Consider the following 72089-nt stretch of genomic DNA (forward strand, 5'->3'; position numbering starts at 1 on the left):
TGACGATCCTGGTCACTCCATACTGTAATCGGAGGTTACCGACCTTACGTCACTCCGATGGATACATGATTTTCTTTGGGCTCTCATGCATGCTTATATGACATATGTTTATGAGAGATGTATATGTACATGGGGTGGGAGAAGGGATATATGGGGGAGGGGAAGGGACATATGTTTCATTGCCACCTGGTCAGCTGGCGTTATCATCCCGGACGCGGGATATATGGGCGAGCCGACGTATTTCGGTGCTATGTGGGCGAGCCGACATTGTTCGGCGCTATGACACGACATGACATGACATGACATGATATGATACGATATGATATGAGATGATATGATAAGACATGATATGACATGACCAGATAAGCATGCATGGTATTCTCCCTTAGCGGCACTCATATGTACAGGTTACTCTTTTATCCTATGATATGTTCTATGTTTCCATGCAGTTATTATTCATACGCACATTTCTTACTATGTTACTATTCCTGCCTTATATACTCTGTACATTGCTCGTACTGACCCCTCTTCTTCGGGGGCTGCGTTTCATGCCGCGCAGGTACACCCAGATGAGCTGAAGCTAGCATAGAAGATGTTCCAGCGGAGTTGGTAGGCTCCACTTGTCCTAGAGTGCTGCCGAGTCAGAGTATATGTGCCATGATGTTTTGTTCGAAGTTAGAGACTTTGCAGACAGAGTCGTGGGTATCGGGAGTCAGTGTGTCAGTTTGTATTATGATATAAGTTTTACATGGTTACATATTTTATTTGATTTTAAAGCAACAAAGAAAATATTTCAGAAAGCTTTGTTATGTATTTCATGTTTATTTGTTCTAGAGGTCCAAAGATTATGTATGTAATAAGAGTCAGCGGGTTCGCTCGGCTCCGAGTGTGGGGTCGGGTGCCCATCACACCCTAGTAAAGTCGGGGTGTGACAGGTCGTTAATGGTGAAAGAAAAGGATAGAACCCTAGAAGTTGCGAACCCTTGAATAATTGATGGGTTATTGATTTTATTGTTGTTTAATCATCTAGGAGTATAGATTATTGCTTCATATGATGAGAATTTAATTATTAATCGAGACAATGATGTATTGAGATATAGGGTATCGTAAAAATGGGAACTTTAGCCTAAAAACTACTTGTAAATGGGTTGAATTGATTAGAAAACCCATGAATTGGAATAGTATGATGGTTAGGGTTTATTGTATGATGATTCACACTTAGTGATAGTCCACCCATTTGAAAAGGGTAGAAGTAGTTGGGTTATTTTCCCCAATTGTTTTTTGTTTGAGTAGATGATCTATTACTCACTTAGTATTATGATTGCTAGACATTGAATGTTCTGAAGCTTTGCGAAAGGGGAAAGATATTTCTAAGTGATTGCATTGTTCCAGTTCAGCTTTGAGGTAGGTTACGGTCTACTTGAATTAGATTTTAATTAGTTGATTGTATATATTATGAAATTGATAGGAGAAGCATGATTAGGGCTTCAGACATAAAGTGTGGCTGGAAATTCCTAAGTTGATATTGATTGATTGATTATGTGATTAACTATTTGATATGATAAAAAATGAGTTGATGAATACTCTTCTTATTGACTTGGAGTACCCTTGTTCATGCTTTTGATGAATTGATTCTTGAGTCATGATATGACTTGTGGGATGGTGACTTGTTTTCTTTGATATTGGTGCGTTGATTGTTCATATTTCTCATTGACTGTGGAACGAAAATACATTGTGATGAGAAAGATGATATAAATATGAGAAGGCGCATTTGACAGGGGGTGAGGATGTGGACTAGTTATGGGCTAGTGATCTGAGGTCAATTCTGGAGCAAGTGGTACATGGACACCATGGGTCCCCTGTAGGTCATGGCTATTTGGGCAAACAAATACCAATTAGCATGTGTGTACGGATGTGTGGCAGAGTTGAGATAATTTGTGAGTTATTATTGTGTTGGAAATGACACGGGTTGAGTTACTTTTATTGATTACTGTTTGTGTGGCTTATCTTATTTCAGTGTTGGATGATTCTTGGTGATAGTTTCATATGGTTATGTGCTTTTGTGCCTGTCTGTCTATTTTATTGATTTTGTGATTTATGCATGATACTAATCTTAGTCGACCTATGATATCTACAGGTACATAGTGTTTGTACTGATACTACTTTGTTGCATTCTTTTGAGTGCAAAATTGTGATCCAGAGATATCTACCAAACCACATATTTAGCGTGAGGCCAGTTTTCGACAGATTTGAGGGTGAGATCCTATCCATGTCAGGCCGCCTGAAGATCTTCTCTTAATGATGTCTATTTTCATTCCAGACATTACTTATGTTAGTTCAGACAATTTTTATTTCCTTAGACAGTTTATGTTTTAGGGTCCTTATATGATGACTTTCAAATTTTAGGGTTATAATAGTTTGACTTCCGCATTCGTTATTTATTTATGGCATGACTAGACGTTTTGGGTAATTATGATTTTGTTATATCCTTGATTTGTCTAAAAGTGGCTAAATAATTGGTAATCGATATGATGGTTGGTTCAGTAGATGGTTCGCACACTAAGGGATTTGTGTGGGTGCCACTCACAGCTGCTTGAGTCGTGACATATACATACATACATACAAACATACAAACATACATACATACATATATACATACATAATCCGTCATTTTTAGATTTTAGATTGTATTTTGAACCGACCCTTTTTCATCAGATGATTCCACTTGAATTAGGAATTGTCGTGGCAAGACTAGAGAGAAAGGTCTTGAAAGGTTGAAGAATTTTGTGGGAAGCAAGATGAAAATAGAGATTCCAGTTGGTAAAGGGAGGCAAACTAAGATAATTCAGTCGGCAAAATTATCCAATGTGCTAGGGATAATTGCCTGGAATTTTCTTTCGCTTCCAAACAAGTGGAAGGAACTGTCACGATCCTAATTACCGATCGTGCAGACACCTACCTTATTATCACTAGTAGGTGAACCCTTACCAATTAACCCATTAATCATTAGCCAATTGTAACTTCTTTAATCATTTATACATAAACAATCAATGATCATGTGAATGAATAAATAAATAAAACAATTCATAATTAATAGATAATACAAGTGCAGAAGTCTTAACTGTTACACCCCCAAGATCTGAAAGTCATCGTACAAGGACTCTGCCAACAATGTCTAAAGAATGAAGTATATCTCAACTATAATAACAAATAATGTCTGGAATAAAAATAGACATCTGAAAAGAGAGATCTTCACGTGGCATGGCATGGTTAGAAGCTCACCCTCGGATCTGATCGAGCAAACTAGCTTCAAGCTAGAGATGTAATCTGGATGAAATCTCCAGAACACAATCTGCACTCAAAAAGGGTGCAGCAAGGTAGTATCAGTATAAACACTATGTACCGATAAGAATCATAGGCCGACTAAGATTAGTTTACGTATATAAGCATAAAATCAATCAAGATAAACAGATAGGCACTTAATACTCAAATCCAAGTCACAGAATATTCCATAACGGAGTCACGGCCTAAGATGAAGCTTCTAAACCACAAGTCTGTCTAGTCTCAATAATCTCACCTCATAAGCACAAGTCCAAGTTCCGTCCCTAGGTAGAATCACTAATCCACAATTTAACTCAGTCAATGATTATATCAATACCACAACAGCTGTTTCAGCAAACACACCAAAAGCAGAACTAAACAAACCATATAATAATGCAGAATAAAATGCAATGATATGCAATGCAAAATATGATGATGTGCACTGCAATGTACTGGCCAAATACACACTGTACACACATGCTTCTGATGTCATTGCTCAGTAGTCATGATCTACAGGGGGACCCATGGTGTCCATGTACCCGTTGCGGCGTGGAACCCGCTCCACTCGTTCCGGAATCACTCCTCGGACCCGAGCCATAAATCCTCCGCTCCGGAAAGAACCTCGGACACCGGCCATATCAATATATCCCTCATTTCCGGAATGAACCTCGAACCACGAGCTCACAACTATGCCACATCCTTACCCTCGGTAAAATGTGTCTTTTCATATGTATAGTAACACTGTCACATCACTCTCAATGATCAATTCCTCAAGTACCATGTATCAAAAAGTATCACAAGTGCAACAAGAATATTATATTAACTTCTTCATTAATTTCACATCACAATGTATGTCTCAACGCATTCTAGTTCACTAGCATGTTTGGACTATGAACAATTAGCAATATAAATGTCAAACACGAGGCATTATGCCACAAGTCTTCCAAACCATTTCCATCATGCATAAGTGTATGAATGCATAAATGAGTGTAAACATGGTAAATCAATACAAACACAAACAGTGAAGGTACAAGTCATAAAACCACAAGTCATATCAAGACTTGGATCAACTCAACCATGAAATGAATCATACAAACCGTCTCAACCAACATAAGAGTCTATGTCCCTCTTTACTTTCACATGTAGCGAGTACGCCTCACAACTAAGTTTTGTATCACCAAGAAGTTCCACTATTCTATATATTATTATCAACAGTAAAGTATACATCAAGTTTTCATCTACGTACAGTCATAAGTTTATGTCACAATTCAAGCCTAAACTCATTATCCTTCCTTTCTCCGATAATATATGTCACAATAAGAGAGAACTGAGTACAACACGACAATTTAAGCAATAAGTCTAATCACACTAACAGAGCAACAAGCCACCATCAACAACAATCAACCTAATAGAAATCCATCCCGAATTGCCACAGTATGAATATAACTACACCCCATATTTCAATACATAACGTAACAACGACGGGCTCACAAAATCAGAAGTCATACCAACCTAGCTAATATCCAACCAAAACACCATGTCCGAAGACCTATTATGCTTTCCCTCATAAATTCTACACAATACATACGTTTCGCTAATCAAAGTCTGACTAAAGTAAGCCATAACCTACCTAGAATGCAGAACAGGAGCCACGAACTACTCCACACGAGTCTTCTATTTCCGAAGCTCCTTATGACGACCAAAGTCTAACAATATGATTCTAAGTAAGCAACAAACCATGTATTTAAAAAAGAACAACAATTTGGGGAAGAAGACCCACTTACTTCTACCCCTTTGTAGTGGATGAAACCATCCTTTAATGGTGAATTTATCATTACTTGTATCTCTACAATCATTAACTTCAATCCATGGGTTTCTAATCAATTTACCCTTCCAAACAAAGTTTAGGACAAAACTTCCATTTTTATTCAAACCCTAAGTCTCAACATGCAATTTCAACCATAAGAAATCAAATTCCCTGCCTAGAAAGTGATAATCTATACTCCTAGATGATTAATCAACAACAAATTCAACAACCAACCAATTATTTAAGGGTTTACTAATTCTAGGGTTTTAGGATTTTCACCAACCATTGATGGACCTTAAAATAATCATGGAACTTGAAGAAGAAAGGAAAAGGAACAAACAAAGATGGGGACTTACCCTCCAAGATGCTTTCACCAAAGAATGGAATGAATTTTTTCCTTTCTCTCCTGAAAACTGACTTTGGGGTCTTGGGAATAATGGGTAGGAGTTAAGGGATTAAAACAGGGCATTCTGCCCCCCATCGGCCTTTGTAACGGCTAGTTGGTCGCTGCAGCTGTCCCGCTATAGTGGCCTTGTGGTTTTACAGCGGACCCGCTGGAGCAGTCCGCACTAATAAGCATTATGACATGTGGACTGATCCACAGCATAAGGTAATTTATATTCATGTTATTCTCCTGGTTATTTAAGTTACATATATTTATATTTTCTTTGTACAAATGTTGCGACATAAACAAGGCCAATCAAACTAAGCTTAAATCTAGTCATTTCACGGGGTCAAAAGCGTTTGTAGTGGCTCGTGCTGAAATTGTAAGTTATACCATTTTTGTTCTTTTTACGAATAATATTTTAGTACCACATCGTATTATTTTTTTATATTATAGGCTGAAAACGGAGTAGAGCCTAACAGAATCGAGTTCTACAAGCGTACTCATTACACGAGTGAAAAAGGATGGTCATCTCTAGAGGCTAAGAATCACTATGCAAGAAAATTAATATTTTAGTACCATAGACGATGCATTTGTCCAGGTAAATATTCTTCAGAAGTTGTTTCTTCCTTCGTTTTGCAGTAGAAATCGAGATTAGCCTTGAATCCTTCATAATAAGCTTTTCTTTTGATTGGACATTAAAATAATGAAAATTCCACTTTACAATAGAAAACACTGCTTAAATCAATTCCCGAGCGACTTTGATGAGTTTCATTTTACTAGGGAATATTGATTCTGTTATAGTCTTTCCAGAAAACTGATTTCCAATCTAGATGTAGTTGTGTTTGCTAGTGGAATTTGTGTCTTGTGCTGCTATTTGGTAGCTTGATTTTCACTGCAATATAGTTGTATTTGGTGCTAGATTTATAATTAATTTAAATAATATTAATATTCTAATGCAGAACAACATGAAAAATTTGAAAGATCTATATACTTCGGAAGATCCTTCCATGACTATTGATGAAATTGAAGATTTTGTACTTCGTACAAAAATGGGGTACATAAAAAGTCTTGGTTATTGTCCGAAACCTAATACTACAATAGCCACACAAAAGATAACGGCAATGTTAGAAGACTCCCTTAGAAAGACGAAAGAGGAAGCTGCTAGTGCCCAACATGATTTACAGAAATGATTAAATGCAGCTAAAGTTGTGGTAGAAATCCAGCAGGCCCAGATACAAGCATTAAATTCTCAATTGGATACTGTAGTAGCTCGCCAAGAGGAAATGTTTAGAAAACTGTAACTTTTTGTTAGCTCATCGCCATCAAAGTTAGAAGTAAAGCAACTTTACATGGTAAGTTCAATTTTAATTATTCTTATTAAGTATATAAATTATGTAGGATTTAGTATCTAACTTGCATATATATTTTTTATGATGCAACAAAAGACTAAGCTCTATCAGAATGTCAACTTTAGGTATATTTCTGTTTTTATTTCACCAACTGAAACTCCTTGTTTAACAAGAAGTGGTAGTTTATACCAATTATATTTTGAATACCTTGCTCTTTACTTCCAGTGTATTTGGTCATTCAGTAATGGTTTGGTCTGATTTCATTTGCCAAACTCCAAAGTTAAGCATTTGCATTTGAATCATATCCTAAAGCAACCTCTTGACTCCCTAGGAAGGTCTTGAATTATCGGAGTTCTTAATGACAAAAAATTGCATGTTTAGACTTGATTGCTGCTTTTGAGGTCTCTCTCTCTCTCTCTTTTGTAATCAACTTTTTGCATTAACCACCAAAGAACTTGTCTGTACAAAACCACAACAACTAGTACCACATCAGGCTATCTAGGAATCCAAACATATACCTCCTGTACAACTCTACTCATCAAAATCAAATATGGAATAAACATAAAGGAAAGAGTAGTACTCCTCATAAACCTAGTTAGACACTTGAAACATAAAAAAAATTACAGCTATTAGGAGAAGATAGTAGAACTGTAGTTGTTGCAGTTAGGAATAGTATTGGTGGTCCTCTTTCATATACTAAACTAGACATGAAGTTAGGAATAGTTGATTGCTTTTATAATTGCAGTAATTAGTTTATGTGTTTCAATTAAGCTTCTGCAAACTATTAGTTTTGTTTTCACCATTATTAATTGGTCTCTTAATCATATTCATTTTTTTCATTTATTAGACAGCTTCTTTTTGTCCAATTATCCACAGTGGTTATTGTTAAAAATAACATATGGAAGACATAGAAAGTGTACGAAAAGAAGTTAATCACAAGTTGAATGGAACTATGATTGTGAAAGGTGATGAGTTGTGTCCAAAGTTTACTTAGGTAAATCCTAGAAAACCTCATGTGGAATAAGCATTTTGGCTGTAGTGCGGACAAAATTCAGAACGAATTAGTTTTTTCTTGGAGAAGAATAACATTATTGTGTAATCTTGTTGAGGGAAAAGAAACTAATAGACATTCAATAGGATCATGATAGGCTACTGAGTTATGTCTAAAGTGTTCTCAGGTAAATTATGATGAATCTTATGACCTAGAAAGGATCTATAATTGTTTCCAGTCTTAAGCTAGTTTTTGTGTACTGTGCCCAAAACTGTATATAGCTCAAAAGTTTACCTTTCTGCTTGACCATAGTTCTAAAATAACTAATTGAGAATACTTTGTTCCCATTCCTTGATTGGGACCTATGATATTCTTGCTTGGCTCCTTCTACTCCAATAATATTATTATTTATAATGAAAGTGTTACACCTCGCACTTTCAGAGCATGAGCACGCCACGTATTTCATCATATTAATGGAGTTTCGGAGACGTCCCGTGAATTTTTGAAAGGTACAAGCCATGGGAAGTATGTAACAATGAAGTAAAGGATGAATTATGATCTCATAAGTCATAACCGGGAAGGACAACCTTGGAACCAAAAGACATGACCCTTATCAAGTATAATTAATGATAAATATCATGTATGAAAAGTTTCGGAAGATTCCGGGATCAAGCAAGTCGAATAAAATAAGTTTGTCGAAAATTTGAAAAAATTTGACAGAATTTTGGACAGACATTTGGGTCACCTTCAGAGAGGTATATATCCTGGTATATCAGGAGTTTTGAGGTGTTTTAAGAGCCTAAAATGAAGTTTGTCGAGTATAATTTCCAACGCAACAAACCATTTATCAATACGACATCGGAGTAGGGAGTTATGGGTGTTTTAAAACGGACTGTCAGAAGCCAGTGAACCTATGCGGAAATTCTAGAAACTACTTAAAAGTCCCACCAATTTCGGCCCATCAGCCCAACCCGATTTGGACTACTATATATACCGCCTTAAGTCACCTAAATCACCTCATTTTTCACCATTTCTCATCTCCACACTTCTCTAGAAGCTCCCACAACATTCATCCAATATTCTTACACCAAGATATAGTAAATTTGGGAGTTCCTACATCAAATTAAGCTCGGGTTTTTAAGATTAACAATGAATATCTACGAATCAAAGAAGGGCCACGACTTTGGGGCTCATATTTTCACCCAAACCGAACCTTCTAGACCCTATGAGCTCTCTCCAACACTCCAAACCATTCCCATCAAATCAAGCGAAGACCAAGCCATAAAATCCTTAACTAGTTCATGGAAGGAGCTTGTTCGTACTTCTAATTGAAGTTGTGGTGGATAAGCTTTAGGGTGAATTGTGTAAGGTGAAGTTCTTCAAGTTACAACGTATGTTTTTCATCTCGAGTTTAATATTAAGTCGTTTCTGTGAGGATTTTAATGGTTTAAAGTAAGGGAAAATGTGGCATAAAGGTCGTAGATAGATATGTTGATGTTGTTGGCTTATGGACTGATTTTCAAAGGAAGTTTCGGACGGATTTGTATACGTTTGTCATGTAGTATCTTGTTTACGTTATGGTTGATGTTGTTAATGATTTTTGGGAGTTTTTTTGGAATTTGGAGGAAGTAGATAACATAGGGAAAATGCTGTCTAATTTTCGCTGGCTCATTTATTAGTCTAGTTTGATCTTATGAGAGTTTCAATGGCTTGACCTTGGTATGAATTATCTTGAATGTAGATTTGCAAGTTCGGAAGTATAATCATTATGTTGTTAAGGAAATGACAAGGTATGTTAAGGCTAGTCCCTTTCTTTCTAAAGGCATGATTCTTTTCTTATGAACCCATACATGTTTTCCATAATATCCTTATTCCCAAAAAGCTAAAAGTTCATGATTCTCAAAGTTCTTATGATGCTAAAGATATATGTTTTCTATGATGGTAATGATGATGATGATCCCATTCTAGAGATTCCAAAGCTTATGGATTTGATGCTATTATGAGATTATTGAGCTTATTTTATGATTTTCTTGATTTTATTCATTATTGTTGATCTCACCTTATGATAGTTGTCCCGTGAAGGTGAGGTATAGCTATGATGATTGTTCCATAACAAAAATCACAGGTTACTGACCTTACGTTACTCCGATAAAGTGGTAACTTTATTTGGGCTCTCATGCATGCTACTTATATTATATATGTATACATATAGTCATGTGTGACACCGAGCTTATGTGGTTGGGTACAAGATATGTTGCACACGCACCACTGCAGTTGGGTACGGATATTACCGAGTCCTATTATGGCCGGGTACCGATATTACCGAGTCCTATTATAGCCGGGTACCGATATTATCGAGTCCTATTATGGCCGGGTACCGATATTATCGAGCCTTACTATGGCCGGGGACCGATATTATCGAGCCTTACTATGGCCGGATATCGATATTTTATAGGTATGTATGTGGATATATGAAATGTTTTCTAGAAAAGGTTAAGTAAGCCTGACGAATCTCTTAAAAGGTATCATGAGGTATAAACGATTCTTTTATCTTACGTTATTCTTCATGCTTCTATCATGTTACTATTCATGTCTTACATACTTAGTACATTATTCATACTGACATCCTTTTGTTTGTGGATGTTACGCTCATGCCTGCAGGAAGGCAGGGAGACGGATCAGATCCATAGGTGCTTTATAAATGGATTCTCAGGAACACTCCACTTACTTCGGAGCTGCAGTCTATTGGTATTGGTCTTTATGATCACTTGTATTCTATGTAGAGGCTCGTAGACATATGTGTACAGTTAGATGTTTCATAACCCTACCGGTTCATATTGTTGTATAATGTTTTAGTAACCTTGTTGGCTGGTGATGATGGGCATAGTTTTTGAGGATTATATAGAGATGTGCCGTTATGTTGTGATATATGTCCTTACAGATTATGGTATCCATAAGCTATCTTTATGGTCCATCCAGAAATGATTATGAGATTTATGCTTAGAGGTGCTCGATATGTTAGCTCCGGGTGCCCGTCATGGCCCTCTGGTTGGGTCGTGACAGAAAGCAATAGAGTTGTTCAATGTTTTCATTTCCATAATGTTTGTCATATATTGATGATGTCGTTCCAAATTGATGAACTCAATTTAGCTTTGGATCGTTCACTCATGACCATTGAGCTTTGAATTTTTCAACTTCTACACTTTAAATCAAATCTTAATTTTCTTTTCTTTTCTACAAGTATTAAAGCTGAGAATTGAATCAAGACTGATTGCAAGCTAAGTATCACCACATTATTAGTATTTTGAAAGAAACCTGCACTATTTGGGTTAGTTTAGGAGTAATATTTCGTATATTTCAGTTGGATTGGTACTTTGAAAGAAACCTACACTATCTCTCTTAGTTTGGGAGTAATATGTAGTATATTTCAGTTGGATTTTCTTATTATTAGATATATGTTACTTTTATTTAAGGAGTTTGTATTGAGATATTATATCAGTACAATTTAGTTGTTCTTAATTTTATGGTCACAGATGAATTTTATTATTATCTAGCATGTTTTATTATTTTATATTCAATTTATGCAATTCTAATTTTAAAAATTAATACCTACAAAATTGTTACACCTTGTACTTTCATATGGTAAGTTACGTCGAAAGCTAATCGATGTAAGCTCGGAGAACAAGATTATCTTTAAGATTACAAGTACTTAAACCATGTTTAACAAGTGTTATGTAAGTGTCGTAAAGATTAGAAGTCAAACGAATTGAAAGGATTAAGATTCGTCGAAATCCTACGTTTGGTTAGAAGTTACAGCAAGATTTTTCCCAATTTTCTATGGGTCTATCTCCAAGTATATGAGGATTTATGGGATGGATTACCTATCTAAATTCAAGTTCATAGAGTCTAGTTTCCATCGCACCAAACAGTTCGTAAATCGGAGCTCTGTACAAAAAGTTATATATTTTTTAAGAAAGCGCTGCACAGCAGACCCGAGATATGGTGGGAAGTACGGTCCATATCCCAGACCGTATGTTAAGGCGGTGGGAGCTCAAATTTAGGTATATATTTCGGTGGCACTCCTTGAGAACTCATTTCTTCATCCCAACTGATCTAGAATCACCCCAAAGGCTCCTTAGAGCTTCATAACTTCATCTACGCAAAGATCAATAGGATCATGACATGATTTCATCTTTGGAAATCTTGGATAGGTGGTGTAGTTCCTATCTTCCATGCTGTTGTTGAATTGAAGATTGATGCAAGTTGATTCAAGCTTGTTAGAGTGTGGTTCAAGCTAGTCCAAGGTAAGATCCTCTCTTTCTAGTTGTAATTGAGGTTAATTCCATGACACGGTCAAGTATTTAGCTCGAAAGGTACAGGATTGATAGCAAGAAAAAAGTATATCTTTTTGTTGGTATTGTATAGGTTGTATGGGATTTAATTCAAGATGATTATAGTGAATTTAGTATGGTTGTTGTTGTTTTTTATATTGTGAACTTGGGGAAAATAGTAGAAACCAGGGAAATGTTGTCTGATTCGTTACCAGACCAGTTTAACACATTGATATACATGATATACCGAATGAATCCTTAGCCTAACAAAAGACGTTATCCTTATTATAGGTCAAACCGTTAAATGAGTTGCGAGGTTGGAGTAACAAGGAGGCTAACATGGTATGTAAGTGTTATATCCCGTATTTTTGAACCTCGGAGCATCTGCTGGGGTGGGGCCCACATACCGAGATTTTTTTTGGGAACATCTGAAAAGTCATATGAATCACATATGTAAAGTTAAACACAGCTCATGAAGTACCTTTGGACCAAATCAAAGTGGAAACCCTCCAAACGAATATTTTTAAGAAAACGTTTTCGGGTGACCTGACTTTGGGGGGCAAAAACTGTATTGTAAGTTTGGAATTTCGAAAATACCTTGAAATAGAAGTTGTAGATAATTGAATTAGCTTTCGATCCATAGGTCGTGGGTTCCCAGGTGACGTCGGTACAAGGAGATATGAACGTTTTAAGGTCGAAAGGTCAGTGGGCTAGGCCCAACTCGGGACCAACCGAGTTGGCCCAAAAAAATGAAAAAAAAATTCAGGCCCAAGTGAGGAGCCATTCGGCCATGGTCCATAAAAAGGATCCAAGCCCATGGAATTAAGTCATGTGGTCAATGAATAAAAGACCACTTAATCATCCAAATTCCATAGAACTTTCAAGAGAAAGAATAGGAGGAAAAACAAGAGAAAAACAAGAACAAAAAGAGGGCATTTCGGGTTTGGCCATAGAAAAATCACCCCTCAAAATCTTGCCTCTAAAATTATTTTCTTGTTGAATTCCTACTAAATTAAGTGTCCTCTACAACTTGGTGTAATTGTTTTGGAAGAAGGAGCACTTATTTCTTCAAGTTGACAACTTGTTCAAGTGAAGAAGTTTGTAGAAAAAGGTAAGAATCAATTCCTTTTTCTTATGTTATGAAGGTTTGTTTATGTTGTGGTATGTGGAAATGAGTAGAAATTATGGAAATAAGGAAGTTTGCAAAGTGGGTATGTATATATATATGTAGCCATGGGTGTATATATGTTTTATACATATATGAGTTGAATTTTATGTTGCATTCTAGTTGTGGTTATGATGGAAATTATATTGGGAATGAAAGTTGAATGAATTTTGGTTGAAGTTGGAATATAGATGATTATGTCACTTTAGAATAATTTTGTGATATTATGGAAATGAAGTTGTTAAGATGTGAATTATGATTATGGTTGATGAATTTGGAAGTTGGAAATTTGTTATGAAGTTGTATGCCAAAGATTTGATGTTTTGCATAAGTTATGATTTTGGCGGAAGATTGTATATCATGTATATCGAGTGTATATCTTAAGGAAAACGATATGAAATGTTTCTAGAACTATATGGTGATGATCATGATGGTTGTTGAATATGAAATTATTGATCTTAGTTGAAAGTTGGGTTGAATTGAAGATTATGTCAACTTGTGAGAAAAATGACTAGTTGAAGGATATTTGTGTTTTTAATGTTCATTGTTGATATTGTTGTTGTCGTTTGGGTTGTTGTTGATGATTTATAGCCGAGTTGAATTCTCGGGGTGTCATATGTATAGGGGAAGTGCTGCCGAAATTTCGGTAGCCAAATATGCTTAAAGTTGAAATAATGACATTAATAATTCACAATTGGTAAACTTGACCAATTGCAGTTTTTCGACGAAACGGGAAGTGAGTTTGGAAAGGCTTAAGGAGCGCGAAAGGTATGTAAAGCAAACCCAATTCTTCCCTTGGCATGCCCTAGTGTGTTAGGGTCGGATCCGGGCCTCGAAGGACCTCTTGGCCCTCAGAATCCGCAAGACAAAATTTCAGTTTTTCCTTCAGTAGAATTGAACCATTTTGATACGTTTTTTCTGAAATTATGCAATTTTGCTCTAAATTATTCAGAAAGTCATAGAATGTTTGTATAACCTTTTTAGGTGATACTATATGCTTAGAGGGCACAATTTGAGCCCGCCTCCTTGTTTGTCCCAAGGCGGGCCCGCTATTTACGGTTTTGCCCCTAATGTGTTAAAGCTTCCTTTTTAAGCGATTTTTGAAAGAAATGTTTTAATTACCCTACTAATCGCTTAACGAATATTATTTTAAATATTCTGTTAAATATTATAAATTATTTTGACACTCGGAGTGACTTCGGGAAAGTTATACTTCTGTAATTTATTATGATATCCGAAATACATTTATTATGATTCCGTCCGACCCCATTGGATTTGTTTGTCTTTGATACGCTTCATCGAGTCTTTGAAAACATTTATTATATTTTTAAATTGCATTAGTCTCTCACTACTCCATTCGTGGATGTCCCAATGTTTCCCACACTGAGCCCGGGCCAGGATATGTTGTCAAGCGTAATTCTCTGCATTGTTCGCCGCGCCCCGATGTGAGGGGGCAGGTATACGCGTACATGGGTCTGTGGAGTATGATGTGCCATGTCCGCCTATTCTGATCTGATCTGTTATGGCCATTCTGATATGACATTTTATGATACGGGGCCACGCCCCTTTTTCTGATTCCTCTGTATAGTGGCACCAGCGTCGGGAGGGTGGCCACATTCTGTCTGCCGAGTCCCGTGTCAGGGACCGGATATGATATGATATGACATATGTTTCTGTACGCATTCTGTCTGTTTTGGATATATGCATTTGACGCTCTGGATTCTGTACTCATTTTTTGTAACCATTATGATTTGACTTCTGTGATTCCGCTTTACATATTCAGTACATATTTCGTACTGACCCCCTTTCTTCGGGGGCTGCGTTTTCATGCTGCGCAGGTACAGACGACAGGTTTGCTGATCCGCACGTTTAGGATCCCGTTTCTGCTATTTTGGGGCGCTCTCTTCTTCAGAGCCCATCTTTTGGTACAGTCTGTCACTGTTATCTGGATATGTATATTGTTCTGGGTATGACGGGGCCCTGTCCCGTCTTATGATTATGATATGTTCTGTAGAGGTCTGTGGATACATCTGTGTGGGTTCTGTACATATGTTTGGGATGTTTTTTTTTATGATAGCCTTATCGGCTTCTGTGTGCCAAGTCTGCTCTTCGGCTAAATTCTGTAGCATTCACTAATGTTATTATTATATTATTATTCTGATAATATGCTAATTTGGGTATCGGGTACGTATAGGTGCCCAGCTAGGGCACTGGTCGCGGCCCACGGGGTTGGGTCGTGACAAAAGTGGTATCAGAGCAGTTCATCCTCGGAATGTCCACAGACCGTGTCAAGTAGAGTCTTGTTTATCGGTGTGTTGTGCACCACGCCTATAAACAGGAGGCTACAGGGCATTTAGGATACTACCCTTCTTTCTGTCTTAGATCGTGCGATAGAGCTGTGTTATCAGGATGACCCCTCCCTAACGAGTGGCTATATTTGCAGATATGCCTCCAAAAAAGGCAACCGCGGCCCAAAAGGCCAAGTCAGCAGCCTTGGGAGAGACTAGCCGGGTCCAGAGAATTACCAGGGCCCAGGCACATATTGCTCCGGGGACTTTGCCCCAGACAGAGGGTTCGTCTACACCGCCACTCGTGGAGGAGATTGGGGCGGCCGCAGCCGCAGATCGGGGGGCGGCTCCACCGCCAGCTCCCGCAGTTCCAATACCTGAGCCTCCAGCTCCACGGCCAGGCACTGAGGATCAGTCTATGAGGGAGGCAGTCCAGTTGCTGACGAGACTTGTGGCAGGGCAGGTTCAGGGGCATGGGCTGGGAGGTGACCGGGTAGTCAGGCGTGATAGTTCGAGAGCCCGTGAGTTTTTGACTTGTAACCCTCCAGAGTTCTTTGGGACAAAGCCCGAGGAGGATCCTGAGGAGTTTATCAGGAAGATGCGACACACTCTAGATTTGATTAATGCTTCCGAGACAGAGTCAGTCGTGTTAGCTTCGTACCGGTTATATGATGTGGCGGCAAACTGGTACGAGTCATGGGGGCTATCCAGGGGGGACGGCGCTCCTCCAGCAGCTTGGGGCGATTTTTCTCAGGCATTTCTTGGACATTTTCTGCCCCCAGAGTTGCGACGAGCCAGATCTGATAGATTCTTATTATTGAGGCAGAAGGGCCGCAGTATCCGGGACTACAGTTTGGAGTTTGATTCCTTGGCCCGATATGCACCTACTATGGTGGCTACTATGGCGGACCGGATGCACAGATATATTATGGGGCTGGATCGGTATTTTGTTGATAGCTGCTTAGTGTTGGCTGCTCAGCCCGGTATGGACATTGCCCGTATCCAGGCCCATGCCCAAGGTATGGAGGATCGGGGCAGAGGAGGACACCAGCCTGACAGGGGCCAGGATCGGAGACAGCCCAAGAGGGCCAGGTCATCTGGAGACTTTCGGGGCAGACAGCCCCAACAGCCGCAGCAGCCTAGCAGATTTTCATCTCAGCCAGCGCAGAGCGCGCCTCCCCAGCCTACAGGTCGCAGGTTCGATAGCCCAGGGTATTCAGGAGCAGGCCAGAGCTCCAGGGCTTCAGGTTCGCGGACAGATAGGGGTTCTGGTCAGATGAGGCCACCTAGGGTTCAGTGTTCTTTTTGCGGCAGATACCATACGGGAGAGTGCTACAGAGCCACCGGTGCATGCTTTTCTTGTGGCCGTCAGGGCCATTCTGTGAGAGATTGCCCGTATAAGGGTAGTTCGGGTGGTGCAGCGCAGCCTACCGGATCAGCCGCTGGGTCTTCATCGTCGTCAGTGGCTATGCGCCCTACGGGGCAGGGTTTTCCAGCACCAGCAGGTCGCGGCAGAGGCCGTGGTGGAGCTTCTGGTATTAGCGGTCCTTCGAACCGCATTTATGCTTTGGCCAGCCGCTAGGATCAGGAGGCATCTCCTAATGTCGTTACAGGTACTTTATTGGTCTTCTCTCGGTCTGTGTATGCAGTAATTGATCCAGGTTCGACTTTATCATATATTTCACCCCTTGTTGCCGGTAAAATTGGTATTATGTCTGAACCTATAGAGCCATTTGAGGTAGCCACGCCGATAGGGGATTTTGTTGTAGCGAAACAGGTTTATAAAGACTGTTCTGTGATCGTTTGTGACCGTGACACTAAGGCAGATCTGGTAGAGTTAGATATGACTGAATTTGATGTTATTATGGGTATGGATTGGCTAGCTTCCTATTACGCTAATGTTGACTGCCAAAATAAGGTAGTTCGCTTCCAGTTTCCCGGGGAGCCAGTTATAAATTGGGCTGGTAATACAGCATCGCCGAAAGGTAAGTTTATTTCATACCTTAAGGCAAAGAAAATGATCAGAAAGGGTTATATCTATCATCTGGTTCGGGTGCAAGACTTGGACGCCGAGACGCCGATACTTCAGTCAGTCCCCGTGATTGAGTACGAGAGGCCGATATCCCTAAGACAGCTTTCCGGACTCGATATGGGCATTACGAGTTCAGGGTTATGTCTTTTGGGCTGACAAATGCTCCCGCAGTATTCATGGATTTGATGAACCGGGTATTCAGGCCATTCTTGGATATGTTCGTAATTGTATTCATTGATGATATCCTGGTTTATTCTCGGTCTGAGGCGGAGCACGCAGATCATCTGAGATCGGTATTAGGGGTACTCCGGCATCAGAAATTATATGCCAAATTTTCTAAGTGTGAATTCTGGCTGTCTTCAGTGGCTTTCTTGGGGCATGTTATTGCAGCTGATGGTGTCCGTGTGGACACACAGAAGATCGAGGCCGTGAAGAATTGGCCCGGACCTACGACGCCCACAGAGGTACGCAGTTTCCTGGGATTGGCAGGTTATTACAGGAGATTTGTGGAGAAGTTTGCTTCGATTTCAGCGCCTTTGACAAGGCTGACTCAGAAGGGAGCTAAGTTCCAGTGGTCTGACGCTTGTGAACGGAGCTTCCAGTTGCTGAAGGAGAAGCTGACTACAGCCCCAGTTCTGACTCTTCCAGAGGGACCGGACGGGTATGTTATTTATTGTGACGCTTCTGGTATGGGGTTAGGCTGTGTATTGATGCAGCACGGCAGAGTTATAGCGTATGCTTCCCGGCAGCTCAAAAAGCATGAGAAGAATTATCCTACCCACGATCTGGAACTCGCAGCGGTGATTCATGCTCTGAAGATATGGAGACACTATTTATATGGCGTTCATGTGGATATCTATACTGATCATAAGAGTCTCCAATATATTTTCAGACAGAGAGAGCTTAATTTGCGGCAGCGGAGGTGGCTGGAGCTTCTGAAAGATTATGATGTAGATATTCTGTATCATCCGGGCAAGGCTAATGTTGTTGCAGACGCGCTCAGTCGGAAGTCTATGGGCAGTTTAGCCGATTTACAGCCAGACAGGAGAGAGATAGCCCGTGATGTTCAGCAGTTGGCTAGTCTCGGGGTTCGTCTGGCCGATTCTGGAGATACCCAGATTTCTGTTCGAGGGGTTTCTGAGTCATCCATCAGGGACGATATTAAGCGGCATCAGTTCGAGGATCCTGTCTTAGCTCGGTACAGGGACACAGCCTATGATAAGGAGAGGACTTCGTTCGAGTTTTCACCGGACGACACTATGTTATATAGAGGCAGGTTGTGTGTACCTGATATTGCAGGCCTTCGGCAACAGGTTATGAGCGAGGCACATTATGCTCGCTATTCGGTCCATCCTGGGTCTACGAAGATGTACCATGATCTCCGATGCTTATACTAGTGGGACGGCATGAAGCGGGATATTGCAGAGTTCGTCGCCCAGTGCCCTCATTGTCAGCAGGTCAAGATTGAGCATCAGAAGCCGGGTGGACTGTTGCAGGGGATGGAAATCCCGACTTGAAAGTGGGAGGTTATTAATATGGACTTCATTACAGGTTTGCCTCGCACTCCACGAAAGTATGATTCCATCTGGGTCGTTGTTGATAGGCTGACGAAATCAGCCCATTTTCTTCCCGTCAGGACTACTTATTCCGCCGAGGATTATGCCAGGCTCTATATTAGAGAGATTGTGAAGCTTCACGGAGTTCCTATATCTATTATTTCTGACAGAGGCGCCCAGTTTACGGCGCATTTCTGGAGATCTTTTCAGGAGGGACTAGGGACTCAGGTGAGTCTGAGCACCGCATTTCATCCTCAGAGCGACGGGCAGGCCGAGCGCACTATACAGACGCTGGGGGATATGTTGCGGGCCTGCGTTATTGATTTCAGAGGCAGCTGGGATGATCACTGTTACATCCGACATTTTTGTTCATTCGGAAAATTCAAGATAAAATGACTTGTGATGAATAAGGCCACTATTGGACCTTACTTGGTATGCATGTGTAGGTTATGAATACAATGATGTGGAATTACGAAAGGTGGCCAAGGGCAATAATTGGAATTTTGGAAACTTGTTCCATGAATTACCAAAATTAGCCACAACTTTTGGGCCAAAAAAATAATAATAATAACAACAAAACAAAGGCCCAACTTAAGGGGGCCCTACCGGCCACCATGGGTCCAAGCCCATGGAATAATTAAATTCCATGGGAAATTATATATTGGATAAGTGTGAGGAATATTCAAGAAGCAAGAACAAATCAAGAAAGAAAAAAAAAAGAGAGAGAGGGTTCGGGTTTGGAGAGAAAAAAGGAAAGAAAAGAAAGAAAATTTTTTGGAGCCAATCCCTTGGTTTAAAGAGTTCATCTCTTGAGAGATTATTGCTAAGCACAAGATTCTCTACAAGTTGATATAAAGATTGTGGCAAGAAAACAATTTCATCCTCCAAGTGAAGAACTTGAAGAAAGGTAAGGATTTCATGCTTTTGTTGTGTTAAAAATGATGTATGTATGTTGTGGTATGTGTGAATGAATGAAAAATATGGAAATTTGGTGTGTTGGAATTTTTGGGTGTGTGGCCGAATACATATATGTGTATTGCATGATTTTAATGGTTTGAATTCTTGTGTAACTTAGTTGTAGTATGGTGGAAATTGTATTAGAAAGGAAAGTGGGATGAATTAGTGAGAATTGGAAAAATATTGGAGTTGGCCGTGTGGTACTATGTTGACTATGGGACGTGAATTTGATTTTTGTTTGTATGCTAATCGTGTTATGGCTTTGTGAAGTAGATTGAAGGATAATGGTTAAGCTAAAACGAAGAATTGTTGGTTAAGTTGTTGTCGGAAAGTATGTCGCTTTAGCCTAAGGTCTTGAAATTGTGATTGATGATAATGAACTTGGAATATGAAAATGTGTTTATGAACTCGTATGTTGAAAGTTAGGAAAAGATTGGAAAAGTAGTGATTTGATAGAAAGTTGAACGTTTGCGTATCTTGTGAACATTATGTGAACATGGTATGGATGCCTCCGATGTGTGTCGTAATGATTTTGACAGATAATGGATATGAAAATAATAAGTTTTGGTTGGAAATGTAAGTTTGAAGCGAAAGATGATTCGTCGTGTCGAAAGGTGGCTAATAATGCCATAGCGTATGATTTAGTGTTTATTGATGTTTGTTGTTGTTTGGATGTCTCCTCTGGGTTGTTGTGTTGCTAAATTGAGCCGAGCTAAGTCTCGGGGATGTCGTATATACAGAGGAAATGCTGCCGAAATTTCGGTAGGCAATTATGTGTAAAGATAGAGTATTGAAAGAATGAAACTAACCAAATGGTAAACTTGACCATTTCCAGATTTTGGACGAAATTTGGAGTGACGCCAAGCAAGCACAAGGCGCCATCAAGGTATGTGAAGCACTTCTCTACGTTCCTAGGCATGTTCTGGATGTGGTAGGCTCGGCCGCGAGCCTTAAGTCCGACTCTGTTCCCCGGAATTCGAGACGGAAAACCGCTCTAATTCCTTCAGTTCAATTGAACCTATTTTCTTACAAATTGTCCTTAAAGTGAGATTTTGCACAAAACTTCCCCAAACGGAGTCGGAACACTTCCGAATGAGTATGGGTGACCTCATAAGGTCAATCATCAGTAATTTACGTATGTAGCCTTGGGTTGGTCCGAGGTGGGCCCACAAGGCCCGATACTTCCGGTACGATTTTTAAAATACTTCTGTTTTGGTCCGATCTTCTCCAAAAAACTTCTGAACTATTATTTTGTGAATATTATGGATATTTTTGTGTAATTTATACAATATGATTTCTGAACATCCGAGCGTCCCATTCTGATAATCTGTCGTGCCTTCCTAACTAGGATATGAGCGCGTGCTATGCATACTATCTGGATATTCTGATTTTGGCTCGCCGTTTGGCACCTTTCAGTTTGATCGAGTCTGTATGTTGAGTCTGTAGGTAGGTGGTTTCTCATTTATCGATTCGTGTCTGTCTCAATGCATTCTTTCACTGCGACCCGGGCCAGGTTCTGTTATCGTGCATATTTCTCTGCATTGTTCACCGCGTCCCTCGGCGTACGGGCCGGGATCTGTATGTCTGTATGATCTGTGTATGGGGATGGCGGCCAGGATGGCATATGATCTGATTTGATTCTGTCTGTCCACCGCGTCCCGTACTAAGAGGGCCGGGTTCTGTTACCGCGCCCCCAGACAGGGCCGGGATCTGTATGAATATATGCGTGTGCCATCTGTATTTATAAAGCACACGCCTCTGTATGATTTTGTATGATTCTGTGCTACTCTGCATGCATAATTCTGTCCGTCATACTACTGTCTGTCCGTCTGTGTTACGACTATTTCTGTATGTCCGTATGGCTTCTGCTTCTGTATGTCCGTATGGATCCAGATTCTGCTCGTATGTCCGTATTATGATTCCGTTTGTCTGTCCGAACTATAATTCTGTTCATTTGTGTGTAACACGATTCTGTATGTCTGTCTGGATCATAACTCTGTCCGTCAGTTTGATTTATGATTTTGCCCGTTATATTTCTGTGACTCTAGTTCGGACTATGTTTATATATGTTACGTTTCTGCTTTACATACTCGGTACATTTTCCGTACTGACCCCCGTTCTTTGGGGGCTGCGCTACATGCCCGCAAGTACAGACGCACCAGGTGATACGCCGCCCGCGTAGGTTTCCGACTCTGCCTTTTGAAGAGCTCCTTTGACTTGGAGCATATCTTTTGGTATATATCTTCTGTCTTCTGTGCACTCCGTATGTTTGTATATTCTGGGTACGGCGGGGCCCTGTCCCGTCATATGACTCTGTATGTCTGTAGAGGCCTGTAGATAGATGTGTGGGTTACGGGTTTCGTCTGTATGTTAGCCTTATCGGCTTACTTGTAAATATCTGTATGTTCAGGTATATATGTATATATACGTATGTTACGCGCGTGCCGTACTTGTATCGGCCTACTTCTGTACTTCTGTTTTGAAACACAAAAAAAAAAAAAAAAAACTGTATGGTTCGAATTCGATCAGGTAGGTACGTATGGGTACCCAGTTAGGGTACCAGTCGCGGCCCACGGGGTTTGGGTCGTGACAAAAGTGGTATCAGAGCGGTTAGTCCTCGGAATGTCTACAGGCCGTGTCTAGTAGAGTCTTGTTTATCGATGTGTTGTGCACCACATCTATAAACGGAAAGCTACAGGGCATTTAGGATGTTACCCTTCTTTGGATCTTTAGATCGTGCGATAGAACTGTATTAGTAGGATGAACCTCTCCTAACGATCTGCTATGTTTCAGTAATGCCTCCGAAGAAGGCAACAGCTGCCCAGAAGGGCAAGGCCAGGATTGAGGCAGGAGAGACCAGCCAGGCCCCGAGGGTTACCAGGGCCAGTGTGCACCCTGCACTTGAGGATGTGCCCCCGTCGTCTGGATCTGTTACACCCCCCTTGCCGGAGGATATCAGAGCAGCAGGAGCTGCTAATCGGGAGACGGCTCCACCGCAAGCCCCTGAGGTTCCAGTGCCCGAGCCTCCAGCTCCACAGGCAGGGGCGGAGGGTAGGGCCATGCGAGATGCGGTTCAATTATTGACCACATTGATGGCGGAGCAGGTTCGCAGGCATGGATTTGGGGGTGGTCGTGCGGATAGGTACGAGAGCTCCAGGGCTCGTGAGTTTCTGACATGTAATCCTCCAGAATTCTCCGGGGCAAAACCTGAGTAGGATCCCCAGGAGTTCATTAGAAAGATGGAGAGCACACTACGACTGATTAAGGCTTCGCCGACTGAGTCTGTGGAGTTGGCTTCGTATCGATTATATGAGGTGGCAGCAAATTGGTATGAGTCTTGGCAGCTCTCCAGGGGTGACGATGCTCCCCCAGCGGTATGGGCCGAATTTACTAAGGCCTTTCTTGACCATTTTCTACCACCAGAGCTACGAAGAGCTAGGGTCGATCGGTTCTTGAACTTGAGACAGAATGGTAGAAGTGTTCGCGAGTACAGCCTAGAGTTCGATTCATTGGCTAGGTATGCACCCACCATAGTAGCTGAGATGGCCGACAGGGTGCACAGGTATGTGATGGGACTGGACTCTTATCTGATTGATGGTTGTTTGGCTGTGGCTGCTCAGCCAGGGATGCATGTAGCCCGGGTACAGGCACACGCCCAGGGCATGGAGGACCGACGTAGGGAACGTCGGCCTGATAGGGGTTACGACAGGGGCCAGCCTAAGAGGGCCAGATCGGCTGGGTATTCAGAGGGATTTCAGAGCGAGCCTTCCCAGCGGCAGAGAAATAGGTATTCGTCCCAGCCAGCCTACAGTACGCCCGCACAGTTCGCAGGACAGAGCTCCAGAGGTCCTGGTCAGTCGAGGCCACCCATACCCCCGTGTTCTTATTGTGGGAGGCCCCACCCGGGGGAGTGTTACCGCGCTACGGGCGCTTGTTATTTTTGTGGGAGCCCAGACCATCGAGTCAGAGAGTGCCCACTTAAGGGCAGTTCGGGTTCAGCCCGGCCTGCTGGGTCCGTTGCAGGCTCATCTTCTCCTTCAGCGGCCATGCGCCCTGCGGGGCGAGGAGCACCAGCACCAGCACCAGCGCCAGCGGGTCGTGGCAGAGGACGTGGTGCAGCTTCTGGTTACAGCGGTCCTTCGAACCGCGTGTTTGCTTTAACCGGCCGGCAGGACCCAGGAGCGTCTTCGAGTGCACGCCCAGGTACGCCAGCCAATCCTTTTTGAGAAATGTATGTATGGATAATTTTGTATTTTGCTGAATTACGTGATCTTATACTTCTGGGTATTAGAAATAGTAATATAAATGTTAATTTGGTGGATACCGAGATTCAGAAAAGCAATATGGTGATGGTATGACTTAGCCGGGGGTGGGACCCGCTACCAAAATTTTTTCGAAAATTTGCGAAGACCCCGATTTGCTCTAAAATTACGTGACAAAGGTCGTACGGGGCGATCGACGAAACTATATCCGTCCTAACGCGTCGAAATGCATGAAAGTTTCGGAGTTAAGCGTGCTCAGGCCAGAGCAATTCTGGGATGGGTGACCCCCTGGGAAGGAATGCAGAGTTTTGCACAAGTGTAGGTATGACTGATATAAATGAAAATTTGGGGTAATCTAAAGGTGAAGGAGAATGTGTGGAGTAATCAGAGCCTTTACAAAAACCACACAGTCCGACACGGATTAAATGGGCAAAAAGAAAAGGTGCGATACCGCTCGGAAAATTGAGCGAATCTGGATAACAGTTAGCGACGACCCGAATGTTGTCAGGGGATAGGAAAAAGCCCAATTACATCATAAGTTAGTCTGGTATGACGATGGTTGAAAAAGGAAAGAGAGTATGGATAGTAGGGGAGAAGAGAGATAAGAAGGGCGAGTAAGCAGAATCCTTGAAAAAGTCTGTAAGCGACACCCAAGACGATTTGTATGATTGATTCTGAATATGTTTCTGTCTGACATATCTCTGTACGATTAACCCTGATTACGAATCTGTCTGACACACCTCTGTATGTCTGACTCTGGATATAAATCCGTCTGGTGTGCCTCCGTACGTCTAATTTTGGTCACGCATCTGTCTGATACATCTCCGCATGTCTGATTCTAAGTGTGACTCTGTATGATACATTTCTGTAAGCCTGATTCCGATTTCGAAATCCGTCCGATACATTTTTATACATCTGACTCTGATCTTAGATCTGTCTGACATATTTCCGTATCTCTTCTTTTGATTATGAATCCATCCGCCAGAGTTTAACATGTCTGCTTCCTATTACGAATCCGTCCGATATGCTTCGACGTGTCCGATCCCAGTCCTGAATCTGTTGGTAAGAAGTGTCTGGTATGAAGTGGGATTACGAAAATGCGGTAGGAATTCAGGAGTGTAATAGGAAATGAGGTGGACTATGATGTTTAGGAAACGTTCGTCGGTTACAAGAATATAGCTTATGGTTCGACGATTGCGTGGGGTACGAGAAGATATATTATGAAGGCATTTAAATCGGTGATGTGAAAAATTACCCCATAATGTTGGCAAAGCAGCCATGTCGGAAAGTCAGTAAAGGATGACTATAAAGAGAACCCTCCCGGAGTAGTATGACGCCCCATAAGGTCAATTTAACATTCGAGGACGAATGTTCTAAAAGGGGGGGAGAATGTTACATCCGACATTTTTGTTCATTCGGAAAATTCAAGATAAAATGACTTGTGATGAATAAGGCCACTATTGGACCTTACTTGGTATGCATGTGTAGGTTATGAATACAATGATGTGGAATTACGAAAGGTGGCCAAGGGCAATAATTGGAATTTTGGAAACTTGTTCCATGAATTACCAAAATTAGCCACAACTTTTGGGCCAAAAAAATAATAATAATAATAACAACAAAACAAAGGCCCAACTTAAGGGGGCCCAACCGGCCACCATGGGTCCAAGCCCATGGAATAATTAAATTCCATGGGAAATTATATATTGGATAAGTGTGAGGAATATTCAAGAAGCAAGAACAAATCAAGAAAGAAAAAAAAAAGAAGAGAGAGGGTTCGGGTTTGGAGAGAAAAAAGGAAAGAAAAGAAAGAAAATTTTTTGGAGCCAATCCCTTGGTTTAAAGAGTTCATCTCTTGAGAGATTATTGCTAAGCACAAGATTCTCTACAAGTTGATATAAAGATTGTGGCAAGAAAACAATTTCATCCTCCAAGTGAAGAACTTGAAGAAAGGTAAGGATTTCATGCTTTTGTTGTGTTAAAAATGATGTATGTATGTTGTGGTATGTGTGAATGAATGAAAAATATGGAAATTTGGTGTGTTGGAATTTTTGGGTGTGTGGCCGAATACATATATGTGTATTGCATGATTTTAATGGTTTGAATTCTTGTGTAACTTAGTTGTAGTATGGTAGAAATTGTATTAGAAAGGAAAGTGGGATGAATTAGTGAGAATTGGAAAAATATTGGAGTTGGCCGTGTGGTACTATGTTGACTATGGGACGTGAATTTGATTTTTGTTTGTATGCTAATCGTGTTATGGCTTTGTGAAGTAGATTGAAGGATAATGGTTAAGCTAAAACAAAGAATTGTTGGTTAAGTTGTTGTCGGAAAGTATGTCGCTTTAGCCTAAGGTCTTGAAATTGTGATTGATGATAATGAACTTGGAATATGAAAATGTGTTTATGAACTCGTATGTTGAAAGTTAGGAAAAGATTGGAAAAGTAGTGATTTGATAGAAAGTTGAACGTTTGCGTATCTTGTGAACATTATGTGAACATGGTATGGATGCCTCCGATGTGCGTCGTAATGATTTTGACAGATAATGGATATGAAAATAATAAGTTTTGGTTGGAAATGTAAGTTTGAAGCGAAAGATGATTCGTCGTGTCGAAAGGTGGCTAATAATGCCATAGCGTATGATTTAGTGTTTATTGATGTTTGTTGTTGTTTGGATGTCTCCTCTGGGTTGTTGTGTTGCTAAATTGAGCCGAGCTAAGTCTCGGGGATGTCGTATATACAGAGGAAATGCTGCCGAAATTTCGGTAGGCAATTATGTGTAAAGATAGAGTATTGAAAGAATGAAACTAACCAAATGGTAAACTTGACCATTTCCAGATTTTGGACGAAATTTGGAGTGACGCCAAGCAAGCATAAGGCGCCATCAAGGTATGTGAAGCACTTCTCTACGTTCCTAGGCATGTTCTGGATGTGGTAGGCTCGGCCGCGAGCCTTAAGTCCGACTCTGTTCCCCGGAATTCGAGACGGAAAACCGCTCTAATTCCTTCAGTTCAATTGAACCTATTTTCTTACAAATTGTCCTTAAAGTGAGATTTTGCACAAAACTTCCCCAAACGGAGTCGGAACACTTCCGAATGAGTATGGGTGACCTCATAAGGTCAATCATCAGTAATTTACGTATGTAGCCTTGGGTTGGTCCGAGGTGGGCCCACAAGGCCCGATACTTCCGGTACGATTTTTAAAATACTTCTGTTTTGGTCCGATCTTCTCCAAAAAACTTCTGAACTATTATTTTGTGAATATTATGGATATTTTTGTGTAATTTATACAATATGATTTCTGAACATCCGAGCGTCCCATTCTGATAATCTGTCGTGCCTTCCTAACTAGGATATGAGCGCGTGCTATGCATACTATCTGGATATTCTGATTTTGGCTCGCCGTTTGGCACCTTTCAGTTTGATCGAGTCTGTATGTTGAGTCTGTAGGTAGGTGGTTTCTCATTTATCGATTCGTGTCTGTCTCAATGCATTCTTTCACTGCGACCCGGGCCAGGTTCTGTTATCGTGCATATTTCTCTGCATTGTTCACCGCGTCCCTCGGCGTACGGGCCGGGATCTGTATGTCTGTATGATCTATGTATGGGGATGGCGGCCAGGATGGCATATGATCTGATTTGATTCTGTCTGTCCACCGCGTCCCGTACTAAGAGGGCCGGGTTCTGTTACCGCGCCCCCAGACAGGGCCGGGATCTGTATGAATATATGCGTGTGCCATCTGTATTTATAAAGCACACGCCTCTGTATGATTTTGTATGATTCTGTGCTACTCTGCATGCATAATTCTGTCCGTCATACTACTGTCTGTCCGTCTGTGTTACGACTATTTCTGTATGTCCGTATGGCTTCTGCTTCTGTATGTCCGTATGGATCCAGATTCTGCTCGTATGTCCGTATTATGATTCCGTTTGTCTGTCCGAACTATAATTCTGTTCATTTGTGTGTAACACGATTCTGTATGTCTGTCTGGATCATAACTCTGTCCGTCAGTTTGATTTATGATTTTGCCCGTTATATTTCTGTGACTCTAGTTCGGACTATGTTTATATATGTTACGTTTCTGCTTTACATACTCGGTACATTTTCCGTACTGACCCCCGTTCTTCGGGGGCTGCGCTACATGCCCGCAGGTACAGACGCACCAGGTGATACGCCGCCCGCGTAGGTTTCCGACTCTGCCTTTTGAAGAGCTCCTTTGACTTGGAGCATATCTTTTGGTATATATCTTCTGTCTTCTGTGCACTCCGTATGTTTGTATATTCTGGGTACGGCGGGGCCCTGTCCCGTCATATGACTCTGTATGTCTGTAGAGGCCTGTAGATACATGTGTGGGTTACGGGTTTCGTCTGTATGTTAGCCTTATCGGCTTACTTGTAAATATCTGTATGTTCAGGTATATATGTATATATACGTATGTTACGCGCGTGCCGTACTTGTATCGGCCTACTTCTGTACTTCTGTTTTGAAACACAAAAAAAAAAAAAAATCTGTATGGTTCGAATTCGATCAGGTAGGTACGTATGGGTACCCAGTTAGGGTACCAGTCGCGGCCCACGGGGTTTGGGTCGTGACAATCACTTGCCATTGATTGAGTTTGCATATAATAACAGTTACCATTCCAGCATCCAGATGGCTCCGTACGAGGCTCTATATGGCAGGAAATGCAGATCGCCGATTGGCTGGTTTGATATTGGCGAGTCAGAGTTGATTGGCCCAGATATGGTAGAACATGTGCATTAAAGGAGAACACGCAAGCAATAGCTTAGTTAAACGTCAAAGGTATGTAAGGCTTATCCCTTCCTTCAAAGGCATGAATCTTTCAAGCTTTCCATGATCCTCCTATATGATGGAACTTATGAGCCCTTAAATATACCAAATTACATACGAGTATGATAATGATGATAATAAGTTAAAGTATAAAGATTAGATAGTGATATGATATGATGATCCCATAACGCTGATGATGTCATTATTGGTAACACTCACCTTATGCACTATTTCCTTCAAGGTGAGGCAAAGTACTCGTAAATGTTCATAATATAATCGGGGGTTTACGACCTTACGTCACCCCGACATAGCCATGGTTGTCTTCAAAGTCTAATGTGTGCTCCTAATGCTAAATGTGAAATAATCCTAAATCATGATATGTCTATAAGATGATTAATGATGCTAGCTTATAATATGCCTATGTTATGTAGGAAATTGCCAAGCTATGATAAGATTGTGATACGTTCATGAAATGTGAAATAGTGATAGGTTATTATTGATTATGTGATGATGAAATTACACCAAGCCTAGATGGCCGGGCATGTCACCGCTAAGGCGGGCTGCGATGTTACACCGAGCCTAGATGGCCGGGTATGTCACCGCTAAGGTGGGCTGCGATGTTACACCGAGCCGAGAGGGCCGGGCATTATCACCACTAGTGGGCGGCATATGATGGTTACCCGGATGCAGGATAACGATGAGGATTGTGATGTGACGAGATATGTGATGCTACGAGATATGTGATGTGACGAGATATGTGATGTGATGTGATGACATGTGTACTATGTTATGTAAGGTATGATATATGTACGAAATGTATTTGTTTATAACACTCTTGCAGGCTATATCTTTCTTTTATGGCTCACGGTCCTCCTATTAAATTTATTTCATTCTTGTCTTACATACTCAGTACAATATTCGTACTGACGTCCGTTTTCTTTGAACGTTGTGTTCATGTCCACAAGTAGACAGGAAGGCGAGCTTGAGCTAGACTCGTAGGAGTTGTTAGCCGATTGAAAGCATTCCTTTGTTCCGGAGGTGCTTAGTTATTCTTTTGTGTATATTTGTATATGTTGGGCTCGACGGGGTCCTGTCCCGTGTATACGTTTTGTACTTCAGTAGAGGCTCGTAGATATACGGTGTGGGTTATGTGGTCTGATAGGGTCACTATGGTATAATTGTATATATATTATTTTGGTAGCCTAAAGGGCTTATGTATATAAAACTATTTATGTTTACAAATGAAACATGACTTTCTCATGATTCGAGTATAAAAATTGATAAAAGAGTAGTTAATGAGGATGATGAGCAGTATAATGAGCGGCGCTCAGTGGTTAGCCCCGGGTACCCGTCGCGGCCCCTAGCTGGGTCGTGACAATAACTAGCTAAAAAAAATTTAAAGTGGCTACAGAAGGAACAGGGGTCATAAGAACTCGATCTTAACTCATGTTTATTACGGAATAAAGGTAAGGCCTCCGTCATATCATGCGCATGCCAGATATGCGAGTGTGATGCCAAAACGTTAAGGTGTGAACAATGTTTATCCGTGCAGTGAAGGGGTATATGCTCTATCAGGAAGAAAGTAAGGAGTTCAAAGGGAAAAAAGTAGTGTGGAGAAGGCACGAGGTATTTCAGAGAGGGAGATTCATAAGAAGCAGGAGTTCGGATGAAAAAATGCAAGCATTATGGGCCTGCTTCCAATAAGTGATGGGAGTATAGTGTCACGACCCAACTCATGGGTCGAGCGGGCACCCATACAAACCCCCTCTGTTGGGCGAACCCTTCCCTTATTCAACATTCATTCGAGCATAAGTAAAATAAATAGGAGGAATAAACAGTCTCATAATATACATAACTACTAAGTGGAATACTAATACATAATCCCCGGGATCTAGTCTGAATAGTACAAGAGCTACTAATACAAAGTCTGAATAATACAAGTCTAGAATGCTGATATTTTCTCTAAATAGGAAATAAGACAAGTAATATAGAGGAGTTTCTGGGCAGCAAGATCCGTCCAATGCTTACACTGGAAACTGTGCAGGCTAATCCTCGGAATCACACACGAGGTGCGAAGGAGGAACCTGCTACGAACTCTGCACTCAGAAAAAGAGTACAGGAAGGTAGTATCAGTACAAACACCCTGTACCATTAGGTATTATAGGCCGACAACAATTAGTTCACATATATGAAGAAAGAAATCAACAAATAGACGTGTAAGCAGTCACATATAGTCACTAAGCACATTCACGTAAGACTTGCAGTAATATGAGTCATAATAGATCTCAGTAGTCTGCAGTCATAGCCTAGGTGGAAACCTCTAGTCCTCGAATCCATCAAGTGTCTAGGTAAGTATTAACAAGCACACAACAACTCAAATGAATCATCAACCAAGGAATCAATATGGAAACGTACCATGCAATGCAATAAATACAACAACCAAAATAAGTGATATGAGTGGAGGTAATATGAATACAGGTGCGATGCAATGCAATGGCCAACTGTCTCATACAGTACACACATGCTACGGATGATAACCTCCACGTCTCGATAGTCATGACCTATGGTTACCTGCAAAGTCCATGTACCAGTCACTCCATACACAGCCCAAAGATGACTTTCAGTACACTAGTCATTCCGTACACAGCCTAGATATGAATTCCACAACACTTGACATTCCGCACACAACCTAGAGATGACTTTCATCTTTCACGTTCTTATACGTTTCCATAATCCTTTTCGATCAATTTCTCTATTGGAACCACATCACATTACCATGAGAAATGCATGATGAAATGCATGCATGAATGCTGAATTCAATAATTATCACGAAGGTGAATAACCATAACAACATCCATAAATCAACTACCAAAACAAACTTATCCCCAAATCTGTCCAATGTCCCATCCGGAAAAATTTCCCTTTGGACCCATAGTTAACATCAAATAATATATGCATGAGATGCCATATGAAATATGCATGTAGCAACACTACAATAAGAAGCCTCGAATGTTTCACTTCCTCACTTACAATCATTAGTATTAAGTCATAGTTCAAACCAATGTATCAAACAAAATGAGAATGCATGATATCAATATCAAGTGTAATCATAATCAAATCTTATTCGTGCCTCTACAGGAGCACATATAAAAATTCTAATCCCGAATCAATGTCCTTCCCTTTTGTCCAAGATAAATGACTAGATAAGTGAGAGATGAACGTACAACACAACATAACAAATAAGCAACAAGCCTAACACCACACACATGGCCAATAAGACAAATCACAATAAGCAAGGCGACAAGCCCACAAAATCATCAGCAATACCAACCTAAGAATATCCATCCCAACTTCAGACCCGAAGGCTTAACATGCTTTCTCCATCAATAACTAACTTCTACACGAGCTTCGCTAACTAAAGTCTAACCGAAAAGTAATTCGTAACCTATCTCGATTCCGAGCTTGTGCCACTCAAATGTGCGCCTTTCCCTTCTGAGGAGCCTCTGAATACTCAAAGTCTAGTCATTATCAAAATCTAAGTCAAAAACGGGGAATAACGGTACCCATATTGCTGTACATTCATTCGAATCAAAAATCAACTAGAGAAAGAGAAAAATCATAATCACAAGGGTAAAACGGGTATTTCAAAAGTGGACTTGGTAACCTAATGCTCTAGAAGTTCAATTCTACTTTCCAATTTCTAATTAAGCTCAATTATTGATCAATTTCATCATTCAAGAGAAAACCCCCAATTTGGGCATAAACCCTAGTTTTCCATAATCAATTCCTTAACCCAAGTTAGAGATCCAAGCTTACTATTTACTAACTCACAAGATTCCATGATTAGAATAGCAAGATTCGTCAATTAAACTCACATTCATAGCCTAAAATTATATTAGCAAACTTAAGGTTGGGACTTGTCACGACCCAAACCGGAGGGCCGTGACTGACACCCAAGACCCTACTCGGTTGAGTGCCATACTACCATTCTATCCATGAGTCACAACCCTTTGTGAACCTTTAATCTACTAGATGACGCTTCCGTAAGGTTAAAAAAGAAAAACTTTTCAATAAAACTCTTTCATCAAATCAGGGACTTCTCCCTTATCGTTAATTCAAAGAAAACCTTTAGTCAAAATGAAATCTTTAAAAAACAAAGCATAAAAACACATCGACCTACATGGTCGCTTTACACAATTGTCAACATCTCGATGCACTATCTACAGGACACTGTCTGCAAAAGTGTCTAACATACACGAGATACCATAACATAAATACTCTGACTCGGCAACACTCCGAACTGAGATGGAGCTCACCAATCCAGCTGATAGCCTGGGAACATCCTATAGTCAATGTCTTCTGCTCATCTGTATACACCTGCGTGGCGTGAAACGCAGCGCTCCTAGGAAAAAGTACGTCAGTATGAACAATGTACCGAGTATGTAAGGCAGAACTGAAACAATATATCTCGACTCGAATGATAAAAGAGTAAGAGATTCAATCTGTACCTGTAACCAACTCTGATAAACATGTATGTGCATATGAACTTTTGATGCATATATATATATATATAAAATCCATGCCTTCACCCTACTCGCAGCCCCTTTGGGCATAATAGCATAATGGCCCCTTCGGGCATCATAATCATCATATACCAGCTGATCAGGTGGTTTGCGTATATAACGCCTTAGCCCTTTTTCCCATCCCCATGAAATGATGTTGTGCATGTATGTAAATATGAAAATGTGTGAAAATCTTTGGAAACCATCAAAAGACTCCCTTCGGAGCAACTTTTAGTTCAAAATGGGAACTTCTTCCCTTTTTTCAAAAATGGGAACTTCTTCCCCTTTCTATTTGTCTCCTTCGAGACTCAAAAATCAAATGTAAACTGCATAGGAAAGAGAACACCTTATGAACGTCCCCTTCGGGAATTAAGAGGTCAAGGATACGAATATCCCTACACTGTCTAGGAATAAAGTCTTTGGAGTTCGTTTATTTGCTGGGTTCGTTCCGCTAATAAGGATCTTCATCACTACCATAATCACCACTATCATGTCTCACTTTGAATGATCCATAACATAAGCTGAGGCCACATATCATGAATATAATCAAGAATTATGTAGCACGCTCAGACATAAGCTGAGGCCACATGTTATGTAGCACGCTCAGACATAAGCTGAGGCCACATATTCCGTAGCACGCTCAGACATAAGCTGCGGCCACATATTATGTAGCACGATCAGACATAAGTTGAGGCCACATATTCTGTAGCACGCTCAGACAGAAGCTGAGGCCACATATTCTAATTATAATCCAGAATTATCTTGCACGCTCAGTCACGTCATGAAATCTTCTAGAACCTTAGACTTAGAAATCTCTAGGATGTGAGTCATCATATGAATCCTCATAAATTATAGACTTCTGGCATTTCTAGGAGTAAAAATATTATGGATATCATATATGGAATCAAAACATAGGAATTCTGCCTTTGAAAGAAAGGGACGAGCCTTAACATACCCGATTGATCTCATACGCATTAACGCTTATTCTCCCTTACTTGCAAATCTACATTCAACAGAAATTATTTACCGTTAGACTTGTCGTCATATGCCTATCTCAAGTCCTTAAACCAAACTCCTTTAGAACCTACCAAAATTCGGGCATCATCTCCCCTGTTTATATGCCTAGCCCGAAATCACAATCCAGCAACCAACAATAACAATAGTACGAACATCAACAACAATATTATCAATACCAATATGTTCCATAAAACATCCCATACGATGTCTTTCAACATACAACAACAATATACACTTCCTTGCTTCCCAATCAAGGAGCATAACCTCATCAATACACCAACAACATTAGATACCATCTCTATACATGTAAATCATCCCAGCCACACAGCCACAACATGCTCAAAACAGTCCATAAACACAACAACTACAGCACGACACTTTATGACCTTTCCTCCATAACTATTTTCACTTTTAACACTTGCCAAACCTTCAAATCAACTAAACATAAGAGATAGGATGAAGAAAATACCTTATACTTGAATAAATTCAGCCACAAAAACTCTCTTCAAGAACAAACTTACCACAACATCAAGTAGAAGCAAGAACAATCACCTTTCATGGATTAGTTTGGTGTAATCTTGTTAAATTCTTGATTTAATGGGCTATAAATATTGGGGGGTTGTGTTAGGAAGTTTCTAGGACTACTGAGAATGTAAATTGCTGAAAAAATGGAGTTAATGGGGGTATTTATACCCCTCTTAAGTCGGTTCCACCGACCTTTTCAAGTGGGACCCGCAGAAGCCATTGGCAGCTCAGCGTCTCTATTTTAAAATGGCCATAACTCTTGATCTCGATATCGTATGAGGGCCCACGACCTATGGTTGGTAAGCTCTTTCAATTATCTACATTTTCATTTTTGGTGTGTTTCCAAATTCCAAACTTATAATAGCATTTTGGCCCCTCCAAGTCAAATCATCCGAAAACATATCCATAAATCATCCTTTTGGAGGGCTTATGCCCATATTTGGCTTAAGGGTCCTTCTTAAGACTTGCTCAACTTCCCATGTACTACTCATATCACTTTTCATATGTCCTTTATAAAACCCCAACATGTGGGCACCATCTTAACTTACGGTTACGAGGGCTATTCATCAAGTGACGTATTAACTGATTTACTCCATATGGTCTCCAAATATCATATATATATTATTCCTATACTCATATAATATAATCTTCATCCCTAATCCTTGTATAACTTTAATCTCCCTTGAGCTCATACCAAGCCGTCTACAGTTTTGATAACACGAAATTTTTCGGGGTGTAACAGGACTCATCCTCTCCAACTAGCTTTTCTAGATTCCACAATAGATTCAAGCTTAAGAGGATAGATAATAATAAGATAAGATAAAGGGACTTACCCCCAAGATGAAACAACTTCAAAGACTCTTCAATTCGCCCTTAATGCTCTCTAGACCAAAGATTTAATGAATAGGTGGGATGGGCTCGAAGTTAGAAATAAAAATGGTTTTCTGATTAAGCGTTCCTGCTCCCGTGAGCAAAGGACCTACTACAGCGGTCTGGCATTGGTGGAGAATCATCCGCTAGGGCGGACCTTATTAAAAATCCAAGAACTTACCACAGCGGGCTAGGCTCCGCTAAAATGGACCCGTTGAGGCGCAAATAGTCATGATGGGGCGAGGCACCAGAACTAGCAGAATTCTGGTTTTTTCACCAAGTTTCACCCCAAATCGGAACATCCACTCGAGACCTTCTAGATACAAAACAGATATGCACACATATGTAAAACACACTATGAACTCACTCGTGGCCTTAGAATTACAATCGAAGCTCTATTTGACCGGGTCAACCCCCAACAGCCAAAAACTAACTTTCCAACCATTAGCACAAAAACGACGAGTGCCTCGAGAATTGAACTAAATACCACCACCAAGTCATAATCAACCCTCCGGACCTCACAGAATTGACGGATTTTTGAAAAAGGTCTGTTTACCCAAAAGTCAACTATTAGTCAAGGGTTTTTCACTTTAAGGTTCTAATTCTCATAACTCACAATACAACTCGCTCGATTACCTCGACAACTGTGCCGTCCATCACCACAGGTCAAAATCATACTAATAGGACTCGAAGAAGGGTCAACGGGGGTAAATGAATCAAAAGTGCAATAACGACCACACGGGCCATTACATCAAATACAAATTAAACAATCGTTCGCCCTCGAACGAAGAAAGAGAGTATGAAAGCTGACTGTAACTGAGAAATATTTATTATAACCACATGGATCCTCCACAGCAAGAAATATGCCACTATCACTGCTCGTTCACCTTATCAGTTAAAACTTCTTTTAACTTATCACAAAGACCCAATTTCCATATTTCTAATACTTAAAATTTCATTCATAACTGATCCCCGATTATAAAAACTACCACCGCGTGAATTCTCTGATTCAAAAAAACACACCTGTGAACGATATTGATGGGTCTCTCAAACAACAAAACCTTTGAAAAATGACCGTAAATTATAGCCCACTCTGAACCAGAAAGATATTTTGATTCCGCTAACCTTTCTTTCACACCTTCTAAAGCCATTCTTCGTACCATGATTTCTTAGAAACACATAAACACACGCCATAAGCCCGAAACCATGATTTACTCTTTCCAGAAAAGAATCCTTGCCCTATCTTAGAACTGTAAGCAATTCCATCAAAACTGATCTTGCTTAAGCAGCTTTTGCTAGTTCTAAGTCTGTTGATTCCGTAACCCGGTATTGAAACTACTTGGCAAAAACCCATCGCCCAAGCCTTCTTAAATCTTTGAATCACCATACCGGAAGCATACCCACTGATTACCCTACCGAGTCCAAACCCGTAGAAAACCATGTGATCATTCTAAGGACTTCTCATAACCATATTACCTCCTCAAATCATTACCAAGTATAGAGGTAAACTATTATAACTATCCAAGTAGCTGCCCTTGGTAAAATATCGTCATGTCCACTTGTAAACCTTGATAAAGCTCGATAAAATTATCATACCTCAAATATGAACTGAAACCCATCGAATCAGTGAAGGGTATTTACTAGGAAACCCATAAGCCCTTATGGAAATATAAATATAGTCCACCAGGTTCTAATCAAACAATTCTGACTCAGAATGAATGCATAACCCCTGATTACCACCAATAGTAACTCCAACTGACTCCAAACATTCTTAAACCAATCACAGTCCTATCAAACATTTTTGGCAGCAAATTCTAGTCTTTTTCTCATAGATAGTTAATCATGTTCATCCCCTCGACTTAGAAGGCTAAATTCTATCCAGTCATCAACTTAGTACCGAAGAACTATACCTTATGTTCGCAATTTTCATGTTTCTCAACCTTCACCCGATACACAAATCTGATAAACCCCCTGAACTCTAAATACATCAAAATCTCCTTGTGCTTCCCCTTAACTTGCTTAAAATTTCAAATGTTTGAATGCAAAACCTGCGGCCTTATTTAATACACCTTTAACCAGTGAATCCTCATTTTTGATACCTTGCTATGCCAAAAACAATTTTGAAAGTATCAAACTCCGCTCTAACCCTCACGCAACTAATTCTAAGTCCTTAATATCCAAAAGTGCTTACCCAGTCTATCCAATTAATAATGCTTAAAACATAATACACTAACACAAATACAGTCTCAACTTGAAAATTGTTATGACCCGTGTCTTCACACGTTTGGAAAGACTTGAATTACATTGGATTCTTGAGATATAAGATCAATTTGATATTTTGTTGAACATAGGAGTTATGCATGAAAGAATAGAGTCATGAAAGTGTGGGACAAGGTTAAGGGTAATTTTGAAATTTTGGAAATTAGTTTCGGGAATTACAAAATGCGATCCACAAGTTATTGGGCTTATAAAATAAGAAGCAAATTGAGGCCCAAAAGATTAGGGGTGGCCGGCCATGATGGCCTTGGCCCAAGCCCAAAAATTGTATTAAATTTCCATGTGAATCAATTAATTTAAGGCCATGATCCAAGCCCATTACTTCGTCATGTGCTTGGTCATGTGACCAAGTCTTTAAATGATAGACATTAGATGACTTAAGGCATTAAAAGACTTAGAAAAAAATCAAGAACAAGAGCAAAAGAGATAGAGGGTTTCGGGTTTGGCCTAGAAAATTAGGTACCAAAAATATTGCTCCAAAAATTTATTTCTTGTTGATTCCCTACTAAGTCAAGGTTCCTTTGTAACTTGGTGTAGTTGGATTGGAGTGGGGAGCATTAGAATCACCAAAGTAATCATACCTCCAAGTGAAGAAGACTTGAAGAAAAGGTAAGAATGTCTACCTTTTTATTGTGTTGTTGAGTTTTGCTTGTGTTGTAGTATGTAGAAATGTGTTGATTGTATGAAGAAATGGAAGTTTGCAAAGTGGGTGTGTGTTGTAGGTGTGTAGCCGTGAGGGTGTCTATGTTGTATAGCCAAAATGTGTTGAATTTATATTATATTCTAGTTGTGATTGTGATGAAATGCATATGGGAATTGAAAGTTGGATGAAATTAGTTGATATGGAAAAACAAGCATATGGCCGTGTGGTATGAAGTGTAGGGAATGGAATGGATTAAATTTGTTTAATGCGTTAGTTGTGTTATTGTGATGCTTGATATGTAAATGAAGTTAGAATGATATAAGTTTGTATTGAATTGGAATGTAGAAACTTATGTCGTTTTAGTATGATTTTCCGACATTAAGGAAATGAAGTTGTTTGGTTGTTGGTTGTGATGATCATTGATGAATTTGGAAGTTGGAAACATGTTATGAAGTTGTATGCCAAAGATTTGATGTTTTGCATAAGTTATGACTTTGGCGGAAAATTGTATATTATGTATATCGAGTGTATAACTTGAGGAAAACGATATGAAATGTTTCTAGAACTATATGGTGATGATCTTGATTGTTGATGAATGTGAAATTATTGATATTAGTGAAAGTTTGGGTTGAATTGAAGATTATGTCAACTTGTGAGAAAAATGACTAGTTGAAGGATATTTGTGTTTTTAATGTTCATTGTTGATATTGATGTTGTCGTTTGGGTTGTTGTTGATGATTTCTAGCCGAGTTGAATTCTCGGGGTGCCATATGTATAGGGGAAGTGCTGCCGAAATTTCGGTAGCCAAATATGATTAAAGTTGTAATAATGGCATTAATAACTCACAATTGGTAAACTTGACCAATTGAAGTTTTTCGACGAAACGGGAAGTGAGTTTGGAAAGGCTTAAGGAGCGTGAAAGGTATGTAAAGCAAACCCAATTCTTCCCTTGGCATGCCCTTAGAGTATTAGGGTCAGATCCGGGCCTCGAAGGACCTCTTGGCCCTCGGAATCCGCAAGACAAAATTTCAGTTTTTCCTTCAGTAGAATTGAACCATTTTGATACGCTTTTTCTGAAATTATGCAATTGTGCTCTAAATTACTCAGAAAGTCATAGGATGTCTGTATAACCTTCGTAGATGATATTATATGTTTAGAGGGCACAATTTGAGTCCGCCGCCTTATTTGTTCTGAGGCGGGCCCACTATTTACGGTTTTGCCCCTAATGTGTTAAAGCTTCCTTTTTAAGCGATTTTTGAAAGAAATGTTTTAATTACCCTACTAATCGTTTAACGAATATTATTTTAAATATTCTGTTAAATATTATAAATTATTTTGACACTCGGAATGACTTCAGTAAAGTTATATTTCTGTAAATTATTATGATATCCGAATTGTATTAATTCTTATTCTGTCCGACTCCATTTGATTTGTTTGTCTTTGCTACGCCTCATCGAGTCTTTGAAAATACATATGATATTTTTAAATTGCATTAGTCTCTCACTACTCCATTCGTGGATGTCTCAATGTTTCCCACACTGAGCCCGGGCAAGGATATGTTGTCAAGCGTAATTCTCTGCATTGTTCGCCGCGTCCCGGTGTGAGGGGGCAGGTATACGCGTACATGGGTTTGTGGAGTATGATGTGCCATGTCTGCCTACTCTGATCTGATCTGTTATGGCCATTTTGATATGACATTATATGATACGGGGCCACGCCTTTTTTTTTCTGATTCCTCTGTATTGTGGCACCAGTGTCGGGAGGGTGACCACGTTCTGTCTGCCGAGTCCCGTGGCAGGGATCGGATATGATATGACATATGTTTCTGTACACATTCTGTCTGATTTGGAAATATGCATTTGACACTCTGGATTTTGTACCCATTTTCTGTAATCATTATGATTTGACTTCTGTGATTCCGCTTTACATATTCAGTACATATTTCGTACTGACCCCCTTTCTTCGGGGGCTGCGTTTTCATGCAGCGCAGGTACGGACGACAGGTTTGCTGATGCGCACGTTTAGGATCCCACTTCTGCTATTTTGGGGCGCTCTCTTCTACAGAGCCCATCTTTTGGTACAGTCTGTCACTGCTATCTGGATATGTACTTTGTTCAGGGTATGACGGGGCCCTGTCCCGTCTTATGATTATGATATGTTCTGTAGAGGTCTGTGGATACATCTGTGTGGGTTCTGTACACATGTTTGGGATGTTTTGTTTTATGATAGCCTTATCGGCTTCTGTGTGCCAAGTCTGCTCTTCTGCTAAATTCTGTAGCATCCACTAATGTTATTATTATATTATTATTCTGATAATATGCTAATTTGGGTATCGGGTACGTATAGGTGCCCAGCTAGGGCACTGGTCGCGGCCCACGGGGTTGGGTCGTGACAAAAATATAACTCTAGCCTTCAAATTATAGAGATTCCCGTAATGCCTTTCCGTTAAACCACACTAGCTCATCCATTAAAGAGTGTTATGAAATTATCCAACTGGGTACCACACAAGACACTTCCCATAAGCCTTAATATTTTACTTACCTGAAATTTGCTTCTCACTAGTCGCTAATCAACCCTCACTGAACTTCGTCATATCACTTAGTCCATTACTGTAGACTTCCTTCTTTAAGTGTACTCAACAATCACACTGCATCTGAATATGAAAGACAGCTACACCACAATCCATATTGACCCAAGTAATCTTGAAGATGTACCTTCTTCCTACAGATTCTCGATCAACTATAACTTATCTTGACTCTTCAATTCCCAAATTTCAATCAGATCACATTCACCGCCACTGTTTGACTATCAATCGAACCCACTCAATAGTATACCGCATACCCATAAGTCATGCAAACTAGCCGAGTCAATCCTGGAGATAGTAGTATGCCACGCACTTTACACCCTAGTGTTCCCTTACCCTAATCAACTCTAAAAGGGATTACTTCCTAAATTCAGCATATCATATACACAGTCCTACTAATGTCCTTATGTATCTCCACCAAGGTGCCCTTACTCAAATTCCATTCACTCAATTTCCGAAATGTTCTCCACAACTTGAATTAATTCAAACCCCATCATTGATCTACCACTTCAAATGTCTTTAAACACTAATCGTCCACGAAGAATCACCTCTTGACTTACTTGTCGAACCAGAACACCTCTAACTAATCGTGTGATTATCCCCCTAACTCGATCAATTCCACAGATTCATAACACAAGTAATAACAAGAACTAGCTGAAACTTACACAACAGGTACAATACTCATACCCCTTGTTCAAGAGTAGATACAAAACCCGATAGCTCTTTGAGTACTAAACCTTCATACTTTTCCAACACTTGAGTCATTTTTATTAGTCAACTACTGGCTCCCATTGGCCCACGGCATAACCAAGCATACCAACTCATCCCTCAACACTTTTGTCTATTCTACCATGTATGACCGCAACATAACTCTCAAATCAACTAGCTCTTGATTCAATGATCTCCTTACCACTCTAGTAAAGACGATGACCTGGCGAACACACCCTTTACTGAAGGACCAGGACCACAGCTGCCCAATACCTTTAGTCTTCACTAGTCATAAGTTACCTTGCTTTCCAATCTAGAACCAATAACCATTTTCCTGAAAGAACCCACAAACCACTAGTTGTTACTTCACCACTACCATTATGTTATACCAAAACCCAGCCAAAAATGAAATCCACTCTCGTGCATCTTGCAACCTTATCCTGATGAGCACGGCAGATACAAATTATTCCCTTCGTATAAAACTCTAGTTCGTATGTGTTACGGTTCGCATTTCGTGAGTGGGGTTAGCACTCGGAAAGCTACTAAGAACTTGTTGGTGCTCTTTTGGACTTGTTTTGAAAAAGAGTCACCACCTAATTTTTAGGAAATTAGAAAAATCGGGTTCAAAGGATTTATTCAAACGCCGTGAAAAAAGCCTTTGTAACAAATGTTCTAGGTAAGGGTTTTGGAGATCCCCCAGGGACGGTGTTAGGAACTCTAGTATTAGGGATCCATAGTATACGGTTGACCTTCGAGTTTCAATGTGTGATTTTGCATGAACTGCTTATGTTTTGTTTAATTTCCCATATAAAAATACTGTCGTGGCATATCATATTGGCTTTTGAAAGAATTAAAGTATTTCCTTTTAAATAAGGGTAGTTTAAGTTCTGATTTGAAATATCCGGGTAAAAATAATATTTTCCTTTTACTTATAAGGATAGTATACTAGGTATATCCCATCTAAAACTAATGCCATGTGTTTTTATTTAAGAAAATATATATGTATATACGTATATGTATAGTCTTTTATTAGTTCATGCATTATCAACATTTTGTCTCTTTGGTCAACCGTATCCTCAGAACTATTTACCCAAACTCGAGCTTTGAAGAAAATTCCATTCATTTGAATTCATTTTTTTTTTACTTTTCTTTCTCGAATTTTTCAAATTATGAAACATACTTTAAAGATATATTCAAAGGTAGTTCATTTTTGCATCAGAAAACATTTCTTCACTTTTATTTACTTTTAACAAATGGAATACAACTCACTTATCTTTCGGGTATAATTTGAAACATGTTCGGGTCCCTACCAACAACTAAATCCTATGTTCTAACTTATAAGGGTTTCAATATCCATACAAGTGCATTTTTTACATATTCATACAGATAATAATGTAAAACTTATACTGAAAGGAAGGGAAAGAAAGTTTAGCTTTTTCGGCCTTAGGCCCAAATCATTCGGCAATCCTATTCCATTTGTCCACTCGCCTTAAAGGAATAGGACTTCCATGCTCTTCTAGTTCTTTATCCAAAGCTCCAAAGGTCCAACTCTCCAAGGCATTAAGTATCCGATTCATTACTTCCTCTTTAAGTTTTGTGCCACATAATTCACTTTATTTGTACCTCGCACAAATAGAAAGAAAAGTGGTTAGTCAAAATGATAGGCCACCCCATAGGGTGACATTTATGAACATAAATAATAATATCCCTTGGACTCGTATCAAACTTTGAGAGCTTTGATTATGGAAGCTCAGACTCATGCTTCTTTTTAATCTAGGGAAAATGACTCCGGAACATGTCGTGACTGCGAACTAGTGACTCGTCAATCATTCTAACCTCCTTTCCAACGCATGTTGGATCCTATTTTATTATTATACTATGAGATCATCATTGCCTAAACCGAGGGATAACCTTTCCAGACAAGGCATGGCCTCAAATTAAATGATCTCATCGGCCCAAATGTAGTATCATATTCAAATCAGTGAAGTTTTTGTCAAGTGTAGCATCTTTTCAGTTAAAGGAAATGAACAACTTTGCAGCTGCTTTCATTTAAGGTAGTATCTACTCCTTTTTTTTTTCAACAGAGGCAGCTACCAAAGTGTAGAAATTATGCATGATGCTATAGCTATAAGTAGTGGCAATAACCAGCGGCAAAGCAGCAGTTTGAGTCAAGTAATAGCATGTTTAAAGCTTTAAAGGTAGTAGCAAATTGGCCAAAATCCGTCTTACAAACGCATCTCATTTCAACCTCAAACACGCAACATGTTTGGCAAAAAATGCAGCATTTAACTTAGTGGCATAACTCAACCACAAAGTATTCAACATTCAGACCATGAATTGCAGCAACAATCTGCCCTTGAAGGGCAGCCATAAATGGCAGAAATGCAACAGCAATAGGATATATAATAGGTATAGGAATAACTACCTCTCATCAAGTGCAGTAACTATTAATTTTAAACAATAAGGGAGCACCTAATTCTTCACCAATATGAAGGCACAAAATAGTTCAAAAATTCAACAAAGATAGGTTCGATAATACAGCAGCTCAATCACACAGACAAAAATGCCAGCAGTCTGCTCAAGTGTAGGAGCACATTTATCCAAAATGAAGTAGCCAAAATTGGATGTCATGATGCAGCATATGATCTCAAAGTGTAGCATTTTATTGATGCCATCACATAGCACCAAAGTGTGATAGAATTCAGCCCAAAACAACATCATATTCTCGTCAAAATGTCTCCTCTAAATGCAGCAATTGTTGACCCCAATTGAAAAAAAAAAAAACCTTAAAAAGCTTGGCAAAATGCAGTACCTCAAGGGCAGTAGCTAACTTACCCAAAGTATAGCAGCTCAGGGGCAATATATCAACAAACAACAGTGGTAACACTTCTCAATTTTTTAGAAGCGCAACAGCAAGCACATTCTTTAAAGCAGCAGTTGTTTACAGTAACTGCTTGCCGTAAAAAGGCAATAATTTATAGTAATGGTCTCAGGTTCAACAGCAAATCCCCTTTGGGTACAGTAGTAACAAGTAGCACCCAAGATAGCAACTCAAGGAGGTTTGAAAACTCCCCAGGTCATGCAAAAACAAGGAGGGGTGAAGAATGAGTAACAAGAACTACATGTTCTAACAGGAGTATAGGTAACCAAAACAACTTAGTGCTTTTTAAGAGAAAAGGTAAGCTTAAAGAATGAATTTAAGGAATCAAAACAACAAGTTTGGATACTTTAAGTTTTGGAACATGTTAATAATTCTGCAAACTAGCTATGTTTTAAGTCTTCTCCTACTTTTAGTCAATAAGCTCATCACATAGATCTAACATGTTAATGATATTAGAGATTTTAATCACATTTAAATAGATGATTAAAACAAACAAAGACACAATAAGTTAAACCACTTCTTCATTTACCTAGCACAAACAGAACAGCAGATTGTTGACACAAGTTCACATGGATACCCTTTGTTTCGTTTAACACCTTTCCTATTCTAAGGTCAAAACAACTTTGCAAAATGCTTTGGTAACTTAAAAGGTGCACGCTTCCTAAATGGGACCATCTCAATCCACGATAGGTATACAATATCACATAAGAACAAATCAGGAGAAAAGAGCACATAGCTACACCTCAGATAGTGGCAGAAACTAAAACTAAAGGGAATTACAACATTCTTTAAATCTAAGTTCAAAAATGGTGGAGAACTAACTCAAAACTTGAAGACAGGTTATCTAGAAAATTAAATACACTAAGGCTCGACTGAACTAAAAAGATATCAAAGATTCCATCCTACAAAACTGATGATGTGACTAAAACAAGCCCAAAGGAAAGCTAATCAATTCATTATTTGGCACTAGTTTACGTAACACACTTTAGAACCTAGGAGATGGTTAATCTTAAATGAGAGCTTGTATTGAGGTTTAATGACTTTCAATTAGTTACACTGTCAACATCTAAACATGCTATCCTGCTTACTGGAAAAAAAAATATAACACCACATTCACCATAAACAACAACCTCAAAAGTTTGTACTCGAGCAAACAGTAGAGAAAGGGATTGCTACCATATAGAACTTTGAATTACTTACGCTTAGCCACAAAATTAAAGAAGCATTGACTCATGCTTTGTTATTCACACAAAACTGAACTAATGCCATAACAATCATGCGATTAAATCGACTAATTGGTATTAAGCTTAAACAAAACCAAATCAGAACTAGGAAATAATAAACGCATCTCAATCAATACTAAACTAGCAGGAAGTAATGCACCCAAAATGTAACTAGAAGTAATAAGACAACCAAACAGAACTAAAAAAGAAATAACTAAAGTAACAGGCTAATTTCTGAACCTAAAACAGCTAAACCCAATCTAATACTAAGCATGGCCGAAACAGAATAAATAAATGAAATGTGAGAAGATTTACCTTTTTTTGATGTAGAGAAGGGGGATGAGAGTTAAATCGATCACCTTCGACCTTTCACCAACAACTAACCGACTCGAACTCACAAATTTGTAACTTGTTTTGATGATTCAAAACTCAATTTACAAGAGAAAATTTCTTATTTTAAAGCTAAAATTGAAAAGTTCAGAACTTGGGGGTGTTAAAACCTATTTGTGCTGTCCAAAACCTTTCTTGAGGTGTGAAAGTCGTGGTTGAAATGAAAAGAGGGGCTCTATATTTATAGAATCCCAAGCGTCCCAATATTTGGTGTTCTACCAATGTGGGACAATGTTTGGATTGCCTTGGAATCTAAATTTGTAACGAAATTCATTGAAATTGTGACTGAAATCTGAATCTTCTCCAAGAAGTCTTGAATTTTCGTTCAAAAAATGAAAAATAAAATGGGAAAAGGATGTTACCATTTTTTTTTTTGTTGATTTGCTGGAGAATGAGATAAGGAACAATAAATTCCTTGCCACGAATGAGCGAACAATACTGGAAAAAGCAAAAGAATGCTGAAACATTGCCGCTTTTGGCCATAGACAGTTGTGGATGCACGTGGAGGGGGAAGAAACACTTAGGGTTCGTTTGGTCTCTGAATTAGGGATTAAGGAGGATATTGAGGCATTAATTGGGGTTGGGGCGGATTAAAAGGATATTGGGGTGGGGTGTTGGGTATGATCTTTGGTCTAAAGACCAACTAATTTGGGGATTAAAAAGATGGCCAAAATTGAGATTTAAAAGGTAACCTTTCTCATTTCAATTGTATGTAAAGTTTTAAAGAAAGGCCAATTGAAAAGCCCATTTGGAATCAATTAAATATAATTGAGATGAGTTAATGATTCAATTAATTAATGAAGCTTCTCGACTAAACAAAGTAAAATATTTATTTGAGAAAGTACACTAGTTGCAATAATTAAATAGTAAACGACTTAAAATTGAAACATTTAAAGTCTGTTTATAATTAAAATACTTGTTTTAACATAATTAGCTTTTCAAGTTAATAAATGTACTTAAAATAGTACATGATTACTTATACTTATATGTGAAATATACATAATATATATGTTAGGGTCTTTCGCCGAATGAAATGACAAAATATCACCAAAAATAGTTTAGAAAGCATTTTTTTGATTTTCAAATGATTCTTTTACTCTATTTGTGATTCAAGAAGCTTGACTAGTTAATTTGAATTTTTGGAGGGAAAAATTGGGTTTTAACAGCTGCCCTTCGTTGTTCGGGGATGGCGGGACCATCCCTGAGCAACGAAATTTGACAAACCCTATTTTTGGCCGACCAAGTCAATTTCTATCTGAATTAAAGCAAAAGATAATGCATGCAAGCTTGAAAGTTATGGCCGAACCCTGGAATTGGGCTTCCTACATATCTCAGGCAATATGAGAATTCAGGCCACTTGTAGTTTGACTTAACGTTTTGAAAACTTTAAAAAATTACCCCAGTGTCTTATTTATGAGGCTGGGAGCTTGGGACATAATTGGGGGGAGTTTGGATATCGACCGAGCTCTGACAGAGAGTTCACCTACATATCCCTACCCTTAAGAAGCAGTCTGTATGTAGTTTGACTCGATCAGTAGAAAAGGATATTCCTTATGTGGAAGCACCCTTTGGTTTGAGATTGATGACTTCGAACTTTTGATGGAAAAGAGGCTTGTAATTTCTAAGATATGAATGTGGCATCCTTCACACATATAATTAAGTATTTCATCACCTAGATTTGAAAGAAGACTGGTGGTGCCTCAGTGTAGTTTAGAGATTACACTGCATGCGAAACTTAAAAAAATAGCGACCCTTGCCTTTTGGGAAGTGGTTTAGACATGAAAGAAACACCCACATGCCTTCTACAGGGGTGTATTTTAATGGTGTCAAAAAGTGATCCTTAACCCTCACCCGAAGAGTCTTCTCCTCTCTTCTGCAATATGCCCCGGTTCGCTGCTAAGAAAAAATTCCACATTTGCTTCGGATGTATCTGGTTCTGGTCTGGTCAGCCTGCTCCTCTCCTTGGCGGATACTAACATGCTTCCATCTGCTGGGTAACACCGTGATTGACTTTGAAAACGAATGATGTGGCCACCTGACCGAATTACATCATTTTGACCCTTTGGAGTAAATACTGCGGCCGACTGGCCGGATTTAAATCGCTTTGACATACTAGAGAAAAACTGCAATCGAGTTGGCCGGATTTATATCACTTTAACTCTTGAGCGAAGACTGCAACCAACTGGCCGAATTTACATCGCCAGACTCACTGGAGCGAAAACTGCAACCAACTGACTGAATTCACATCGCTTGGCCTTTGTAGTGAAAACTGCAACCAATTGACTGGATTTACATCGCCTTACTCACTAGAGAAAAAACTGCACCCAACTGGACGGATTTACATCGCTTGACCTTTGTAGCGCTTGTAACGACCAACTTGGTGGTTATAGTCTTTTCGGCACTTCTTGATCTTTTCATGAGCTTGTTAGCTCACTTTTGACCCAAGGGAACCGTTGACATGCTTCTCGAGGCGTTTGGGTTTGATTTGGGTGACTTTTTGGGAGAATTAAGGTTTAAGTGAAAAAGAGTTAACTCAAAGTTGACTTTTGAGTAAATGGACGTTTTTCAGAAATGCGTCGATTCCAAGAGGTTCGAATGGTCATTTAGAACTTGTGTACATATCTGGTTTGGTTCCCAATACACTCGGGTATGTTTTGGGACTTGGGTTGGGAAGTTGATGTTGAGGTATTAGGGGTTGATTCGGTCAACGAGACATCCGTTAGGAATTCTGAGGCCACGATTGCGTTCGTAGTGAGTTTTTATGTATGTCTGTGTAAGTGGTATGTGAGAAAATGGCCTCGGGTGATAGGCGGGATTTGGGGATTTAATTGTGATTATTTTTGGGAAATCTAGTTCTGGTACCTGCTATAGCAGCACTAGTACCGCATCAGCGACACCGCTATAGCGGTGAGGGAGCCGCCACAGAAGTCTAGTGCTTTCTGGGATGGCCGCCGCAGCGGTCTGAGTGTCCGTCGAGGCGGGACCGTGGCGTAGCCGCAGAAGCGTTATCAGGTAGGGATTATTTCATTAATTGAGCATTAAAAGCCCTAAGTCCCCCATTCTTTATTATTTCGACTTTAGAGTTCTTAGGCACTTTTCAAGGATATTCTTGGTGGTCAGTTCTTCAAATTCCTTTACTATTCCATCGTCCTTAATCACCTTAGAATTCTTTTATCTTGATAGTTCATTAAGTTTTTGAGGATTAAAAGAGGGTTCCATGAGTTCTTCTTTCTAGGCTTCTAAATCATGATTTGTTGGTTGGGTTAGCTCTATTAAGTATGGAATTGATGACTAGAACCTATAATTGCATGATTTCTTCGTAATTAGTGGCTAAATTATGGGATTGGAAGTTAGGGTTTATACCCACATTTGGCGATTTTGCTTAGAATTCGAATTTGAGTAAATTGTTGGTCATTCTAGCTTGATATTGATGGGAATTGATCACGTAGAGCTTTAATTTCATGTTGGAACCTTTAGATTCCTAATTTCACCCTTCTAGTTCATAAAACCCATTCATAGGTTGGGGATTTGGGTCTTGATTAGCAGTAAGGTTTGATCGATGTTCATCTTGATTCTAATTTCTTGATTCGCATATGCTTAGACTTTATTTATCTCGAGGTTCAAAGGAAGGGAAAGGCTAAGGTATGATTGTGGACACCTTGCTTTTCGACCTTCCAGGTAGGTTACAGTTTACCCTATGGTAATACTTCATTTAAAGAAGCATATATTTAGACGATTTTATCGGAGAATGCATGTAAAACTTCGGGTATGAAGTTGGGTTGGATATTGTCTTAGATTGGGACCTGTTGTGTGATTGGGGTTAGCCACTCCGTTGTTGTGACACCCCGAAATTTTGGATTGTTGCGCGGTAAATAGACTGACGTAATTTAGGGTGTTTATGGTGTCCTTACAAGTAAGAAGGGATACTTAATGACCCTAATTAAGATTCCATAGACATTTGAGCAGAGAGAAGAAATCTTGCTGGAGGAAGTGGAGGTAGAAAGTGTCTTACCCCGTGTACAAATGTACCAACAGGTATTCCTGGTAATTTACAGGACTATAAGTCGAACGGATCGAATCGACGAAATTTGAACAGAATCAGGAAATTCTGCAGACACCAGTCAATGTCGACGGGCCGTCGACATGACGACGGACCGTCCCTGTGCACCGTCAGCACATTTCAGCAAACTGGAATCTGTAGGCGCGACTCGATGGGACAAGTTGACGGATCATCGACCCAACCGTCAACATGTTTCTGTAATCAAGGATTTACAGACCTAAGTCGACGGACCGTCGACACGTCGACCGTCTCGTCGAACCGCTTCTCTGGAACCTTCCAGTTTCAACTATTAATAGACGACCCTTGTCCATAATTTTCAGATTTCACTTTCTCTCTAAGTGTGGGACGCTCTAGAATATTCCTCACATAATATTATCATATATCCAAGGGAAATCAACGATTAAACACCAAGAATTAGCAAAATTATGTGTGTGGATGCTCATCAGGGTTTGTGGAGATTAAGAAGTTCTTTTGTATTGAAGTGGGAGTTTTCTCCAAGTGAAGTATTGTCACCCAAAGTCCATTCCTACATCATCAAAGGTGAGTTTTATGTTCAATTCATGGTTTTGGATGATTTTGAAGGTGGGTTTGTGAAGTAAACAATGTTTAACTTAAAGAATCTATTGATTATGATATTATGGATGTCCTTATTGATGTTTGGGAGTTGTTTTATTTTATGGAAGGAGTTGTGGAATCAAAGGAAATGTCATCATATTTTCATTTATTGTTAGTTGATTTAGCTTAAGCTTAAGTATGTTTCCGGTTGTCTAATCATAGTACAAATTCTCTTGAAGGTAGAATCGCGAACTTGAAAGGCAAGCAATTAGACGATAAAGTTAAGAAGACATAAAGGTATGTAAGGATATTCCCCATCTTTCAAAGGCATGACTCGTACATTGTGATTTCTTCCCTATGTTCCCATGATTTTCTTACATCCCTAAAGATGAAAGTTAAAGATCCTTAAGAGCTCCTTACAAGATAGAGATGAGATATATTCTATGATAATGATGATGATAACGACGCTTTCATAAGCCTGATAATCCTATGTTTATGATTTCATTGATGCTATTCCTTGTTATTGCCTCGCCGTATGATACTAGTTCTTTCAAGGTGAGGCATAGCGATGACGACGTTCCATAATGTAATCAGAGGTTTTCCCGACCTTACGTCACTTCGATAGAGTAATAGATTTTATTTGAGCTCTCATGCATGCTTTAGTCTATGTATATGTAAGATTACACCGCGCCTATATGGCCGGGTAGCACCTCTAAGGCGGGCGGCTTATGATAACACCATGTCTATACGGCATGGGCAGCACCACTTGTGGGCGGGTGAGATGGTTACCCCGGACCCGGGCTAATGATGTTATTGATTCAGACCATTTATATATGTATGTGTGATATGTTTTAAAGGTAAGATTGAGCATGCATGATTCCGCCTCAAGAGCCAAGCAGTTACAATTATCTTTTCTTCTTATGCTTTCTATATTTCCTTATTATGTTACCATATATGCCTTACATATTCAGTACATTGTTCGTACTGACGTCCTTTTCTTTATGGACGTTGTGTTCATGCCCACAGGTAGACAAAGAGACGGTGCAGATGCTTAGAAGCTTACTCAGTAGTTATCCGGGAGCACCCCACTACTCCGGAGGTGCAACCTATTTCCATATTCTTTTGTGTACATATTTGGGGCACGGCGGGGTCCTGTCCCGTCCTTACGATTTCAGTCTTCAGTTAGAGGCTCATAGATACCTATGTGTGGGTTGTAGATGTTATGACACTTCTTCATTGTATATTTTATACATCACTGCATAGCCTTATGAGCCTATGCCTATATATATTTTGGGGGATGTTTGGAGATTGTTTCATGATAAGTTTGTATTGAGGGTGATACATGCCCAGGCTGAATATGTTAGTCAGCATAATAAGCGGTGCTCGGTAGTCAGCTCCGGGTACCCGTCATGGCCCCTAGTTGGGTCGTGACAAAAGTGGTATCAGAGCAGTTTTGTCCTAGGGTGTGTCTACGAGCCGTGTCCAGTAGAGTCTTGTTTATGGGTGTGAATCGCGCCACACTTATAAACAAGAGGCTGCGGGGCATTTAGGAATAATGACCATCTTTCTTCTTCATAGATCCTGCGATAGAGCTATGTTATAAGATTTCCTTTCTCCCTAATTGTGCGTTATTATTTCAGCGATGCCGGTAAAGAGAAAAGCAATAGCCGCCCAGAAGAGCAAGACTACAGCAGGAAGACGGGTTGTACAGGAGCCACCGCTACATATAGAGGAGGGTGAGTCCTATAATGAGGCTCCATCTCATACCTCACACTCCACCCATATTAGGGGAACAAGAAGAGGTCTCTACTCCTGCTCCTATACCTCTAGTCCCTCCACCGGGTGCTTCGGGTCAACATATGATCGAGGCTATTCAGTTATTGACTCAGTTGGTTGCCGCTCAAGCTCAATGACAGAGTACGGACCCAGGTGATCGGGCGGTTAATGCAAGGGCTCGCGATTTTATGAGTTTAAATCCTTCAGAAGTTTTCGAGTCAAAGCCAGATAAAGACCTGCAACGCTTTATAGATGAGATATTGAGGACGTTGAGGATCATTCATGCTGCGAATACCTAGTCAATGGAGTTGGAATCTTATAGACTGCAGGATGTCGCCGTTCTATCGTATAGTAATTGGATATCTTCGAGGAAGGAAAATGCACCTCCTCGGTTTGGCAGGAATTTGTATATGCTTTCCTTCGTCACTATTTGTCACCTGAGGTTCGAAGGGCCCGAGCTAATAGGTTTCTGAATCTAAAGCAAGTAAATATGAGTGCTCGGGAGTATAGTCTTCGCTTCAATTCATTGGCCTAGTATGCTCCGACCATGGTGGCCGATATGGGAGATAGAGTACATCGATTTGTGAGTGGCTTAGGGCTACATTTGCTCAAAGATTTCTTGACAGCTTCATTGTAGGAGGATATGAATATCTTTCGTATTCAGTCTCACGCTCAAAATTTAGAAGAGCAACAGTAGCCGTAAGGGGGTGAGCGTGATGCGGACAGAGGGCACAGTAAGAGGGCCAGATTTTCCAGTGCGAGTAGTGAGTATAGAGTGGGTCAGCGGCAACAGTACTGTTATAGCCCGTATTTCATACGTTCGGATAATTCGAGATAGTTGTGAGAAATTAAGGGCAAGACCATTCTCCAAAATTATTTAAATGCACAAGTTGGTTATGAATATTATTTATGAGTATTATTAGTATGGAAATATTAAGAAAGGCTAGGGTTAAAAAGGGAAATTCGCAATATGACTCATGGAAATATGGAGGAAGGCTAAGGGCAAATTTGGAATTTGGAAAAAAATAAATTTTCATGAAGTGCAAAACAAAACAAAACAAAAAATGGGCTTGGAATTAAAAGGGGCATTTGGCCGTCCATAGTAAATGGGCCAAAGCCCATATGAGGCCAAAATAAATAAGTCCAAATAAGTCATCTTATTCATCTCATTCCTGAAATTTCAAGAAACTTAGAGAAGCCAAAGTGAAGGGGGCCATTCGGCCATACCATACCCAACAAGAACCTTCGAAGAATTTTCATCAAAAATTATTTTCTTCTAGCTAAACAATCCATTGAAGGGTCCTTAACAAGGTGAAGTGGTCATTGGAGCAAGAAAAACACATATTCTTGCAAGTTACAAATTCTAGCCAAGTGAGAAGTTAAGGAAAAAGGTAAGGTTTAATCCTTTTCTTATATGTTATGGATGATTATGTATGTTGTAGTATGTAAAAGTGGATGAAATTCATGAAAATAGGGATGCTATGTGTGGCCGTGTATATGTGGTATGTGGCCGTGTGGATATGGTTTGGTGTGGAAGAAAATGAATCAATTTTACTTAGTATTTTGGTTGTTGTTGTAATGGAATCTATGAGGGGAATGAAAGTTTAATGATTCTAGTTAAAGTTGTAAGTGTTGGAGAGTTGTTTGGAAGCAAATGTAATGTTAAAAATCATTTCTTATAATCATGGAAATTGATGTTGTTAGTGTGTAAATTGTTGGTATGGTTTATGAACTTGAAAGAACGAAATGTGTTGTTATTGTTCTTGTTGAATTTGGAAGGTCTCGGGCGAAGTAGTATGTTGATTGGGTTGTTTTGAATGTTATGTGAATTGTTTGAAGTATTCTTGAATCACGTTAGGAAGATTTCGGATTAATACTTGAATGTGGGATCATTGGTGTTAGTTGGATTATATGTGATTGAATTGAATATAAATGAATTGCCGATGAATTGTGTGACGAAGGTTGCTAATGTTAGAATATATTTTGGATTGATTGTTGAAGTTGTTAGTATGATTGTTGGTATTGTTGTTGATAGTTTGGCCGAGTTGAATTCTCGGATTGTTGTTGATAAAAATTGGCCGAGTTAGATTCTCGGGGATGGCGTATTTACAGGGGAAATGCTGCCACAATTTCGGCAGATCATAAGTGAAATTTATTTGAAAACTAAGGCAAGTGTATGACGACGAATCTAATAATTGTGTGAACTCTTTTGAATGTAGACTAGCAAGCTTGGATAAATAAATGTAGCTAATAGGACGTGGAGCAAGTATGTAAGGCTTACCCTTTCTTTCTTTTTGCATGATCTTTATGAAACGAGCAAATGACATATATGTATGATTTTAAAGAAATTCCTATTCTTAGAGCCACTAGGATGGCTAATGTTTTTGACTTCCGAAGAACTATTTTGTCATGTCTTGATACAAGTAAGTGGTTCCAAAAGTTTTATGTTGATTTGATTCATAGCGATATTCGAAAGGTACTTGATATGGTTATTGCTTTGATTTTCCAAAAATAGCTTCTGAAATGTTCGTATAAGGTTCTGTACTTCAAACGCTCATAACTTCCTTATACTAAATCGGATTGACCCGAAACTTGTTTCTGAGCCTTCAGGTGTCGATAAGTATACTTGTCCATCGAGTCATCCATAATATATTCGGAGGTTACCTGTTATGTCCCGTATTTTCGTGTATTCGGGAAAATTCGAAATAATGTTGATTTGTAAGGAATGAGGCCATATGTTGATTTGAATTAATATATGTGTGTGTTGTTCATGAAAAGAATATTAATGTGGAAGTGTCGAGGAAGGCTAAGGGCAAAAATTGGAACTTCGGAAATTAGTTTCGGGAATTTCAAAACAAGAATTATTATCAATTGGGCTCAAAAAATAAAAGTTGAAAATGAGGCCCAAAAAGGAGGAGGGTGGCCGGCCATCACTTGGCCCAAACCCCTCCAAGTTAATGAATATTTGACATGTGCAAATTAATATAAGTAAGCACTTATCCATTGGAATATTCAAGAAAGAAGTCAAGGAGAAAAACAAGCACAACAAGAACAAGAGGAGCAAGGCATTCGGCCATGCCCTCAATTTTTGCCTCCTTGAAATCTTGATTTAAAAATATTTTTCTTGTGGTATTCCTACCATATTAAGGGCCCTCTACAACATGGTGCAATTGTTTGGAAAGGAAGAGCCCTTGTTTCCTCAATATGACCACATGTTTGAGTGAGGATGATTGGAGAAAAAGGTAAGAATTCATTCCATATTATTATGTTATGAAGGTTTGTTTATGTTGTAATACATGGAAATGAGTAGAATTCATGAAAATATGGAAGTTTGCAAAGTGGGTGTGCATAGCTATGTGTGGCCGTGTGTATGTATTAATGTATACATGTGATAAGTTGAAATTTATGTTGTATTCTAGTTATGTGTAGGATGGAATTCATATTGAGAATGAAAGTTGAATGGATTTGATGGAAGTTGGGAGAATGGAATGTTGGCCGTGTGGTATTAAAATTGGAATGGGAATGAATCACTTTTGCGTAACATGTTAGTTGTGTTGTTGTGATTCTTGCAATGTAAGTAAAGATGAAATGATGTAAGTTTGCATTGAAATGGAATGTAGAAGTTTTGTCACGACCCAACCCCGTGGGCCGCGACTGGTGCCCTACTTAGGCACCTCAAACAAACTCACAACCCGATCATCGTATTCAAACCCAATCAAACTCAGCATATGTTGTTCGAGCTGAAGATTTATAACAGACGTCACACAAACACTTACCGAACCCTTATCTTAAGCGGTCGCCCGTTCAGATTAGTCAAATCAAAATCAGAAAGGTGGCAGAATATACGTCGCCCAAATGCACACACATACATCAGAAAGGGGGCGGGATGTACATCGCCCAAATGCACACACACACACACAAACTCAGAGGCCGACTTGGCCATAGTAGCGTACGGGCCGCTTAAGAACGCAAAACAGACTCACATACAAACACACCGGACCCACGACCCACAAATCTGACTACAGGCCTCTAAACAAAACAGAACATACGAACATATGACGGGACAGGGCCCCGCCGTACCCACACATCCACAAATGTACCGAACACACACATACAACAGAAGTATGTACCAAAAGTAGGCTCCGGATCAAGGGGAGCTCTCCAACACAGCAGAATGAGTAGCCTAAACTGGAGGACCACCCAAACGATCTTCTGTACCTGCGGGCATGAAACACAGCCCCCGAAGAAACGGGGGTCAGTACGGGAGAAGTACTGAGTATGTAAAGCAGAAGGTACAGAAATCACAAACACAGCTGGAGTCAGAAAGAACAAACACAACGTCAACGTAACAAAGCAAACCTGTGCGGAAGGCGAACGTACAAATGCAAATCAAATCATGTATAGGGTTAAGGAACGTGGTCACCCCCGACGCTGGTGCCACAACACATCATAACTCCAGAAGTTTTCAAATCTCCGTACAGTCTCCAGACACATCATATCACACACACATCACATCATCAGAACATATCAAATGCCATATCACATCATAACTCCATAACGGTAACCAGCCCTATGGCGAGGCCTCGGAAACCGTAACACATCATAACTCCCGAATATGTTATAGCGCGCACGATCACAAAGTCGGCCCGGGTACCGACGAACGAAAGGATAGGATATAGCACGAACGGAGTAGTGCAGAAACCATATGCATATCAAAAGTAAATTAACGGACTCAACACATAGTTACAGATGAGCACATACCGACGCCAGAGGGCTCGGAGTAGGAATCAGATTGATCAAATTTGTGTATAACAGTTACGAAGTTCCAAACTGCCAGATTTTTAGAAAGTCGTTCATAGGTCATTTTCTGAAAATTTCACATTACTCGAAGTGCAAAACGTTCACTAACGGCATAGGAAGTTTCAAACGCACCATTAAGTCATAAACAAACGATCGCTGATCATAGCGGACACAAACGAACCAAACAAACTGAATAAGGGAAGCCTCAGGGCTTGCGGGCCCACCTCAGGTCAAATTGAGGCGGCGAACACGAATCACAGACTTTAGGCTCCCTAGAGCCATCTACGAAAGTTTCGGAGAGTTTCGGACACAACAGCAAAAGTTATGGAGGTTCGAACACTCTTCTAACCAAATACAACAAAAAGGGTTCAATTGCGCTGGATGAATCGTACCCAATCTTGAACCTAAATTTCCAAGAGCAGAGTTACCCCCGAGATTCCGATCTTAACCTATTATGACTAGGACATGCCAAAAGAAGGATAGGTAGGCTTTACATACCTGGTTGGCGCCTTACGCTCGTCAAATCCCAATTCCCGTTTCGTCTGAAAACTGCAAATGGTCAGTTTTACCAGTTACTATTCATGAGAGTTAACATTTTCATCTTTGGGGCTATACTTGGCTACCGAAATTTCGACAGCACTTCCCCTATAAATCTAACACCCCCGAGACTTAGCTCGGCTCAAAATACAACAACAACAACAACCCAAACATCATTACACAATACAAACCACACTAGCTTCAAAATTTCACCTTAATACATAAGTTGGTAATCCTATATTCAAACTTCACAATTCCAACTCATGTCCACATTATTGTATTCATTCATTCAAGATTATTCCACCACATAACATACAAGTTCCAAACCATATACAAAGTTTCTCAAAATCCATTACTTTCCCTATTTCATTCAAAACACCAAAAGTTACGACGAATATTCTAACTTGCGTCGTTTCATTCCAAAATCCATCAACATCAATTATAACTCATATTTAAAGTCCTTAGTATCATAAATATACTATGATATACACAAATATACCAAAGGTATACACTTTCCGATAACGTCCGAAATCATTTTCTAATGCCAACTCAATTCTTTAATCAATCATTTACAACATAAAGATCACAACAACACAACAAACAAGCTTAAACGAAATCAATTCACATGTCCTTCCACCCCATATAGCTCACGGCCAAACACACCCCTCACACACATACACGCCATGCACACACCCACCACACTTCCATAATCTTCATGATAATCCAATCACTAACACATATATATCCATTTCATAACATAAAAACATAGAAATCTTACCTTGATCTTAAGATTCCGATTCGCCGCAAACGTCGCCCTTTCGTCAAACTAGCTGTACCACAACGAAGAGCACCTCGAATTCATCAATCATTCCAAAAGAAACTAGGTGTTTGGATTAGAAACAAAGCCAAGAATTTTTTTTTTCTTTCCAATGGTTCTCGGCCGAGAGCTATTTTAGCTCATAGTTGAAGTGTGATATTTTTCTTGATAATTCACAAGGATCATTGATATATATCCACTATGGAGAGTCATGTGCATAGCACATGACATTAAAAATGGGTTGGGCCATTCACTATGGCCGGCCACTACAAAATTTTGGGCCTAGATTCTTATCAAATTTTTCTTGGCCCAATTCATTAAACGTCCCGTTTTGTAATTCCCGAAACTAATTTCCAAAATTCCAAATTTACCCTCGGCCTTCCCCGAGGTCTTGACATTAATAATTCCATAACCAACATAGCCATATTCACCAAAATCAAAATATTTCCTCAACTCACACAAGTCTTCTTTATTTCTCAATTTCCCGTTATACGAAAACACGGGACATAACATTCTCCCCCCCTTAAGAACATTCGTCCCCGAATGTTAAATTGATCTCATGGGGCGTCACACTACTCTGGGAGGGTTCTCTTTATAGTTGTCCTTTACTGATTTTTCTGACACGGCTTCTTTACCAACATTAGAGGGCAAATTTTTCACATCACTGACTCAAATACCTTCATAATACATTTTTCTCATACCCTACGTAATCACCGAACCCTATGCTATATTCTTGTAATGGACGAACGCTTTCCAGACATCGTAGTCAATATTATTTTTTGTTACACTCCTGAGTTTCTTACCATATCGTCGTACTATCACTTTACTTCATACCAGACACTTCATGCCAAATAGATTTAGAGCTAAGGCCGGACGCGCATAAGCATATCAAACGAATTCATAGTCAACATCAGAGGTACCGAAGTATATCAGACAAATCTGGGATCGGAGTCAGACGTACAAAGGCGTATCAGACGGGTTCATAATCAGAACCGAACACACGGAGACATATCAGACAGATTCATAAGAATTTCCTCTTACTTGCAAACTTGTTTGCCAGGTAATCATACAAATTGTCTTACTTGTCGCGTATCGACTCTTTCAAAGATTCTACTTATTCACAATGCTTCTCTTTCATCTTCCCTACCCTCCATACTCATTTTCTCTTTCAGGCATCGTCATTCCAAACTATGTTATAACGTAATCGGGGATTTTCTATCCCTCGACAACATTCGGGTCGCCGCTCCCCACTTCGCTTCATGTATTTGGTTTAATAAAACCTTTCGTCTGTCACAACATTAGTTGCCGGGGCTCGGCTCTTAATCCATACGGGCACCAAACGAAAATCATACACACACACACACTTACTAATACCGTACTAGCGAACGTCTCTGACTGTTATTCAAATTCGTTCAATCTCCCAAGCGGTGTTATACTCTTTTTATTTTTGCCCGTTTAGTCCGCCTCGTTCGGCGCGACTCCCAAAAGGGCACTAATTACTCCACACACATTCTATTTACCTCTTGGTTACCCCAAATTTCCATTTATTTTTATCATATTCTCACTTATGAAAAACTTTGCATTACTACCCAGGGGGTCACCCATCCCAGAATTTCTCTGGCTTGAGCACGCTTAACCCCGAAACTTTCACGCATTTTGACGCGTTAGGACTGATATAATTTCGCCAATTGCCCCGCACGACCTTTGTCACAAAATTTTTAGGGCCAAACGGTGTCTTAGCAAATTTTTCGGGAAGTTTTTATAGCGGGCCCCACTCTGACCCGAAGAGGTCGTTTGCTCTTCTGGCTATGTGGTTTATCGTTTTAGCCCTCCAAATTCCATATATTCGCCTCCCACATGTATAGATAACTGCCTCAGATATTTTCATTAATTCGGATTCTTACCCTACTTTTACTGACACACAAAAAGAGAATATCGCATAATATACTGGAATACAGACCTATCATTGCACATATTCATTCAGAAAAAGGTTAGTAATATACCTGGGTCTGCGTCTGGGGATGCCTCTGGGTCCCGCCGACCAGTCAAAGAGTATATGCGGTTCGAGGGACCGCTAGAATCTGAACCCCCACCACGGCCTCTACCGCGGCCCACTGGTGCTGGCATACCTCGCCCCGTGGAGCGCGTGGCCGAAGGGGTAGATGACGAACCAGCAACGGATCTCATCGGCGGTGCTGCGCTACCGGAACTGCCTGCCCACGGACAATCCCGCATGATATGGCCCTGGCGGCCGCAAGCAAAACAGGCCCCTGTGGCCCTGAAGCACTCACCTGGGAGCGATCTCCCACAATACGAACACAGGGGCATAGGTGGCCTAGTCTGACTGGAACCCCTGCTCGCCTGAGGACCTGGGGCTCTGGAACTCTGGTCTGCCCTGGACGGTCCCGCGCCATCAAATCTCTTACTAATAGACTGTGTGTCCCGGGCTAACGGAGGAAAGTACCCACTGGACTGATACTGAGGCTGCCCGCCCTGAGAATCTCCAGAATACCCCGCTGATCTGGCCCTCTTGGGCCGTCTCCCATCATACTCTCTGCTGGGCCGATCTGCTCGGTGCCGGTTCTCCATCCCCTGGGCGTAGGCCTGTAGACGGGCAATATCCATATCTGTCTGCAATGACACCGCCATACAGCCGTCAATCAGGTAACGATCCAACCCCCTAACATATCTATGCATCCGATCTGTCATATCTGCCACCACGACAGGGGCATACCGGGCCAGGGAATCAAACTCCAAATTATATTCACGAACGCTTCGACCCCTCTGCTGCAGATGCAAAAACCGATCAGCTCGCTCCCGTCGTAACTCTGGGGGCAGAAAGTGGCGGGTGAAAGCAGTCACAAACTGATCCCACGTAGCTAGAGGAGCACCCTCACCCCTGGATAACTCCCAAGTCTCATACCAGTGAGCGGCAACATCCCGAAGTCTATGCGAAGCCAGCTCAACCGACTCGGTCTCTGAAGCCCTGACCAAGTCTAATGCACGTCGCATCCCCCGAATAAAGTCATGGGGGTCCTCGTCGGGCTTAGACCCGAAAAACTCTGGAGGGCCACACAATAAGAACTCCCGAACTCTCAGGCTGTCCCGCCTGTCCTCATCATCATCGTCCCTCCGCCCGCGTCTGCGAGCCTGCCCCGTTACTATCGTGGTCAGCAACTGTACGGCCTCCCTCAGGGTCCTATCCTCCGCCCCTGGCTGAGGAGCTGGAGTCTCAGGAGCGGGTACACGGACCTCTAGAGCTGCTGAAGGTCCTGCTCCAGGCTGTACTAATGGGGGTGTAGCAGACCCCTCAGAATGAGGTGCAACCTCAGGCAAATCATAGACACGAGCCCGAGTAGCTCGTTGTGCCTGACTGGTCTCTCCCACCTTCGCCTTGCCCTTCTGGGCCGCCGTTGCCTTCTTCGGAGGCATCACTGCAAACACAACAACGGGTCAGATCAGAATGACCCTAATAGCACAGCTCTATCGCACGATCTAAGATTCCAAAGAAAGTAACATCCTAAATGCCCTGTAGCCTCCTGTTTATAGATGTGGTGCACAACACATCGATAAAAAAGACTCTACTAGACACGGCCTGTAGACATTCCGAGGACAAACCGCTCTGATACCACTTTTGTCACGACCCAACCCCGTGGGCCGCGACTGGTGCCCTACTTAGGCACCTCAAACAAACTCACAACCCGATCATCGTATTCAAACCCAATCAAACTCAGCATATGTTGTTCGAGCTGAAGATTTATAACAGACGTCACACAAACACTTACCGAACCCTTATCTTAAGCGGTCGCCCGTTCAGATTAGTCAAATCAAAATCAGAAAGGAGGCGGAATATACGTCACCCAAATGCACACACATACATCAGAAAGGGGGCGGGATGTACATCGCCCAAATGCACACACACACACACAAACTCAGAGGCCGACTTGGCCATAGTAGCGTACGGGCCGCTTAAGAACGCAAAACAGACTCACATACAAACACACCGGACCCACGACCCACAAATCTGACTACAGGCCTCTAAACAAAACAGAACATAGGAACATATGACGGGACAGGGCCCCGCCGTACCCACACATCCACAAATGTACCGAACACACACATACAACAGAAGGTATGTACCAAAAGTAGGCTCCAGATCAAGGGGAGCTCTCCAACACAGCAGAATGAGTAGCCTAAACTGGAGGACCACCCAAACGATCTTCTGTACCTGCGGGCATGAAACACAGCCCCCGAAGAAACGGGGGTCAGTACGGGAGAAGTACTGAGTATGTAAAGCAGAAGGTACAGAAATAACAAACACAGCTGGAGTCAGAAAGAACAAACACAACGTCAACGTAACAAAGCAAACCTGTGCGGAAGGCGAACGTACAAATGCAAATCAAATCATGTATAGGGTTTAGGAACGTGGTCACCCCCGACGCTGGTGCCACAACACATCATAACTCCAGAAGTTTTCAAATCTCCGTACAGTCTCCAGACACATCATATCACACACACATCACATCATCAGAACATATCAAATGCCATATCACATCATAACTCCATAACGGTAACCGGCCCTATGGCGAGGCCTCGGAAACCGTAACACATCATAACTCCCGAATATGTTATAGCGCGCACGATCACAAAGTCGGCCCGGGTACCGACGAACGAAAGGATAGCAAATAGCACGAACGGAGTAGTGCAGAAACCATATGCATATCAAAAGTAAATTAACGGACTCAACACATAGTTACAGATGAGCACATACCGACGCCAGAGGGCTCGGAGTGGGAATCAGATTGATCAAATTTGTGTATAACAGTTACGAAGTTCCAAACTGCCAGATTTTTAGAAAGCCGTTCATAGGTCATTTTCTGAAAATTTCACATTACTCGAAGTGCAAAACGTTCACTAACGGCATAGGAAGTTTCAAACGCACCATTAAGTCATAAACAAACGATCGCTGATCATAGCGGACACAAACGAACCAAACAAACTGAATAAGGGAAGCCTCAGGGCTTGCGGGCCCACCTCAGGTCAAATTGAGGCGGCGAACACGAATCACAGACTTTAGGCTCCCTAGAGCCATCTACGAAAGTTTCGGAGAGTTTCGGACACAACAGCAAAAGTTATGGAGGTTCGAACACTCTTCTAACCAAATACAACAAAAAGGGTTCAATTGCGCTGGATGAATAGTACCCAAACTTGAACCTAAATTTCCAAGAGCAGAGTTACCCCCGAGATTCCGATCTTAACCTAGTATGACTAGGACATGCCAAAAGAAGGATAGGTAGGCTTTACATACCTGGTTGGCGCCTTACGCTCGTCAAATCGCAATTCCCGTTTCGTCCGAAAACTGCAAATGGTCAGTTTTACCAGTTACTATTCATGAGAGTTAACATTTTCATCTTTGGGGCTATACTTGGCTACCGAAATTTCGGCAGCACTTCCCCTATAAATCTAACACCCCCGAGACTTAGCTCGGCTCAAAATACAACAACAACAACAACAACCCAAACATCATTACACAATACAAACCACACTAGCTTCAAAATTTCACCTTAATACATAAGTTGGTAATCCTATATTCAAACTTCACAATTCCAACTCATGTCCACATTATTGTATTCATTCATTCAAGATTATTCCACCACATAACATACAAGTTCCAAACCATATACAAAGTTTCTCAAAATCCATTACTTTCCCTATTTCATTCAAAACACCAAAAGTTACGACGAATATTCTAACTTGCGTCGTTTCATTCCAAATCCATCAACATCAATTATAACTCATATTTAAAGTCCTTAGTATCATAAATATACTATGATATACACAAATATACCAAAGGTATACACTTTCCGATAACGTCCGAAATCATTTTCTAATGCCAACTCAATTCTTTAATCAATCATTTACAACATAAAGATCACAACAACACAACTAACAAGCTTAAACGAAATCAATTCACATGTCCTTCCACCCCATATAGCTCACGGCCAAACACACCCCTCACACACATACACGCCATGCACACACCCACCACACTTCCATAATCTTCATGATAATCCAATCACTAACACATATATATCCATTTCATAACATAAAAACATAGAAATCTTACCTTGATCTTAAGATTCCGATTCGCCGCAAACTTCGCCCTTTCGTCAAACTAGTTGTACCACAACGAAGAGCACCTCGAACTCATCAATCATTCCAAAAGAAACTAGGTGTTTGGATTAGAAACAAAGCCAAGAATTTTTTTTTTCTTTCCAATGGTTCTCGGCCGAGAGCTATTTTAGCTCAAAGTTGAAGTGTGATATTATTCTTGATAATTCACAAGGATCATTGATATATATCCACTATGGAGAGTCATGTGCATAGCACATGACATTAAAAATGGGTTGGGCCATTCACTATGGCCGGCCACCACAAAATTTTGGGCCTAGATTCTTATCAAATTTTTCTTGGCCCAATTCATTAAACGTCCCGTTTTGTAATTCTCGAAACTAATTTCCAAAATTCCAAATTTACCCTCGGCCTTCCCCGAGGTCTTGACATTAATAATTCCATAACCAACATAGCCATATTCACAAAAATCAAAATATTTCCTCAACTCAAACAAGTCTTCTTTATTTCTCAATTTCCCGTTATACGAAAACACGGGACATAACATTTATGTCGTTTTAGTATGATTTTATGACATTATGGAAATGGGGTTGTTAAGGTGCAAACTATGATGATTGTTGATGAACTTGAAATATGGAAACATGTCATGAATATGTATGCCAAAGATTAGAAGCTTTGGATGAATTGTGACTTTGGCGGGAAGTTTGTATATTATGTATATCTCATGAATATTTTGTAGAAGTGATATGAAATGCTTCTAAATTGTGTTGTAATGATCTTAATTAGTAATGAATACGAGAATGTTGATATTGATTTGAAAATATGAAGTTTGAATGAAGGGTATGACACTATATCGGAAAGAAGGTTAGTTGTGCCATATTGTATGTTTTGTTGTAGTTGTTGTTATGGTTGGTGTTGTTGTAGGGTTGGTGTTGACTATTTTGGCCGAGTTAAATTCTCGGGGATGCTATATGTATAGGGGAAATGCTGCCCAAATTTCTGTAGAAAAGTGTTGACTTGAGATTTAAGCCTAAAGCCTTATGGTTAACCTTTGGTAAATGTGACCATTTGCAGATTTTGGATGAAACGGGAAGTGAACTTGGAAAGGCGTAAAGTGCGTAAAAGGTATGCAAAGCTACCCGATTCTTCTTTTGGCATGTCCTAGATGTACTAGGATCGGATTCACGCCTCGGAGAATATTCTGCTCATCGGAATCCGCGTCTGAAATTGTCACCTTTTCGTTCAATAGAATTGAACCCTTTTAGTATGCTTTATTGAAAAATTATGCAAAATTTCTCCAAATCACTTAGGAAGTTATGGAATGCCCTAGGACCTCTGTAGGTGACCCCATAAGCTTAATACGCGTAATTTGAGCCCGCCGCTTTGGTTGTCCCGAGGTGGGCCCACTATTTCCGATTTTACCCTTATGGTCCTTTGCAACTTGATTTCAAGTAATTTTTAAGGAAATGTCTTAACTACTTTTCCAACTACTAATGATACTTATTCTGGATACTATATTGAGTCCCTGTAAAGGTACGATATTTTGGTATTACGTTTAGCTCCACTATTCCTGCTTTGCTCTCTTATGATACTATTGCCTTATCTTCGAACAATATAAAAATGAAACGTTTTAACTACCCTGTTAACGACTAAGGAAAATTGTTTTAATGATTCCCTCGAGTCTGGTAAACTATTTTGGAATATGAAAATGATCCCAGAAGGATGATTCTTCCGTAACTCATTATGACATACGACATACACCTACTATGATTCTGTCCGACTTCATTGATTTGATTTGTCATTCGATATGCCTCATTGAGTCTCTGGAAATCTGTGATATTTTTGTTGCATTTAGTCTCTCACTACTCCATTCGTGGATGCCCCAATGTTTCCCACACTGAGCCCGGGCCAGGATATGTTGTCAAGCGTATTCCATTGCATTGTTCGCCGTGCCTCGATGTGAGGGGGCAGGTATATATGTACATGGGTTTTGGAGTATGTTGTGCCATGTACACACATTCTGATATGATATGATCTGATATGGCCATTTGATATGATATGAATGTTATGTTACGGGGTTATCCCCTACTCTGTTTCTTATATGTGGTGGCACCAGCGTCGGGGGGTGGCCACGTTCTGTTTCGCCGAGCCCTTGGTAGGAGCCGGATATGATATGGTATATGTTTCTGAACACACTCCTCATGTTTTGAAAATATGCATTTGATACGTCGGATGTCACACTTACTTCTCTGTAAGCCCTGTTTCGGTTATGATCTTGTTCCGTATTGGGACCAGGTAAGACATATGTTTTCCACAAATACTATTTATGCTTTATGATCAATATTTTGCTAATCTGGATATTCTGTCCATTTTCTGTACCTTCTGCTTTGATTATGACTTCGCTTACTACGTTCTATGCTTTACATACTCAGTACATATTTCGTACTGACCCCCTTAATCGGGGGCTGCGTTTTCATGCCGCGCAGGTACAGAAGACAGATTTGCTGACCGCCTGCCTAGGACATCTATTCTGCTATATTGGGAGCGCTCTTTTGTCCAGAGCCTATATGTTGGTATAGTCCGTCGCTATTATATATGTATGCTATTCAGGGGTATGACGGGGCCCTGTCCCGTCTTATTATTATGTTATGATCTGTAGAGGTCTGTAGATATACTTGTGTGGGTTCTGTATATGTTTGGGTATGATATGATCTGTGACAGCCTCATCGGCTTCCATGTACTGTGTCGGTTCTTTCATGCTAATTGCCAATGCCAAGTGACTTTTATGCTTAAAAATATTCTGTCATTACGCCAATTTGGATTATTGGGTACGCTTGGGTGTCCTGCACGGACACTAGTCGCGGCCTACGGAGTTGGGTCATGATATTACCGACCTTACGTCACCCCGATAAAGTATAGTCATCCTTGTGTCTTTCTGCATGTTCTATGTTAAACATATGATGATAGTATTACACCGCACCTGTATGGGCGGGCAGTTATATACACCACTATAGTGGGCAGCTTATACCCCGGATGCGGGAGGCCCGGACGCGGGCTTAAACACCGATCCTATATGGACGGGCAGTTTATACACCGTTCCTATTTGGACGGGCAGCTTATACACTTTGCATATATGGTACGAGGATGAGTAAGAGTAAGGTAGTTTGGCTTATTCTCTTTATACTTGACAGTTTGGTTATGACGTTTCATATTGATGTTTTTCTTTTCATTATTGCCTTATTTCACTGTTCATGCCTTACATACTCATTACATATTCCGTACTGACCTCCTTTCTTCGGGGGCTGCGTTTCATGCTTCGCAGGTACACCCAGATGAGCTGAAGCTCTTATAGAAGATGTTCCAGCGGAGTTGGCTGGCTCCACTTGTTCCTGGAGTGCTGCCGAGTCAGAGTATATGTGCTACGATGTCTGATTAATGTTAGAGACTTTGCAGACAGCGTCGTGGGTATTGGTTGTCGGTTCTGTAAGCGGCTCCATCAGCCGATGTGTCATTTTGTGTTGTGATATAAGTTCTACATGATTACAAATTTGGTTTGATTTGAGAACAAAGAAAAAGGATATTTCTGAAAGTTTTACTATGTATTTTATTGTATTTGATTTAAGAGTTCAAAGATATTATGTACGAAATAAGAGTCAGAGGGTTCGCTCGGCTCTAGGTAAGGGTCGGGTGCCCATCACACCCTAGTAAGGTTAGGGTGTGACAACTACTCTAGATATCCAGGGTAGTCCGCAAATAGTGCACCTCCTAGATTGGGAAGTAGGAGATTTGATCGCCCCATTTATACTGGTCCGGTTCAGAGTTCGAGGGTTTCAGGTCCTCAGTTGGGAAGTGATTCTAGTCAAAGGAGACCACTGATACCGCGATGCAGTCAGTGCGGTAGATTATATTTGGGTCAGTGTCACTGTCACGACCCAACCCCGTGGACCGTGACTAGTGCCCTAACTGGACACCCATACTCATTCACTTACCAAATCGACATATCAAAGACTTATTCATATTTAATATGCGTTATTTTGCACAAATACTGAGAACAGACGTCGTCTTAAGCGGTCACCCGTAACAGAAATATCATACAAAAGCCGGCAGGCTGGCGGAATACACATCGCCCGAATATACATACAAATACAAACATATGGGCTGTTTCGGCCATAATAACAAACGGGACCGCCTAAGGCACAAGTCACAGACATAACCGAACAAACACGACCCATGACCCACATATATGTCTACAGGCCTCTACAAACCACAACAGAAACATATGACGGGACAGGGCCCCGCCGTACCCCAAATAGTCATATATACAGAAACATGTACAACAAAAGATATGTACCAAATATATGGGCTCCGGATCAAAGGAGTACTCCAAAATAGCAGAATAGGGATCCTACACTGGCGGGTCGCCAGAACGAACGTCTGCACCTGCGGGCATGAAACGCAGCCCCCGAAGAAAGGGGGTCAGTACGAAATATGTACTGAGTATGTAAAGCATGAAATACAGTAATCCAAATCATAACTGAAGTGAGAAGTACGGAAAATGGATACAGAATTAGTATATCAAAACCTGTGCTGAAAACATAAATAATGCAAATAAAAATCATGCATAGGGCTCAGGAACGTGGTCGCCACTCCGACGCTGGCGCCACAACACATCATACTCCAGAAGGTTTCAAATCTCCGTACAATCCCCGAACATATCATATCATCGAAACATATCACATCATCAGAACACATCATATGCCATATCACATCATAACGCCGTATATAAGCGGTACCCGGCCCTATGGCGTGGTCTCGGGAACCGTAACACATCATACTGCCGAATATAACATAGTGCGCACGATCACAAAACCGGCCCGGGATCCGGCGAACGATATCATAGTAGTAAGCACGAGCGGAGTAGTGAGGAAACCATATGCATATAAGTACATAAATAAATTTCAAACCTCAATGGACAAATATATTTACCGACATCTGAAGGCTCAAAAATAAGATTCGGGTCAATCGGAATTAGTATAAGAAAGTTACGTGCTTTTGAAGTACAGGACCTTCTGAAAAACATTTCATAAGCCATACATGGAAATTCAAGTATCATTCATATTAGAAAACTTTCGAACAACATTATGGATCAAATCAAATGGAGACTTTAAGACCATATTTACATATCAAAGTATTCATCAAAGACTTTAGTCATCTCGATTTTCTTTCGAACAACATTCGGAAACATAACAACTAGAATCTTCGAACATCATAAATACGTATCAAGTCATATGGAATAGCTTATGGAAGTCAAAGATGTTAGCCATCCTAGTGGCTCTAAGAATAGGATTTTCTTTAGAAGCATACATATACGTTATTTGTTCTTTTCATAAAGGTCATGCCAAAAGAAGGAAAGGTAGGCTTTACAGACCGTTTGTCGTCTGTACCAATTCAATAATTTAAACTCGTCTCGATTGGCACTTCAACCTATAACAATGGTAGCATGTCCGTCAAATTGGTGGTTGCTAGTAAACGATAACTCGTTCTTGTATAAAAACAAGTGGGCAGCACTTCCACTACTTGCATACATCCTCAACTCACATACGAGGTCAACAACATCAATAACAAGACACAACTCAAGGATATAACAAAATCAGCCCCATATGCACTACATACACCATTGCTATCATTCTTTCTCTTTACATCCATGGAGTACAACAACCACAACAACAAAGTGATTAATACACTAATTCCTTATGTTTATCCAGCCCCTTTAACAATGTTAGACCAGCCATCAAGAACAACCCATACTCCAGCAAATATACTATATATATTGTACATAATCATAACTATAATCCCTGCATTTCGACTCAACAAGAGCAGCCACGAAAATTACAACAAACAGCCCCCAAAATGTCACTACAAAACAGCCACGAAATTTATAACAAGCAGCCCCAAAACAGCCACAAAATTCATCACAACAGCCACAAAATTCATCACAACAGCCATGAAATTCATCACAAAACAACCACGAAATTCATTACAAAACAGCCCCAAAACAGCCCTTAGTTACCACATAACAATGACCGATAATCTCACGAACATTTAAGAATATACCAAGCAGATCGACACACTTCGCATACGATATTTTATACGCTTCATTCCTCCAAGTTTGATGATTCGCATCAGCAACAACATCGACCTCTATATGCAAGAAAACTATCGTAACATTACAACAAGTTCTAAAACAGCCCCATCCATTATAACGTCACAATACAGTTCTTAACTATCCTTAGTTCTCCAATTCCTCAAGAACAGCCCTTGACTACAATTTAACCATAACAATGACAACCTCAAATAGCCATATAATCACATGACATTTTCCACCAAAAACCTTATCAAAACAGCCCACAACAACAACAACATCAACTATTATATGCAAGGAAACTGCTCTAATTTCACAACAAGTTCTAACATGATTTAAACTTCCCTTTCACCTTT

The 72089-nt window shown here is 40.3% G+C and overlaps 1 long non-coding RNA gene across 1 annotated transcript; it reads left to right on the forward strand.

The window, feature by feature from the left end:
* The first annotated feature begins 12855 nt into the window (after positions 1-12855).
* On the forward strand, positions 12856-41297 carry LOC132642457 (uncharacterized). Its single transcript, XR_009583173.1, has 3 exons — positions 12856-13298; positions 14070-14120; positions 41119-41297. It is a non-coding gene; the product is annotated as an uncharacterized LOC132642457 (long non-coding RNA).
* Positions 41298-72089: the final 30792 nt, after the last annotated feature.

This window comes from Lycium barbarum, chromosome 5 (assembly GCF_019175385.1).
Source record: "Lycium barbarum isolate Lr01 chromosome 5, ASM1917538v2, whole genome shotgun sequence".
NCBI classification, from domain to species: Eukaryota; Viridiplantae; Streptophyta; class Magnoliopsida; order Solanales; family Solanaceae; genus Lycium; species Lycium barbarum.